General features: G+C 39.7%; 1 protein-coding gene and 2 non-coding genes across 9 annotated transcripts; all 3 read right to left on the bottom strand.

Moving 5' to 3' along the window:
* Nucleotides 1-25,791: 25,791 nt before the first annotated feature.
* LOC110896085 (F-box protein CPR1) lies at nt 25,792-31,306 on the bottom strand. 7 transcript variants are annotated; one of them, XM_022143521.2, is made up of 4 exons: nt 31,216-31,306; nt 30,122-30,222; nt 26,361-29,843; nt 25,792-26,288 (listed from the first exon to the last, which is right to left on the bottom strand). In XM_022143521.2, exons 3-4 carry the CDS (start codon nt 27,680-27,682, stop codon nt 26,225-26,227), a joined length of 1,386 nt encoding a protein of 461 aa, XP_021999213.1. In that variant the 5' UTR covers nt 27,683-29,843; nt 30,122-30,222; nt 31,216-31,306; the 3' UTR covers nt 25,792-26,224. The 7 variants fall into 7 exon arrangements, with proteins under 7 accessions (XP_021999213.1, XP_021999214.1, XP_035839386.1 ...); XM_022143522.2 differs by having other exon boundaries at nt 30,122-30,228; nt 31,216-31,305; XM_035983493.1 differs by having other exon boundaries at nt 26,361-30,222.
* A 17,372-nt stretch (nt 31,307-48,678) lies between these two features.
* LOC118489989 lies at nt 48,679-48,785 on the bottom strand. Its single transcript, XR_004888000.1, has one exon. It is a non-coding gene; the product is annotated as a small nucleolar RNA R71 (small nucleolar RNA).
* Nucleotides 48,786-52,957: 4,172 nt separating this feature from the next.
* Nucleotides 52,958-53,064, bottom strand: LOC118489794. Its single transcript, XR_004887808.1, has one exon. It is a non-coding gene; the product is annotated as a small nucleolar RNA R71 (small nucleolar RNA).
* Nucleotides 53,065-72,089: the final 19,025 nt, after the last annotated feature.

Genomic DNA, 72,089 nt, shown 5'->3' with positions numbered 1-72,089 from the left:
AAGAAATTTCGTCCCAAAATTTAGTACGTACTCACTGAGGAAGCTAGTTAAGTTGCATGGTTTTCCTGGGGTGTCACATCCTTCCCCCGTTGGTTTGGAATTTCGTCCCGAAATTCCGCAGTAGCTTCAGCCTCAGTAGTGGTTGTACTGTTTGCGAACAATTGGGGATACTTTTGTTTCATTTGGTCTTCACGTTCCCAGGTGAACTCTGGTCCACGACGGGAGTTCCAACGAACTCGAACAAGAGGTATTCTGGTGTGCTTGAGGACCTTAACATCCCGGTCCATGATTTCGACTGGTTCCTCGAAGAATCGCAACTGTTCGTCGATAGTGAGCTCCTTCAAAGGAACTATAAGGGTCTCATCTGACAGACACTTCTTCAGATTCGACACGTGGAAAATGTTGTGAACTCCCTCGAGTTCTGCTGGTAGGTTCAGTCTGTAGGCCACTTCGCCTATTTTCTCGGTGATTTCGAATGGTCCGACATACCGCGGATTGAGCTTGCCTCGCTTACCAAAGCGAACCACACCCTTCTAGGGTGAGACTTTAAGTAAAACCCGGTCCCCGGCCTGAAATTCCAAAGGTTTCCTACGCTTATCAGCGTAGCTTTTCTGACGGTCATGAGTCGCCGCCATGCATTGCCGTATTTGTGCAATCCTTTCCGTTGCGTCTACCACCAGTTCTGGACCAGTAATCTGACTATCACCCACCTCTGCCCAACAAAGAGGTGATCGGCATTTACGCCCGTACAATGCCTCAAATGGAGCGGCTTGGATGCTGGTGTGGTAACTGTTATTGTACGAAAACTCCACTAAAGGGAGGTCTTTTTCCCAGCTATTGCCGAAGTCGATAACACATGCCCGAAGCATGTCTTCGAGAGTCTGGATAGTGCGCCCAGACTGCCCATCTGTCTGAGGGTGATAAGCTGTGCTCATGTCTAATCGTGAGCCAAAAGATTTGTGCATTGCTTGCCACAGTTCTGAAGTGAATCGTGCATCACGATCCGAAGTAATAGAGGTTGGGCACCCCGTGCCTCGAAACCACTTCTTTCAAGTAGATTTCTGCTAAGGTAGAGAACTTGTCTGTTTCTTTGATAGCCAAGAAGTGTGCAGACTTAGTGAGTCGATCCACGATCACCCAAATAGTATCGTTCCCACGCTGGGATCTAGGTAGGCCAGTAACAAAATCCATGGAAATTTCCTCCCATTCCCATTGTGGTATCTTTGGTTGCTGAAGTAGGCCCGATGGTTTCTGATATTCAACTTTGACTCTCGCACAAGTCAAACATTTGCCGACGTAAGTTGCGATGAGGGCTTTCATGCTAGGCCACCAATACGTAGTTCTGATGTCGTGGTACATTTTATCCTAACCTGGATGTACCGAGTAGCGAGACTTGTGTGCTTCATCCATCACAAGTTCTCGTAATCCGCCATATAGTGGGACCCAAATACGCCCCGTTACATAGTAGGCACCGTCTTCCTTTTGTTCTAATCGCTACCTTGAACCGCGTAAGGCTTCAGCCTTGACGTTTTCTGGTTTCAATGCTTCTACCTGAGCATCTCGTATCTTTGCAGGAAGACTAGATTGGATAGCGAGTTGCAATGCGCGTACACGCCTAGGTGTAGTGTCTTTCCGACTGAGGGCGTCAGCCACAACATTGGCTTTGCGTGGATGGTACTTGATGGCGCATTCGTAATCGTTCAGTAGTTCAACCCATCGAAGTTGACGCATGTTCAATTCCTTCTGCTTGAAGATATGCTCGAGACTCCTGTGATCGGTGTAGATGGTGCACTTGGTACCGTACAGGTAATGTCGCCATATCTTAAGCGCGAAAACGACAGCTCCCAGCTCTAAATCGTGCGTCGTGTAGTTCCGTTCATGAACTTTAAGTTGGCGCGATGCGTAAGCAATGACTTTATCCCGTTGCATCAATACACAACCAAGACCCTGTATTGATGCGTCACAGTAGACCACAAAATCGTCCGTGCCCTCTGGCAATGAAAGTATAGGTGCACTGCAGAGCCTATCCTTTAAGTGCTGAAAAGCGGTTTCTTGAGTACTACCCCAACGGTAGGTGACACCCTTCTGTGTCAGTAGTGTAAGCGGCTGTGCAATCTTTGAGAAGTCTTTGATGAACCATCTGTAATAACCCGCCAAACCCAAGAATTGGCGTATTTCCGTTGGTGTACGCGGTGCAGGCCAGTTCCTGATCGCATCTACCTTGGATGGATCAACATGGATCCCATCCTTGTTTACCACATGGCCTAGAAAGTGGACTTCATGAAGCCAGAAGTCGCATTTTGAAAACTTGGCATATAGCTGTTCTGTTCGAAGGAGTTCCAAGATTAGTCGTAGATGTTGCTTGTGTTCCTCCTGACTCTTAGAATAGACCAGGAGGTCGTCGATGAAGACTATGACAAACTTGTCTAGGTACGGCTTGCACACCCTGTTCATAAGATCCATGAAGACTGCAGGCGCATTCGTTAGTCCGAATGGCATGACTAGGAACTCGTAGTGGCCGTAGCGAGTTCTGAATGCGGTTTTGGAGACGTCCTCATCCCGGACTCTCAGTTGATGGTAACCTGACCTCAGATCAATCTTTGAGTAGTAGCTCGACCCTTGCAACTGGTCGAATAAGTCATCAATACGTGGAAGAGGATAGCGGTTCTTCATGGTCACCTTGTTCAGTTCGCGGTAATCTATGCACATGCGGAAGGTACCATCCTTCTTTTTCACAAATAATACTGGAGCTCCCCACGACGAAGAGCTAGGACGAATAAAACCCTTATCCAAGAGTTCTTGCAGTTGTGTAGATAGCTCTTCCAGCTCTGATGGAGGTAAGCGATACGGTGCTCGAGCTATGGGTGCTGCTCCTGGAGCTAGCTCGATTTGAAATTCGACCTGGCGATGAGGCGGTAGCCCAGGTAAATCTTCAGGAAACACTTGAGGATAATCGCATACAACTGGGATATCCTCTAATCTCTTTTCCTTTGCTGATGCATCAGTAACAAGTGCCAAAATGGCAGTGTGGCCCTTACGCAAACATTTTTGAGCCTTCAGAAAGGAGATGATGCCTACCACGGCACCACTCTTGTCGCCTTGAACTTCGAGAGGTTCTTTACCAGAACGGGGAATACAAACAATCTTCTCCTTGCATAAGATCTCTGCTTGATGTTGGGATAACTAATCCATCCCAATGACGATATCGAAGCTACCCAAAACTATAGGAATGAGATCGATGGGGAAAGTCTGACCAGCTAAGACAATGTTACAACCCTTGACTACGTGTGTGGCCTCTAAACTTTTACCATTGGCTAACTCTACGACATGTTTGGTGTTTAAGGGAGTTGGTGCACGTTTTAACATTTGACTAACTTTCAAAGATATATAACTTGTATCCGCACCCGAATCAAACAAAACAGTAACATAAAAGTCGTCGAGAAGAAACTTACCCATTACCACGTTAGGATCATTCCTTGCTTCACCCTGCCCCAGCACGAACACACGACCCCTAGCATCGTTGCCATTATTGTTTCCCCCGTTGGTGTTTCCATTGCCCTGGTTATTGTTGTTGTTGTTCTGGTTCTAGTTTAACTGGGCGCAGTCTCGCTTGAAATGGCCTTCAGCACCACACTGAAAGCATCCCCTGTTGCCTCGCTGATGCTGCTGTTGTTGGTTTTGTGGAGCAGGTGGTTGTTGTTGCTGATTCTGATTTGCTGGTCGTGAGCTCCTACAATCTTTAGCCTCATGACCCATCTTGAGACATCTTTGACAGCGGCCCTTGCGGCACTAACCACTGTGGTGTCTGTTGCACCTGTTACACATTGGGTGATTTCCCCAATATCCACCCTGCCCCTGGCTACTAGAAGATTGCTGACCCGGACTCTGGTAGTCATTAGTCTTGCGCTGCTGTGCTTGAGACTGAACTGAAACTGAACCCTTGCTGGAATCCCCATCCCATTTCCGCTTGTTGTCACAAGGAGTAGCTGGAGTAGTAGTAGCGGTAGCAGTAGCGCTGATACGTTTAGGCAGCCTGTTCTGTTCCACTGCCTGATCTGTGAGGCGATGTGCGAGCCGAGTAATATCCTGGATGTTATTGAGGTTGGCCGATGTCACATGACTCTGAATTTCTGGAGCTAGCCCTTTGAGATACAACTCAATTCGCTTGACAGGAGGGTCCACCATAGTTGGACACAAGATGGCCAGCTCGTTTGACCTTTTCGTATAAGCCTCAATTTCTGACCCCATCATTTTCAGATTAAAGAACTCCACCTCCAACTTGTGGATGTCATCTCGTGTGCAGTATTCTCGCTTGATCAGTTCCTTGAAATCGTTCCAAGGGGTGGCGTTAGCAGCTGCCAACCCTAACATCTGAACTTGTGCATTCCACCAAGTCAGCGCAATTCCTTCTAGGGTACCAGTGGCGTACTTCACCCTGCGAGCCTCAGGGCATTCACACATCTCAAATACGGACTCGAGCTTTTCAAACCAACGGAGGAGTCTAACTGCTCCTTCAATGCCACTGAATGTGCTTGGACGACAGTACATGAAATTCTTGAAAGTGCAAACAGGTTGCTGAGCGTGTTGACCTGCTTGTGCAACTGCAAGTGCCGCAACAACTTGTTCGTTAATGAGAGCCGTCAACTGGGCTTGTGTCATGTTAATGCGTCCAGCTATGATCTTCATATCAAGGGCAACATAAGTGAGAGAGGTTCGCGAAAGTGCGATGACAGAAGAGAGTAAGCACACAAGTGTTCTCATGCAATAGTGTTACGTTAATCTAAGCATACCAGGAGCAAAGTTCTATGTAACTAGCAAGTAGGCAATAAAACATAAACCATATTACCTAGGATGTTGAGTCTTGCATGTGGAGCGAAGCGTCGCTGTGGATCGTTGAGCACTGTTCTGGTTATAGTCTGGTTTTAATAAAAACGTTTTCCCCTTATTAAAACCAAGTTCTCTATAACCAATGGCTCTGATACCAATCTGTCACACCCCCAAAATCCACACGCGGAGTACCACCGCTTGGAGGCGTGACATGACCAGGATCAAGCAACCAATCATATTGAACATAGCATATAATTAAAAGTAGTTATGAAATCCAACACAATACAATTGATGTTCAACAAAACATAATTTAAGTAGCGGAAGCATAATATGAAAACCCAATGTGAGTAACAAGTTCAAGTGTTATAAAGTTTAACATGGCATCCACGATCCATGTCCCACAACGACTGCTCCTCCTTGTGCAAGCTCCATGAGTACCTAACGTCCTGCAAGGCATGTAACAGAGAGTCAACAACAAAGTTGAGCGAGTTCACAGTTGGTTGTTCAATTATAGTAATCGTATTGTAAACCATATGTTCGTTTAGTAAACCATGTATTGTATGTATTTTGTATCGCGGCCCTCTAGGCATGTTTGCGAAGATTAGTGGGGGTTTCCCATGTTTTCTAGACTAGGTATAGTTGTATCGCGGCCCTCTAGGCATGTTTGCGAAGTTTAGTATTTGTATCGCAGCCATTCCAGGCATGTGTGCGAAGATTAGTATTCGTGTTAGTATCGCGGCCATTCCAAGCGTGTGTGCGAAGAGTAGTAATCGTATCTCTAGTCTAGCAGTATCTACAAGTGCCCTTTGTAACACCTCGAATTTTTGTGTCCAATAAATGTGTTAACACGTGTCATTTGATTACACGTGGCATTGATATTAAATAAAGGACTAATATTGACAAACCTTGAAAGTATATAAATTCGAGGGTTATAAATGTCAATCAAGGGTAAATATACTGTATAGTAACCCTAAATAATGCTTGTACCTTCAAACGAATAAATCATAGATCGTACGGAAGTGAAACGCGGAAGAAAGTGAGAGATTACAAACCACAGGGGTTAACTGTGTCAACATGTTTAAATATACCTCTGAGTGACCCTTTAACGTTCCCAAGGCTTTGTAACAGTATTATACGCTCACTAGAATATACTGTATAAATTCCGCGAAGTTCCATTTTAAAACGAGAAAGTTATGATCAGATTCGTACGAGAAGGGTTAAAAGCGTCAATAATAAAATTTAAGGCTTTCTGGTTAATAAATAAATTTAACCGAGGGCTTAACAATGCGGGTAAATAACGCGAGGTCCTTAACTGTAATTAATCAAGGGCCATATCGCAAAGTTACCCCTTCAAACCCGAAAGGTCAGGTAATTAATTACCAAGATTTTATAATCATTACAAAAAGATTTAAAGAAGATTTATTTTTAACCCCTTACGGACCGTAAAGGGTATGCCTTACGGACCGTAAGGAGGGGGAATGATTGCTGATGATCCGCCTATGGCTTACGGACCGCAAGGCCGAAGCCATACGGTCCGTAAGCGATGCCCAGCGACAGAAAGTTGGCTGTTGGCTGATTTAAACGGCAAAACAATCAAGGATGGGTTTCTCAGGGTCATGGGCGCCCCCTACTCGACCCATAACCCTCTAGGACACATGCCATTCATCCATGATCAGTTGTAGAGTGATGTGTGATGATCTTGGACCTTGTCTTTGACTATAAATAGACCCATTATGTTCATAACTTCGTCACAACTCAAACACACTCATCTGGTCATTCCAAAGGCTCTCAAGCATCCTTCTTTGTTCTCTAAGCAAGCCTAAGCTTCTGTAAGTCGTTACATCTTTTGTAGTTTGATTTATACTTAGTAAATAGCTAAAAACCAAACCGTCGTAAATATGGTTTGACTTCAAAATAAATCCGTAATGGCTCAGGCTTATGACGGATCAAAAGTAATTATGAGTTGGTATTTACGTGGGTAATAAACCTCTAAAAGGGTTCCCTCTGATCACCACTCTAACTATGTCAAATGTCGAGTCAAACGTGCACTTAAAAAGTCAACAGAAAGCTATTTTGCCATTTTGTACATAATCTGTAATGTATATGCTATGAAACCTGTTTTGGCACTCATAAAACATGATATTAAGTATATAAACTTGTTTACGCTCGTTTGAATCGACCATTTGCTATATTAACCCGGTTCGGAGCCGAATGTCGCAAAAGTTTGACTTTTGCTTTGACTTCAGTTCTGACCCGTTTTAGTAAGGTATAGATATGCCTTAGGACTTTCTTAGGACCAGGTTACATGATGGTATAACCCTCTGTGACCGGTTCATGATTTGTTCGAGTCTTTTACGCATTTCCGTTAATCGCCTAAAAGTTGACCGTAACGGCCTTTTAAAAATAAAACGAGTATTTCGGACACGTGAATGGACCATAACCTTGCTTACTAAATTATAAGCATGTCCTTAAATTTTCACGTCAATCCGAGGTCTATAATGAGAGTTATGCTAAATAGCGCAATTAAAGTAAACTTTTGTAATAAACAGCGCAATTAGCATAACGCATATCTAAACCAAGATTTCATCACCAAAACTTTTACCCACTGTTGTAAATTAATATTTCTGGAATTTTAAAGATTTTTAATAATTTTTACCTTGCTCATAACCTGCGGTTATGGCTACGGTTCGGTAAATACCGAATATGCCCTTTTCGGCCAAAACTTGAGTTCTATAAGGTCTTTTGACCCGATTCCAGTTGCTACTGATTTTAAATAATAAATAAAGTATTTTAGACTTTATAAACTGTTCAGGAAACTCAGATTTCCTGTAGAACTCGAAAAGCTCTTTAAAAGTCTTTAAAATGACCGAAAAACCCCTACGGGGCGTAATATTAACTTAAACTCGTTACGGGCATCACGGAAGGTATCCTACTGATACCACAACCTCTTTAAGGCATATTGACTTAGGAAATAAGCGTAAGACTCTCATGGTTAACCGTTTCGCCTATTGCGCGCACGGTTCGGCTTATGAAACTAGTTTTCGTAAATTAGCCGATACGGGTCAAACTATATTATTTTGACCCCAAAATACAGAGTGTGAACATTGAACCCATATAAGACAAGTCTCTAAACTTGTTTGGGGCAGAATCACATTCCATTCTCGGTTTTCGCCTTTCACGCGATTAAACCATATCTATATATCGGAACCAACCGGTCTAGGCTACGGCTAATATAAAGACCCGTTAGGATTCTAAGAGGTTAATTAAAACCTTCGTTCCAGAATAGGAGCCCCAGTAAAAGCTATCGGTGATTTAATCAAATTAAGGAATATACTTGCAAAGGTAAATACTTTTAACTTATTTCCCCTATACGGGCTTGGGATACGGTATAATATTTACCGCTTGATTGAGCATCATATCTTCCATCGCTTAGGTGGTTAATTGAATAATATGATCGGCTCATTTAAACAGTTTTGTTTCTTAAAAGCCTTTGGGGGGTTAATGACCGTTGTCCCAGATATCCTTGGCATCATTTTACGAAATGGCCACGACCTCGACATCCCGGTGTAGGCGTACACCCGGTATATTATGTCGACATTATTATTTAAAAGACGTAGCCGGTGGTTTTATACTACGGTTTTACGCAATGTGGTGTGTCTATTAATCTTTAACCCGGACAGGAGCCGGGCTACTGAACGCATAAAAGGACATGTAATACGTTCACAAGATTTTAATAATTTTCCCAAGTTATAAAAGAATTTGTGCCTTGTGCATTCAAATCAATTTTTAATAAACATTTTCAAATGTGTCAGTTGAATGTATTTACCAGTGTAAACTGACGTATTTTCCCCAAAAAGATTAAGTGCAGGTACTATACGAAATTGGCTGGTATTAGCTTCCTAAGCATCACGAATAGTCTCGCAAACTCGATGCCGTATCTGAATGAACAATATTTTATTATTTTGATCCGCTGTGGATACATTCGACTTCTGTAATACATTTGATATTACAACCAGAGGTTGAAGTATATATTTATCTTTAAGCTTCCGCTGTGCATTTATATAATTGTGTGGTTTGACTATGTTGTTGCCAACTACGTCACGGTAATCCCCCACCGGGCCCACCGGTGATACGCGTGGAAATCGGGGTGTGACACCCTTCCTCTCCCGAGGCCAGTGGTACGTAATTCCAGTAACAATGTAAGTACAAATAATCATTCAAACCCATTCCCGACCCTGGGAATCCCATGCCTTGGTAAGAGTGTGAACTCACCTTGGTTTGCTCGGCAGATAAACAAAAGGTCACTTGAGCTGTATGTGGTCAACCACGTCCTAACATGGTTACCATACAAGTCAGGTCTATGGTTTAAGTAGTGCACGCATATGTTCTACACGTATTCTAACAAGTTGTGTACAAATATTGATCATGGCATACACACGTAATTATGGCAGTTAATAGCACTTATATTGTGTTCAACAGTAACGTATAAAGTCCAAGTATGCGGCCCAACTACTTGGGCCCGTAACATTATGCAAGTCCAAAACAGTATGCACGTGTATATGGTCTCAGGTCGAGACTAGAGATCCCTAGTCGAGACTGTGCGGTCTCGAGTTGTAGCCTACGAGTTCTCGAGTCGCGACTGAGGAGGTCTCGGATCATACGTTCATCACTCGAGACTAGGCAGTCTCGAGTCGCAACAAGGCTCACAACCTTGATCTCGAGTCTTGCTGCTTGTGCTGGTGCTGAGTGATCTCGAGTCGAGACTATGGGTTCTCGATTCACAACCCGTGTCGAGACCGGAAGATGTAACAAACTTCCATATTTGCAGTCCATAATTTCCGCAACATCAGTAACAACTTTGGCAGTTTCACAAATCAGATCAAATCACAATTATTCAACAATCATGCACCCTAAATATTTCTATAGGTTTGATCAACAATTTCACATTCAAACAGATCATCAGATTAGCAAATTCAAGGACTAGCATGTAACCCTACATCATGGCCAATCAATTAATAATGAAATCATTGAACTAGATCAAACAATCATCAGTTGGTCACAAAACCAATCATCACGCAACATACAATCATCGATTATGGCATCAAACCTAGTCACACGAACATCATGCAATACCCGAACCAAAGTTGCTTGTATATCATCTATTCATCTAAACACATGTCCCGATTTCACAATATAATCTCATTACTAAACATCACTAGCATAAAACCCTAGTTGTCATATAATAATCGAGATCATGTCAACTAACAAAGATGTAACACTAACCGAATCGTGTGATGTGACAAGCTTGATCGAGAGGGAGGGCTTCGGGTGAAAGGTGATGCCGTCGAACAAAGAGAGAAAGAGAGAAAGCTTAGGGTTTGGTGTTTTCTTAAGTTGGAATATGAGAATAATACACAACCCTTTGTGTATTATGCGTATGACAGGAGTGGGCGGGCCGAACCCATCTTGGGTTGCATCTTTGGTCTCGAGTCAAGCATAGTGGAGTTGGGCCGAGAGGTGTATGGTGCGGTTATGATTAGAGTGTGTGGTCCAAACCTTTTGTGCGACCAATTTTTACTATACATAATACAATTATATAACACATAACCATATAAGCTCATTCCATAGAAATCATATACACCAACTAGTCACATAATGTTCAAACAAGTTACATTAACACAAAGAAAGGTTCTGGAATACGGGTTGTCACATGTTCTGAATTGTTTGTCGTTATATCGAGGTATTTTGACAACGAGTTGAACCACAGAACCCTCGTTCTTACTTGTTTCCCCTTCTTGGGCAGGGATCACCCAAATCCGGCCGGTGAACGGTTCGGAACGGAGTTTAACGTTTAACCCGAAATTGGTGAACCTCGTGGATAGAACCCGAATCTTGAACCGTACAACTACTAGAATGATCAGTGAGTCGGTACAAGCTTCGTTTCTATCGGTTTGAAGGCATTGAGTGTCAAAGAGCTGCAAGAAAGTTGGAAGATCCATCTTTCGCTGGTTTTCAAATTCAGGAGTTGAGCCAACAGATTTTCAAGCATAGGGGACACCTGGGATGATCAGGGAACATTTGTACACTTGTGTGTGATGATCTTTTGCATTTAAATCACTATATATAGAACTTAAGTTGCAACCATTTTGCTTGCTCATTTCATTTCACTTCAAATCATTCTCTGGAGCTTCCTGGTCTTCAAGCAAGTTTCCTTAGGTTCCAAAATCGTGCTTAGGACCATTGTAAGTGTCCTTAACCTCCTAAATTCAGTTTTAATGACCAAAAGTCAAACTTATCGTAATTAAGGTTTGACTTAGTGATTAATCACTAATGGTCCAGTCATTATTTAAATTAAAAGTAGCTATAAGTTGGTAATTATGTAGGTAATAAACCCCTAAGAGGGCACCTACTGATTATCACCCTAACTTGGTTAAATGTCGGGTCAAACCTAATCATAAAAAGTCAACAAAAAGCTAATTTTCAAATAAACACATAATTAACAATGTAGAAGCCATGAAACCTGTTTTATCACTTGTATAACTTGGTAATTAATGTAAGAACATGTCTAAGCATGTTCAGCCTAGGCTAATGAACGTATAATAAACATATAACTCTTTAACAAGTTTATATATAAATAATTATCCCAAGTTATAAAAGATATTTTGGGCCTTGTGCATTCAAATCAATTTTCTTAAACATTTTCAAAATGAGTTGGTTAATTGTATTTACCAACGAAAACTGACGTATTTTCTCAAAAAGGTTAAGTGCAGGTACTAATCGAAATAGGCTGGTTTCTCCTAGCATCAATAAAGAGTCTTGCAAGCTTAGATGTTAAGAATCTGCTGAACAATGTTTCATTTTATCTTTGATCCGCCTGTGGATCCCTTTTACAACCGTTGTAATAATTGATATTACTTTTCATTCGGTTTGTAATGTTATTATCTTTTGCTTCCGCTGTGCATTAAATTGTGATGTTTGACTATGACGATATCAACTACGTCACGATACTCCCCACCGGGCCCACCGGTAATACGTGGAAATATCGGGGTGTGACAGGTTGATACTAGAGCCAACATTGAGTAAATTAAACACTAGCCTTTTGTGCTTAATCTCAATGACATAGTTTGCACATTTCTCGACTTCCGAGTCTAGACAAAGAACTTAGGACTAATCCTAATTCATTTTATTTTGCTCTTCATTGTTTTCCTTGTTGTCTCTTTTGTATGCTTGACAGGTCAACAAAATGCCACCAAGGTTCAGAAGAGGACGAGGCAAGGCGCCAATTACTGGCCACGATCATGAAGCTGGACCTTCTCACCAGCGAACTCCGTCGGTGACAATGAGCATGAGTCCCCAATAAGATTCGAGGACATATTTAGAGCCTGCGAGGCGTTCAGTCTCGCTAATCTCCTTGCCATCATACCATGACTCATTCGGACTCCATCAAGGTAACGAGTCCGATTATTCTCGCCGTTCCTACCTTCCACTGCAACGGTCGGGGTCGCACCGCGCCTTTGAAGACCCGACCCCGTTCTTCCAGAGCCGGTTCAACCCGGCCAACCAGATGCAAGAACCAATGGGTTTTAACCCATTGGGACCAGAAGATCACTTCTCCGGAGACCATGCTATGGACATGGATGAAGACACGGATCCCACCGAACCACCATCTGGGACTCCCACTCACCCCATCGAGATTTCTGATGGGTTATCTTTTCATGGATCACCTTATCGTGGTCCAGATAGCTACGAGGCAAGATTCGCCCAATATGACTGGGTGTTTACTCCCTCCTACCACTCAACACCTCAGCAGCAGGAGCAGGATCCCTCTGAGGATGCGCATTTTGTAGCGGTCACTCCACCGCCACCACCGCCGCCAGTGCAGCAACCGCCTCCGGAGCCACCGAGGCGCAGGAGATCAGGAGCAGGATGTCTGTGCGATGAGGGGATTTCCATTTCAGCACCCCTCAGCATTCAAGTGGCAGTCATTACCCGCCACTATATGAAGACCCACAGATAGGAGCGCCTTCAAACCCCATTTCCGAGGTGAACTCAGCGCCAGTCGCACCGCCACCAGTGGATTATGATAACCCGATTCCTGCATACGCCGGTTCAGCGGTGTACAACCCTTTTGAGCAGCCGGCCCATACTAACTACAACTACGCCGAAGCTGACCCATACCTTGTAGCGGCAAACTACAATGCTCTCCATCCTGAAGGACCTTATGGGGCTCCCTGGGGAGTTGGATACCCAGCCTATGGGTACCAAAACCCGCCACCTCCTCAACCTCTGTAGCCGCAGTCACCGCAGATCCAGCCGCCACAACAGCAGGAGATTCTTCAAAGGTTGAGCCAGGTGGAGCGAGAGGTTCGTGAGGAGCGTAGAAGCCACCGGGGATTTTTGAAGGGTTTAGCAAGTTTAATCAAGGGGAAGAGCAAGAGGGATTTTTGAAGATTCCTTATTTATTTTATTTGTATTGTAATTTCCTTGTTTCAATCAAGTCCCTGCGTGGACATGTACTTCTGTATTCAGTCCCTGCGAGGACTTGTATTTCCAGTTTAGCCCCTGCGTGGCAAGTCGTTTCTGTTAAAGTCCCGTTTAGGGCATTTATGTACTCTTTTTATTTAAATTATGGAATGTGTTAAATTTAAAATTTCAATTTTCATAATATGAATGAAAATAATATATGAAATAAAATAAAGTATCATTCCTTTTAAGATAAATCTTCCATTATGTCACGGCCCTCGGCCCCGGTTTGACCCGGTTCAGGAGCCGCGAGGCAGGAATCCCATGGTATTTATTTTAGGTGACAGCGGAAGTCTTTTAATACAGGATCTTTTAATACAAAAAACGCCCGTTTAATATATTACATAACATTTTAGGGATAGAATCCCCTAATTTACAATAAGATGATTTCACAGGGAAATCTTTATTTTTCAAAACATGTTTCTTTATTTATTCACATTGAGCCACTTCTCTAAGCTTGTAGTGCTTCACGACACTTTTCTTGGATCACAACAGATCACCTGAAACGTGTTTGAAAAATGTTTTGTCAGCGGGGAAATACTGAGTGAATCATTCTTTTTATGTAAAATCGTGTTTAGTTATAATTTACAGTATTAAGAGCGATTACAATGTTTCTGATATCAAACCAACTACCCATGGTACTTGTCACTCGACCACCTATTGGCTATCCCGTTGTCCAATAGGGTCTGTGACTATGGTCATATCACCCCTTGGCTATCTCGTTGTCCAATGGTGATGGATTAACAAGTAATGTATACAAAACCCCACATACCAGCTGTAATTTGGTGATTACAAAGACTTAATCCCTGTAATTATAACTTTGAAAATAGTTTGGAGTTTTGTAAAACATATTTGATTAAAAGAGAATGACTCACATTGCAGATTTAACGAGCAGAGTATAAGCCTACTGATTAGCCTTGATTAACCTAATTTAACAACAATGCACACACAAACGGGTTAGTAACTAATACAGCAGTTACGACAATTCACGAGATTAAACCCTCACAATGATCAACAAAGTGCAATACTTAATAATTCAACGGATTCACAACGAATAACAGAGCATAGTCCGAATTCGAACAGCACTCAAATATTCAAGTCGAAATCACGATGAGTAACAAAGTATAAGCTCAATTTGAGCAGCACTCAAGCAATCGTTGGATAGTTATAATCGATCGGACGTTGAATCGTAATAGCGATCGCGTTATTACCCTGATTGCGGCACCGATTTGTGATCCGTGTGTGTTTTGATAATATACAGAGTATAACTCAGTACGTATAACGAATTCTTTCGTCATTTAAATGCCAAATTTCGATTGCCAATGTCTGCTATTTATACACCAAATTTGACATGCTTACGGACCGTAAGCCATATCCCTTACGGTCCGTAAGGGAAGCAGTCTATTTATAGGCTAGCTGGGTTCGGGACTAGCCTTGCTGACTCAACTGTTTTGCAAAATTCAAATTGGACAACGAATTTATTTAGATAATCGTCACTAGGGTTTATCCCCCCTGAGTTTTAGGGGCCATGATCCTGATTCCGATTGTTCTGGAAATCTTAGGGTTTATGCAGAATTACTTGGGTGTCCTAATTAGGGTTTCCTTAATAGACAATTACCATCCTAATTATTGATTTTAGTGAGAGTTGTTACACATTATTTACGAAATAAATCTTAAAGGCAAAGCCTAGTCCATATGTCATATTAAGACAAGGGCCATGATGGTAGTTCCTTATTAAGATTCAAATTCTTGTTAACATCTGAAAACATGTTAACACTCCTGGCAAAATGTGATTCGATAAAATCACATAAGTCATCCTTACATTGGAACCTTCCAATTCCTTATTATTTAAAACATCCAGTAGTGATGTAATGCCTACGGGCCATATTCATTGTCATATAAGACAAAAGACAATTGTGGTCTATGACTCCCTGTCAAGAAAGGTGATGAACTGCGCTCAAACCTTAATGCTTTGATTCTATAAAATCATAGCTTGAAATTTAAATTTGTCCTTGTGACCTGGCCTTTTGTGCCATTATAAAATATTAATAAATTATGACTAAGGATAATTATAATGAAAATCCTGAATGAAAATATTTATCAAATTAACCAATATGGTTTATTAATGCCATGGTTAATAAATTATCAAGATGACAATTCTATTTTAAATCCTCTAAATAAACCATTGTCATCATTTAATGTAGCAATCAGGCTACTTGGCAGAATCTGAAGAAATCAACAGTCATCCAAGAGAGAATCATGATACCACCAGAATCAACATAGCTGGTGCAGAACTGCAGGCATTAATAGATAATGCCGTTACTCGAGCTCTGGACAGACGAGATAATGAATCGAATGGTACTCGAAGCAAGACCCTATCGGTACCTCATTCTAAATCACAACCTAAGACTCATTCTGAGGCTCATAGCAAGCCACCATCTAAGACTCATGTGTCAAAGAAGGATGATGACCGACACTCCTCAAATCAACACAACGTTCCATCTAAGAAGATTGTATTTGATCAAGAGCCACGTGCAAAGACCTGCTCCTATAAGTATTTTGTTTCCTGCAAACCCAGGGATTTCAGTGGGGAAAAAGGAGCTATTGACTGCATGACGTGGCTAGACGAGATGGATACCATGGTTGATATCAGTGGTTGCGCTGATAGGGATGTTGTGAAGTTTGTATCTCGGTCATTTAAAGGACAGGCACTAGCTTGGTGGAGGTCTCTAATCCAAGCTACTGGAAAGATTCCGTTGTACAATCTGTCTTGGGATCAATTTTTGACTTTGATCAAGGAGAATTTCTGTCCTCAACACGAGGTTGAGAAGATCGAGACTGACTTCCTGACGTTAGTTATGAAGAATTTGGACTGTCAGGCATACCTTACAAGTTTTAATACAATGTCTCGATTGGTTCCATACTTAGTGACACCGGAACTGAAGCGAATAGCCCGTTTCATTGGGGGTTTAGTCCCGGAGATCAAAGCCAGTGTGAAGGCATCCCGACCTACCACCTTTAGGTCTGTAGCTGATCTGTCACTATCTCTTACCCTTGATGTGGTCAGGCAGAGATCGCTTAGAAACTCTGACGCTGGGAAGAGGAAGCGTGAGGATGATAACTCACACCATTCTGATAAGAAACACAAAGGGAACTCTGACCACAAGAAGAGTTCCGGGTTTAGAAAGGATGATCAACAGTCGGGCGAGAAGCCCAAATGAAGCGCCATTTGGGAGGTGCAGATACGAATCGAAATCCCAATCGCAGCCCAAGGCTTGTGGGATTTGTAAGTCAAGTGAGCACAAGACGTTAGACTACAAGAAGATAAAGGACGCGACGTGCTACAACTGTAACGAGAAGGGGCACATCAAGTCCAACTGCCCAAAGTATGCCAAGAAACCCGAAGAAGGCAAGAAGACCAATGCTAGGGTCTTTCAGATGAATGCACAGGAAGCGATCCAGAATGACAATGTGATAACACGTACCTTTCATATTAATGATATTTATGCAAGGGTATTATTTGATTCGGGTTCAGATAAGTCATTTGTGGATAATAAGTTTTGTAAGTTGTTAAATCTGCCTGTAAAAAGCCTAAGCATAAAGTATGAAGTAGAATTGGCCGATGGTACCATAGAAACTGCCTCAACCGTGTTAGATGGATGTTTCATATCCATTAGGAACCAATCTTTTCCATTGTCCTTGCTTCCTTTAAAGCTAGCTGGTTTCGACATAGTAATAGGCATGGATTGGTTATCTCATAACCAAGCCCAAATTGTTTGTGACAAGAAACAAGTGGTGATCAAGACTCCGTATGGTGAGCCACTTACGAGTTCTTAGGGATGTCTTCATTGATGACACTCTTATTTAATCAAAGAATCAAACTAATCATGAGAAGCACCTTCGTTGTACCCTTAAACTACTTCAGTAAGAAAAGCTCTACGCCAAATTTTCAAAGTGTGAGTTTTGGCTTTGAGAAGTCCAATTTCTTTGACATGTAGTTAGTAAGCATGGTATCCAGGTGGATTCCGCTAAGATTGAAGCTATCATGAATTGGCAAGAGCCGAAGATGCCCACAGAGATTCGTAGCTTCTTGGGTTTGGCAGGATACTATAGGCGTTTTATTGAAAACTTCTCAAGGATTGCAACGCCCCTAACTTCATTAACCCGAAAGAATATCAAGTTTGACTGGGGTCCTAAGCAGCAAGAATCCTTTGACATTCTCAAGCAGAAGTTGAGCAATGCACCTGTGTTGACATTGCCTGATGGAATAGAGGAATTTGTAGTATACTGCGACGCATCACACACTGGTATGGGGTGTGTGCTCATGCAGAAAGGCAAGGTCATTGCCTATGCTTCCCGACAATTAAAAGTGCATGAGAGGAATTACACCACCCTCGATTTGGAGTTGGGTGCCGTTGTGTTTGCACTCAAACTTTGGAGGCATTATTTGTATGGTACCAAGTGTGTGATCTATTCTGATCACAAGAGCCTTCAACATCTGTTTAATCGGAAGGACTTAAACATGAGACAATGTCGATGGATGGAGACTTTAAATGACTATGATTGTGAAATCCGATAGCATCCAGGCAAGGCGAATGTAGTCGCCGATGCCTTAAGTAGGAAGGAAAGGGTTAAGCCCATAAGGATCAATGCCAAGAGCATTGAATTAAAGAACAGTTTGAATGAAAGACTGCTAGTCGCGCAGAAGGAAGCTGTATTAGAAGCTAACCATCCAAATGAAAAACTAGGAGTCACTTCAGAACAGTTATCATATGGCAAGGATGGAATCCTAAGATTGAATGGACGGATATGGGTTCCAATCTAAGGAGGACTTAGGGAAGTGAACCTTCAGGAAGCCCATAGTTCCAAGTATTCTGTTCATCCTGGCTGTGACAAAATGTACCAGGATTTGAAGGCGAATTATTGGTGGATAGGCTTGAAGAAGTCTATAGCCACTTATGTGGCCAAATGTCTGACATATGCTCAAGTTAAGGCAGAACATCAAAAGCCGTCAAGATTGCCACAACAGCCTGAACTTCCCACCCGGAAATGGGAAATGGTGACTATGGATTTTATCACCAAGTTACCAAAGCAAAGCGAGGAAATGAACTATTTGGGTCATAGTTGACAGGTTGACTAAGTCAGCCCACTTCCTACCTATTAAGGAAACACACAGCTCAGATAAGCTAGCTCAGCTATACGTGGATGAGATTGTATCTCTCCACGGAGTGCCGGTGTTTATTATCTCGGATAGGGATACGAGATACACATCTCAATTTTGGAAGAGTTTTCAGCAATCGTTGGGTACTCGATTGAACTTCAGCACTGCATATCATCCTCAGACGGATGGTCAAAGTGATCGTACAATTCAGACACTAGAGGATATGTTAAGAGCTTGTGTCATTGATCTAGGTGGGAGTTGGGATAATCATCTTCCATTAATTGAATTTTCATATAATAATAACTATCATTCAAGCATCCAAGTTGCACCTTTTGAAGCTTTGCACAGAAGAAAGTGTTGGACGCCAGTTTGTTGGGCAGAAGTTGGAGATGTCCAACTAACAGGACCTGATATAGTCCTAGAGACGACAGATAAGATCGTACAGATAAGAGATCGTCTCAAAGCTGCCAGAGATAGGCAGAAAAGCTACGCAGACAAAAGGTGTAAACCTCTAAAGTTCGAGGTAGGTGACAAGGTGTTACTAAACGTATCACCCTGGAAGGGAGTGATGCGATTTGGTAAGAAAGGCAAGTTAAGCCCAAGATACATAAGACCATTCGAGATCATCGAATGCATCGGAACAGTGGCTTATAAGTTAAACCTGCCTGAAGAGCTCAGTGGAATTCATAATGTGTTCCACATCTGCAATCTGAAGAAATGTGTAGCTGATGAATCACTAGTCATACCCCATACGGATGTGCATATAGATGAGAGCCTGAAATTTGTTAAAAAACCTTTGTCGAGCGAGGATCGACAGGTTAAGAAACTTTGAAAAAGCATGTACCAATTGTAAAGGTTAAATGGGATGCCCGTAGAGGTCCCGAGTATACGTGGGAGGTAGAGTCCACAATGAAAGAGAAGTACCCTCAATTGTTCCAGTAAATCTCGAGGTCGAGATTTCTTTTAAGGGGGTGAGGATGTAACACCTTGGAAAAACCCGTCCAATATAATAAAGACACGTGTCATAGACCTTAAACATGTAATAAACCCGGATTAAATTGAAAGGATGTATGGTAGGATTGAAAGTGTCAACATGTTAATTAATACCTCTGAGTGACCTTTCTATTAATTCCAAACCTTGGTAAACATTAAAAATGTTTCATATATATCTAATAAGAAATACACAAGTATCTGGATAAATTTATGTGATGATAAATTCCACATTCAAAGAAATGGAATCCTAGGTGCAAACACGACTAATCTTCACACTTTGGCTTTTTCAAAGATCTCAAGTCAATGCCATTGCATGGCCACACTCCCAAGGTGTCTCAGGTCTGAAAATATGGTCCTTGTCTACCATTAATAACTAAAGATTCGAAATATGAAAGATTGCATGGTCAAAACTTAAAAATTTTCAAGTTTTTGTCTTCTGGTCATCGGATGTGGACCGCATGGCCCAAGGCTTGCTATCCGCAAGGCTGTAACTAGGCATTTCAAATCAGAGTCGGATGCAGACCGTATCAGAGTGGGCTTACGGTCTGCAGGTGGTGGATGGGGATCGCATGCATTTTTGCTTACGGTCCGCAAGACTGTCGCTGGGCAGAAACATGGGCAGCTGCCTGTTCAGCCAGTTCCACCGCCTTAAAAGGCTGGTTTTCGAATTCAGGAGTTGAGCCAACAAATTTTCATGCATAGGGGACACCTGGGATGATCAGGGAACATTTGTAGACTTGTGTGTGATGATCTTGTTGCATTTAAATCATTATATATAGAACTTAAGTTGCAACCATTTTGCTTACTCATTTCATTTCACTTCAAATCATTCTCTGGAGCTTCCTGGTCTTCAAGCAAGTTTCCTTAGGTTCCAAAATCGTGCTTAGGACCATTGTAAGTGTCTTTAACCTCCTAAATTCAGTTTTAATTAGTTTAATGACCAAAAGTCAAACTTATCGTAATTAAGGTTTGACTTAGTGATTAATCACTAATGGTCCAGTCATTAGTTAAATTTAAAGTAGCTATAAGTTGGTAATTATGTAGTTAATAAACCCCTAAGAAGGCACCTACTGATTATCACCCTAACTTGGTCAAATGTCAGGTCAAACCTAATACTAAAAGGTCAACAAAAAGCTAATTTTCAAATAAACACATAATTAACAATGTAGAAGCCATGAAACCTGTTTTATCACTTGTATAACTTGGTAATTAATGTAAGAACATGTCTAAGCATGTTCAACCCGACAATTTTAAGTTTAGGGTTGGTTCGGAACCAAAAGTCGCAAAAGTAGACTTTTGCTTTGACTTTCAGTTCTGACCCGATTTAGCTTAGTTTAGACATGCCTTAGAGTTCCATTAGGACCAGGTTATAAGTTAGTATAACCCTCTGAGATTATACAACTTGGTTCCTAATTTTTCTGATTCATTTGCATGTTTCCGTTATATGCTTAAATGTTGACCATTATGCCCATTCGACCTTAAAACAAGATTTTTGAAAATGTAAGAGGACAATAACCTTGGTTACTGATTTATAAACTTGCCTTAAAAATTTGACATCAGTTTGAGGTCAAGATTAGGAGTTATGCTCAATAGCGTAAATTGAAAAGTTTTTATTAATTAAACGGCATTATTAGCATATAGCCTATCTAAACCCAAATTTTTACACCAAACCTTTTACCCACTGATGTAATATAATATTTTGGGATTTTTAAATATTTTTAATTATTTTTAAGCTAAGCATAACATAGGGTTCATGCTTTAAATCGGTAATTGTCGGTTATACCCTTTTTGCCAATAAAATGAGTTTTACATAACATTTTGATACCAAACTTTTTGCTACTGATTTTATATGATAAATAAAATATTTTGAACTTTATAAACTGATCAAAAACTCAGATTTCCTATTATAACCCGAAAATCGCTTAAAACCGACTTTTACGCGTTTTAAACGCATAGTATGGATTAAAACTATTTTTATCATATAAAACTTAATACCTACTGATGTTTTTAGTAAATTTTAATAATTTAATAGTAAGCAAAATTTTTAAACTCAGATTTCCAGATTTGACCTTTAAAGCTTATGTGAAATTACCAAAATGCCCCTTCGGGGCATAGTTTGGTTATAAATAATAAATTTCACATATATGCAATACCCTAGTGATATAACTTATTAAATTGAGTACTTTTACTGATTATATCAGACCTGAACCTCAGATTAATATATAGACTCTTTTATAACCTTTAAAATGACCAAAATACCCCTACGGGGCTTAATTTGAGTTTAGATTCGCTTTGGGCATAATGGAAGGTATCTTGCTGATATCACAACATATTTAAGGCATATTAACTTAGGAAACCTGTATATGACTCATATGGTTACTCGTTTTGCATTTTCACGTTCCGTACGGCTTAGGTAACTAGTTTGCATAAATTGACTGAAACGGGTCAAACCTTATCATTTTTATCTCAAAATCCAGAATGTGTTTAGTTTACCCATATTATACAAGTCTTTAAACTTGTCGGGTCTAAACCACATTCTAATCCGGTCTTCGCTTAATCTTGCGTTTTGAATCGTATATCTTCCTTTAAAACTAACCGGTCTAAGTTTAGGCTTAATTAAGACCCGTTAGGAATCTCATTGGTTATTAAAACCTTCGTTCCAGATTTAGGAGCCTAGTAAAAGATATCTGCATTTGCCAATTTGTATACGGCTGGGATAAATTGAATAATTTGCTCAGGTAAATACTTTTAACTTATTTTCCCTTATACGGGCTTGGGGTACGGTATATAAAATACCGCTTGGTCGGGCATTGAATTTTTAATCATATGAAGGTTAATTTATTGAAATGACCGTTTAATCTATTTTGTTTATTTTAAGCCTTTGGGGGGTTAATGACCATGTCCTGGATATCCTCGGCTCATTCATTGAAATGGCCACGAATTAAGCACAGGGTGTAGACATACACCTGCCAGTGTGTATGTAAAAATAATATAACCGCCTGTTCGAGAATAACTCGCCGCGGGATATATTATGTGGTGTGTCTATTAATCTTTAACCCGGTTTTCAGCCCCGGCTACTGAACGTATAATAAACATATAATTCTTTAACAAGTTTATATATAAATAATTATCCCAAGTTATAAAAGATATTTTGTGCCTTGTGCATTCAAATCAATTTTCTTAAACATCTTCAAAATGAGTCGGTTAATTGTATTTACCAGTGAAAACTGATGTATTTCCTCAAAAAGGTTAAGTGCATGTACTAATCGAAATAGGCTGGTTTCTCCTAGCATCAATAAAGAGTCTTGCAAGCTTCGATGTTAAGAATCTGCTGAACAATGTTTCATTTTATCTTTGATCCGCCTATGGATACCTTTTACAACCGTTGTAATAATTGATATTACTTTTCATTCGGTTTGTAATGTTATTATCTTTTGCTTCCGCTATGCATTAAATTGTGATGTTTGACTATGACGATATTAACTACGTCACAATACTCCCCACCGGGCTCACCGGTAATACGTGGAAATATCAGGGTGTGACAATGAAAAACGTTGAAGCCCGCACGCACGTTGCGGCGTGTTAGCTCAGAAAATTTAGAACGAAACGTTAAACGGAAAACTTGCGAAAGATGAAAAGTATAAGGGAACAAAGTTGAAAGTTAAAAAAAAAAGTAAAAAAAAAATCAAAGGGGTTAAATTGCAAATGATGAAAAGCTTTTGGTTAAAAGTAAAAAAAATCAAAGGGGTTAAATTGCAAAAGATTGAAACTTTTAAATTATAAGTGAAAAAACAAACTAATCAAAGGGTTTAAATTACCAAAGACTAAAACTTTAGATTTAAATTGCCAAATATTGGAACTTTAGGGTTAGAAAAGAAAAATCCATTTTTTTTGAAAAACTCCAAATACCAATGGTACAACGACCATAGGCACATACATGTTATTTATTTATAGATTATAATTAACTAGCAAAAAAAAACAGAAAGTGTGATAATAAATCAATTACTAAGACACTAGCAAAAAAAAACAAATTAGGTTTGTGGACGTCGCGCGTTGCGGTGAAACGAAACAAATGACAATGTAAAATAAACGTTATTTGAAATTGAAGCATTTGTTTAGAAAGGCAACCCGTCAGAATCGGTTTAGTTTATCATCATACCATTTTACGACACCAAATAAATACTCTATTTTGAATACAATTTCATTTTAACAAAGCTTCTACCGGAATGTAGAGAGAAATAATTAAACACAACTCGTACCTAAGTTTTTAGATAAAATTAACAAATGTAAATTATTAGAGAAATTTATATAATATTAATTTAAAACAATGTTATGCATCATTGTTTGTACTTTGTGCTTATAGGGTGTTTTTTGCAATGGTTGGTTGCACCTATTGTTTTAGGGTTGCATATATGTATTGTACCTTATGATTTATGAGTTTTTCAAAAATGTTTGGTTGTAGGTCCATAGGACATTATACTTTATTATTATCTTTATTTTTATTTTTATTTATTTTATGATTTCTTTGTTTTAGTATTCTTACTTATTTAAATCATGTATTTATTTTGTAATACACATTAGTGATTTCTTTGTTTTAGTATTTTTACTTATTTAAATCATGTATTTATTTTTGTAATACACATTAATTTATATTTTTGTAATACACATTAGTGATTTCTTTGTTTGAGTATTCTTACTTATTTAAATCATGTATTTATTTTTGTAATACACATTAATTTTTTTTATTTAAATTTTATTTGTGTCCATACACGATGTAAGGTGCGTATGTGGTTCAATGTTTTTACGTCTATCGTTCTCATATGATAGGTTCGTTGCAACTCGCAAGTCCTATATCGACTTAATTATTCTTTTCGATGTTTTATGTTTCGGTCTAATTTTTTCGTATTAACACGTCGCAATCGATGTGTGTGGTTCAATGATTTTACATCTATGTTTCGCCCAGTGTTACTTTTTTCATTTTTATTTATTTTCTTTTGCAACTTTTTTCTGCGTTGATGGTCGTTGGCGGTAGTATAACAATGGAGCAACTTGTCACGGTTTTATGTTCCCCACTGCAACGTGGGGGCTTAGTATATCATCATATATGTAGTAACAAAATGCACTACAAAATGTTTCTTACTTTTTTCAAAATGGTTGTAACTTCTCTTATACTTAAGGTACGTGCATGATTATGGTGTAACAACTTTTATTAATGCGTCATTTTCTACACGTTATTACGAACGTGTGTGGTCTAACGATTTTACGTCTTCTTTTTCAGTGTTGCTTGGCATTGGCGATGGTGTGTTATTAATGTTGTTGGTATGGTTGTACCCCGCCGCAACGCGGGGTTGCTTCCGTCTAGTTTGAAATTAAATGATAAGGAAAATATGATTAAAAAAGAAAATAAATTACAAAAAATAAATGAAAAAAGAAATATAGTTTTAAAAATGTAAAATAAAACAAAAGGTATGTTAAAACTTAAAAGTAAATATAATAATAAACTAATGTAATATTAAATTATAAAATATTAAAAAATATATATTTATTATAAAAATGAAATCATTATTTATGGTCTTAGAAAAATTAACGAACATTAGTTATAAAAGATATATCAAACTAATCAAAAACGGAAATATGATTTAAGGAAAAAAATAAAAAAATAAATGAAAAATGAAAAAGAAAATATGGTTTTATAAAAGTAAAATAACAATAATATAAAAATATGTTAAACTTAAAAGTGATACTATTATAGTATTAAAAAAACTATATATTATTATAAAAATAAAGCTACTATTTATGAAAAAATAAATTAAAAAATAAATAATAAATGAAAAATGAAAAAGAAAATATGATTTTGTAAAAGTAAAATAATAATATAAAAATATGTTAAATTAAAAGTGAATATACTATTATAATATATAATAATAGAATAATAAAAAGCTATATATTATTATAAAAATAAAATTACTATTCATGAGCCTTCGTCAACAATATATAATATAATATAATATAATATAATATAATATAATATAATATAATATAATGCACTTTTTTCTGTTTTTAAAACTACAACAACCAGGTTTATAATAGCAGCTTGTAATATAACAATTTTTCCTTTTTTGAAGTTTTATTAAAGGTAGAATAATGTTTTATTCAGTTTTTTAAATCCATTTCGATATATATTTTATTTAATGCTGAGTTTGTATCTAATATATAAATTAATTTTTTGGTTTGTGTGGATGAATTACTTGATTCTCAACTATCAACTCAACAAGAAGCCAAAATCATATAAAAAAAGAACATGCAATTATTGATTAATGAAGAACTAGTATCAAAACAAATGTCAATTTTGGTTTCAACTTGAACCACAATTGGCATCGGATCGACAAACCGATCTATCTCATACAATGACTGAACCCATCAAGGTCTTGACCGAGCCGATATCCAACTAGTCAGATCTGATGTAAACAGCCAAGCCCGGACCATCCTGCGGTTCAGCTTCAACCTGGACCATATCATAAAAACCAAAACCAACTCCAGAAAAATAAAAATAAAAACATCACATGGCATAACCATGACAACATGCATGAACTACAAAATTCCAAAAAAAAACCAAAATGACATCACACCAAAAGTTCTTGAACAAAAAAAGTACGACTCGAAAGAACAAAATTGCTATATCGCGATTCGCGATAACCAGTCTCGATGATCAGCAGTCTCCTACTTAGAGAAAGTTGTTGATAACTGCAGGTAGTTACGCTCGTTCAACTCTGGCTTAGCAAACCTGCGTTAAAAGTAATATTTTAAAAACAATATCTAGATTTTTTTTATTTTCTGAAAAAGAATATGCTCATACCTTCCTGGTAACACATTTTGTAGCACCATGTTGGTACCTCGGGTAACGTCACTCAACGGCATTAAGCTAGGAGTATGGGCCACTGCTATATACGGGTCCTCGAGTGATGAGTGAAATAAGATTCTACCCCTCGTCTTCAACAAGTCATGGAATACTATATAACCGCTTTTAGATACCATCACTACCTCCCCGTTGTTTCGGCAAATCACAGGCGTAAAAGCATGTTGAATGCCGTATATACCCCACACAGTGGTGTCAATCACGAACGCTCTACTCCACGACTCTTTCACACCATATTCATTCATTTTCCAAACATCGAACGCTGTCGTGTTTGTGTAGTTGTCGAATATCGAAAGACATCCATAGAGTAAAACCATGGTCATGTGGTCGGGTTTGTTTGCATGGTCCTTGGTCATGCCGGGCGGCCCGGGAATCTCCCCGAATTGACCCGTTTCGAAATTGAACGAAACAATGACATTGTGCACACTCTCGTCAGAACAAAGCCAGTGAGTAGCGTTGTTTAAGTAACACGGAGAGTGTATAGCCTGGGGAGAGAACGGTACGCCGTCAACGCGTTCCCACGCATCAGAACCGCTTAAAAGAAACTCCCCCACTCTGTCACTTTCAGAATAATTCGAATCCGAATCCGAACCGAAATCAAGATCGGAATCAGAATCAGAAACAGAAACAGAATCATAAATGTCGTCTGGGAAGGGATTCATTTCGATACCCGGGTCATGATTCGAATCATCCGAATTCACGTCAGATTCAGAACCAGATTCAGATTCAGAGTCAGGTTCTGGACTTAAACGAAATATGCGGTGAAAAGTACGGAAAATCTTGAACTGATTTGTCACTGGACTGTAAAAAAACGCACACGTAGCGTGTCTAGAAAGACCCGGAGAATCGGGAAGCCATATATATTCACCGGTAACCGGATTGCATACCATACACCGGTGAACATCCTGGTCAATGTTACTATTCTCCAAAAGTACTAGTCCGTTGGACGAATGCGTAACGTCAAACCCGAATAACGGGAGCCTAAAATTCGGTTTGATTTCAACCCGTTCAGCAACGGATAAACGGGTATCAGCATCCAAGTGAATCAAGTGAACATCCGAACGAATCGGAGAACAAATCATCAACTGGGATTCCGATTTTTCAAAGCACATTCGTGCGAAATCTCGATCGTTTTTTATTAAATTCAACTGCGGGTTGGAAATACGGAAGACAGAAAAGAGAGATCGCAATGGCAGCCTCAAGAGAACGTCTTCCAGATTGTGCGTTGGAAGCTCAACGAGGGATCGGTTATCGGCTGCCATTGTCTGTGGTGATGCGGCGGCAAGTTACTGCGAATTTAGGGTTGTGTATGTAAGCCAAACCGCAAATCCACCACTTGATGATATCTTTAGGCGATTCATGTAGGTCATATATAGACAGAAGAGTGATATCTAATGGCATTAATGCGAGTTTGACTCGACCATAAAAAGGAAAAATAACTATTATGTGTTTGTCGTAAATACTTGCTGCAACAAAGGAAATATATTTGCTGTCACCTCATTTCTTGGCATGTGATAGATGCTAGAATGATATCCAAAGTATACGTATTTCAAGAGTAAATAATTTTTAATTGCTTCAGTTCCAAAACCTTGATCCGTTTAACTTTTAAGAGTCGGATCGTTAAAGATTATTATCATGTGTTTAACAAGTTAAACTACAAAGGTGGTGGTAAAAGGGTTATAAAGGGCATATGCATATAGTTTGATATAATACTTAAATACCTTTTGGAGTAAGATAATTACAATTTAGTGTAAGAAAAAGTGCAGGCCTGAGGCAAAGAAGCTTAATAACAAAAAAGATAAAAAAAAATAAAAAAATAATATGCATAGAAATTAATACTATTCCCCAAATATAATAGAAAAACTAATATAATTAGCAATTACGATCATCCAAATAATATCAACTTTAATCATCGAAAAAATATTAATTAAAATCATTGAAATATTAATTAGTAATTAAAAGCATCCAACATTCCAACTAATATCGATAACTATAAAAATCAAATACAACGACATGTATAGTGCATTAAATTCTACCCAAATAAACGATAAAAAATCTACAAAAAAAACAACAAAAGAAGAAAAAAAGTCCGAACAAGAGGAGGAAAAAAAGCCCCGAAAAATAAAACCAATGCTCAAGACAAAATATAATAAAAAGGGCCAAAAATGACTTTAATAGGAAACTTAAGAGAAGAAAGAGAAGCAAGGTCGTGTGTGCTAAAAGGAAGAAACAAGAGTCGTTAGCAAAAAAGAAAGAAGAGAAAAGAAGCAAAAATTGAACTTCGACTATCACGTGATCGCCTCACATTCACTTAAGAAGAGTGAAGACATCGACTTACGCGTGTTCGAGACGCCTAGGCCTCCCCTGAGCGCTCATGGCTCATCTTTGAGTATAGTCACCACATAGATTGCATCAACACCAAATTCACAAAGAAGATATGTCGACAAGAGCTTTGTATTCAGAGTCAGTAGTGGAACAAGAACTTGTGTGTTCTTTGCGGGCAACCCATGATACAGGGTTGGAAGTCAACTAGATAGCAAATCCCCGTTAGACCGACAAACATCTAGACAGTCGCCTATAAGCATCTAAGAAGGTGTGTAGGGAAGATTTAGAGCTTTGTGAACCACTTTGCTGGTGAAGAGCATAATCCAAATGCTTGTCTAATGAGGAGACCATAGTCACCACAACTATAAAGATAACGTAGAATATACTTAACTGCGGACCAATGGTTATTTTGTCGAGGCATACATAAACGGACACACTTTGTTAACCGCAAATGTGTGCATCCGATTTTCAACTTCAAAATCATAAAGTCAAATTATCTTGCTAAATGAATTAGAAAATAGAAACATCTAGGGTTTAAACACTCCTAATATCCAATCGTAAGGACAAACAATCTAATATAACTATAAAATCGAAACATAAAGTTGGAAAACATAAGCATTTGTAATGGACTTAAGCTTTCGAAAAAACCTTGTACTTGTCATAGTTAGAGCAAAAACATTCCCAAGTTTCAAGGTTCTTATGAATGTAAAGTCAAGTATAATGCACAAATCGTTTTCACTCATTGCATATTAGTATTATAGCTTTAAGATTGAACGCATTTATCATTTTCGTAACAACCCATCCCACATGGATAATTAGTGACAGTGAGTTTAAGTATGGGAGTAGATAACCGTTTTTATCCCACATGGATTTAATACAAGAAGTTTAAACAATATTATCTCCAAGATCTTATGAAGATATATTTGTTATATAAGAATTTAGCATTATTATCTAAGACGTTAATACTATTAGTATACAACAAAATATATGTTGTCATTATTTCCCTCCGAAATTAATAAAGCCAAACCAAGTCTTCAAGGTTTGATGTCGAAAAACTGCTCAATAAACAACCCAAAAAGAAACTAGAGCAAGACCTAACTGAAAATGAATATAATTACTAATAATTTATTAAAGGCGTTTGACATCTAAATTAAGCAGTTGCATTTCTTGTAAAAACTAGAGCTGACTGTATAAATGGTGTTTATACCATCACACGTGAACACAGAAGGGGATTAACATAGTAGGATATTAGGTGTTCGCTAGAGTACTAAGACTGATTAAAAAATAGAAACATATGTTATAAAAATCCATATTCAAACTAAAGATATATTAGGTGTTAGTTGGAAGAAAGTATATACAGAGTGAGAGAGACGTACATTTATACAGTAGGGGTGTGTAAGGTTTTGAGATACGCCATTTATCTGCTCCGAATTTGAGTCATGCTCCTTCCGTATGAGGAGAAGGATGACACAAGGACCTGCAACTTCAAGAAAATATTGCTAGCATAATAAAAGCTTCAAGACAAGTGCTCTCATAGAGTAATTTAGGTGCAGTTTGTTTTTTAAGAGGTAAAATGTCTACAGTCTGCCGACCACATCTGTAGAAGAAGAAGTGGACCAAATCTCTGCAGTCTACAAGAAGAAGGCTGTTTGTTTTTTAACGTATGTAGACTTCTAAAATAAACTGGTAGTAGTGTACAGACGGTGGTGGTGGTGGTGGGTGGTGGTGTTTAACCCTCTGACCTTTAGAAGATCTTAAAAATGGTTGGGCCAAGTCTGCACCAAGAAGAGTTCACGCAGACGTTTTTTAATGATACGTCTTCGGAAAAAAAAAATCTGCAGATGGCAATGTCTGCGTGTGGTCTACGCGGCGCAGACAAAAGAGCATGTGCATATATTTTTTAGAAAAACAAACACCATCTAAGTGTTTATTTCGCTCTTTTGACTCGTAATCAGTGTTGCAAATGTAGGCGTAGGCAAATGTATACGTATGTGTGTGTGCGCCTAACGATTTTTACAACAGTTTTCATAATACACTAGCATTAATAATGTATACATTCTTCTACATGATCCATAGATTATGAAATCTTTCGATCCCAATACCATAAAACTCCTAATTTTATACTAAAAATCTCTTCTTTCTTTGTTGCAAAATATTGTGTACAGTTTCTTTCTTTCTTTCTAAGCTTACAGAAATACTTGTAAGTTTCATCTTCCTTGTGCTATTATATGTATATATTCTCCATTCATAGGGTGGGTATGTATGTATATTATAACAACAATATAGACTGTAATTATCAAAGAAATAGAATCAATAACACGCTGTCTGTCATCATTTCAAGTTTTAGGGTTTCCGTGTGGAAGTGCATACTGCAAAATTTAATATCGAAATTAAGAATTTTCACTTCAAATGTTGAGTGTATAAGCAGATCCAAATGCAGATGAGTTTGTGAGTGAGAGAACAAACATACCTGAGAAACACAAGGGCCACCCTGTGCACCGCCATCATCTCACCCAAGTGATGTGTTTGAAGAAGCGAGGGTGATGAGTTTTTTTTTTTTTTAATTTAATTGTTAAGTTAACTACTAAAATTAATATAGCTTACATTATTATTTTACATTAAAAAACTAAAAAAAAAAAAAAAACTTAACTTAAAAAAATACAAAATTGCCTAAATTAAATAACTAGTAACTCCATTTTTTGGTGATCTTTTCTTTCATTTTTTTTTTTGCAAAATGGGGCGGTCTTCTTCCGGATATGCGTTGATGTACGTTGTCATTATCTTCCATTCCTCTATTTGTGTCGCTTCTTGTTTCAACCTAAGCCGTTCACTGACTTCATTTTTCTTCACTCTTACCTTTTCGGCTTCACCCTCGACGAATGCTTTGAATTGGGCCATTAAATCTTCCATTTTCGAGTTGCTCTTTGATGCGGCGTGTGTTTTTGGAGTCGCCTCCCTTTTGGCTTTGCCCCTCCCTATGGGACGTTGAACCTCTGGAATTTTATTTATATCATCGTCAAATCCGGCTCGTCGTTGATATTTACTTGACAATGGCCATTCGAGCCTCCTATGTTGTAATTTCCAGACTTCGAAGTTTTAGACCGTTTAGCAGTTGCAACCTCGTTTGGAACCGGCGCCCACTTGCTAGATTTCCTCAAAAAAATCTCACGCCCGAACGTGTGGGAAAGGATTCCTATACCGATCTTCGTTTTTACGCATTTGTCATCGTTGTTCCACCCACTTGGACGATGTATATATAAATTGTTATAAACCCAAAAAGTTTTGGATCGTAGTATTCATCTTCCGAAACTTGGAAGAGATAGAATCGATCTCTCGATACGGACCTTGCTCCATAATCGAATGGAATTTTGCAACTACTTCCTTCCAAAAACTTTTTCCGGTTTGGTTGTTACGTACATTTTATAAATGTAATAAATATTAGTAACGAGAATATATAGATACGGGATCAGGAGAAAATGGTGAAAAGTGTGAAAACGGTGAGAACGGATCCTGGCCGGCCACGTGGTACAGCGCGCTAAATGATGTGCAGGGGTACGATTGTCATTGTCCACGTCCCGCTAAATAATGGTGTTATAATTCCGTTCCAAGCAAAATTTCAATAGAAATGGCGTTTTGATCGTTATGCTAGTTTTCGATGGCGTTTTTTTAAAAAAGTATTTTTTTCGAAAGGCGTTATGTTTCAATGGCGTTATATCGATATCCAACAGATATGACATTTTTGTTCTTTTTTACTTGTTTTAATGGAGTTTTTTTTAACCCTTTTCTTTTTAAATGTTGTTTATGTTTCAATAGTTACTATTTGCTAATTATTCAAATCATGGCGTTTTCATTAACATGTTTATTTATTATTTATGTTGGTGCATATGTCTGTCGACTTCATCTTGTATCGAGTCTTGTAACTAGATAGGATAAACCAGAGCTTAGCAGTCAAGAAAATAGGGTTTTAGAGTAAACAGTCCAGTTCACACGAACTGGCAGAGCCAGTTCGTACGAAGTGACCACTTCGCACGAAGTGGGTTTGCTGGTTCGTGAGGACTGGATCTCCTATAAATAGCTTAGTTGTGATTTCATTTGTAACAATTCTGATTCCGGAGCTGAGGTGCTGCCGAAGTGTCGAGTGATCTGTAATAGCTTTCATATCAATATAAACGACAGTTAAAGTGATTCTAAGTGTTAAACAAGTTGCAATGAAGTCCGAATCATTGAATTCTACCTTTAATTTGGATTAGAACTCTTCTGATCGACTCATTAGATCGATTCAACGATCCTACAAGTGGTATCAGAGCTCAGGAGGAGGTGTTCTTACCATTTCAGCTTGTTTTCACCAAAAATTCTGACTTTTACTCATTCTTTTACACTTTTTCATCAAATTAATTAAGATTTCACGGTTAAAATGGTCTGATTTTCACATATAACACGTATGATATTGTTTTAATCAATCCTTGAACGAATCAGAACCTAATTCAACCTAAAAATTGATAAAATCATGAATTTTTGGTCCAAAATCGCGTAAAAAACCCCCAGTTCGTGTGAGTTTTAGTCAGGTCGCTTGAAAGTAACCCCAGTTAGCTTGAAGGTTCATCAGTTCGCACGATTTGGACCTTCAGTTCGTATGAAATGGTTCCAGTTCGCGTGGTTTGACTTCAGGTCGCACGAAAACTCTCAGTTCGCACGACTTGACTTCCAGTTCGCACGTAGTGACCTTCAGTTCACAAGTGGTCCAATTCGCACGGATTGAAAAGGTTCAGTTCGCACGGATTTAAGAGGTTTAGTTCGCACGGATTTAAGAGGTTCAGTTCGCACGGAGTGTGACACCCCAGGAAAACCAGTAAACGATACAACTTACCTAGCTTCCTCAGTAACCGCATGCTAAATTTCGGGACGAAATTTCTTTCAAGTTGGGGATAATGTGACAACTCGAGTTTCCGAGATTCCACTTTCGCATTTATTGCACGTTCACTGTTTGTTTAGTTGTTTACTTGCACAATTGGTTTGCTTTATAACCGTATATGTTTTGGATTCGATAAAGTGTATTGTAATTGTGCATGGTTATGTGTTACTTGTGAAAGATTTGACAAATACTTGAATGTGGTGATGAAACTGTAATAGATAATACTTAAGGGTGCTTAGTGCTAATAGTGAAACTTTAATCATTCTTAACCCTAATCTCCTTCACTAATCACCACACAATCATCAGACGTACCTAAGATTTTCTCTACAATCCTCTCTACAATCATCATCTTCACCATTGGCACAAGCTCTTCATCACTCTTGATTTCCTCTTCTTGTCTAGAATCAACCCAAGGTAATTGTTTAATGATTGTTGTTGTTAATCGTTGATTGATTGATTCATGCTAAAACCCTAGTTCTTCATATGATGGTTCTGTGTTGATTGAATTCTGATTATTGTGAAATGATTTGATTAGTGTGTAATCATTACCTAATGTTAAGATACAAGATATGTTAGAATTACTGTTGATGATAAATTTGATTACTGCACTGTGAATACATGAATTAGGGTTATCTGATCGTGAAATAAAAAACGTAACTGTTACAATGAAAGTTGAATGCTCGCATGATTTGATTGTTGTTTGTCCGAACTTTTATATGGCTTGCATATGGTCCGATCTTGTTGCTTGAATATAGTCCGAACTTTGATCATGTAACATGTAGCTCCGAGTTTTAATCCATGAAATCTTGTCTGACTTTTTGTGATGTAACTTTGTCCGAATTTTATTAATAAAGCAAGGAATCCGACTTTTTGAAAGACTTAAAGGAGTCCGACTTTTAATAAGATAGAGGGTCCGAACTTTTGTATGGTGTAACAAGGTCCGAATTCTTTTATACATCACAAGGAGTCCGAGTTCTTTTAGGGGTTGGTGATGTCCGACCTTTTGACAAGGAGAGAGAGAGCCTTGTCCGACTTTTGTGAAGGGGAAGCCCCCTTGGTCCGACTTTTTGCCAAGGTAGTGTGTGTCCGAGTTTTACATAAGGCAAGGGGGGTCCGAGTTTTAAATGGGGGATTGATGTCCGAGTTTTGTTGTGGGATGCCCCTTGTCCGATTTACTTTGAGGTGCCTTGTCCGAATATGTAACTTGGTGATTTTCCGACTTTTGTTTATGATGCATGATTGTCCGATTTTGATATACAAAGAATGTAGTCCGAATGTGTGAAGATGATACTAATCCGACTTTTACATGCTCAACATGATACCTTGTCTGAGTTTCATGAATAATCTGTTGTCTGAGTTTTGATGGAATGTTTTACGGTCTTGTATGAAGAACAACATGCTACTGTATGCTGCTGTATATGACTTGTATATGATTGAATGATACCGTAAGTTATTGGATGAACGCGAGATAACTGTTATGTGTTACTTGACGATGATTACTTAAACACACCTCGTGATATATATTGCATGCGAATCAATGTGATGCTGAACTGACTGTGTGTCAATGCATTACCTTAGGCCTTGATTGATTGATTGATTGTTTACGAGCACATAACTTAGCATACCGAGCAAACCAAGGTGAGTTCACACAACCAAGGCATGGGATTCCCGGGTTGGGAATTGGGTTGGAAGATTTGAATTGGATAATTACTCGTACTTATGCTATTGCTAGACTATATACCATCGTCCTCAGGTTAGTCAGGACACTTACGTAAAACCTACGTAAACTAGTATCTACCACTGTCTCCTGGGTCGGGAGGACACTTACGTAAAACCTACGTAAACTCATACCTACTATTGTCTTCTGGGTCGGAAGGACACTTACGTAAAACCTACGTAAACCCCACGCGTACCACTGTCCTCGGGGAAGGGCACTCACGTAAAACCTACGTGACCTTGTACGTATTCCTGTTCTCGGGTTTAGAAGAACACTCATGGTTGCAAATAGTCTAGTAAGGATAAACATGGGGAGCCCCCATTAGTGATAACTGTAACCACGGGAAGCCCCCACTAGTAGTACATACATACATGCGAAGCCCCCATTAATGAACATACGAATTACCATTACGTACTTACTTTCTGTGAACTCGCTCAACTAGTTGTTGACTCTCTGCTACATGCCTTGCAGGACCTTAGGTACATATGGAGCTTGCACAGCGAGGAGCAGGTCGTTGTGGAGCATGGATCGTGGATGCCATGTTAAACTTTATAACACTTGAACTTATTACATACATTGGGTTTTCATATTATGCTTCCGCTACTTAAACTACGTTTGGTTTGAACATCAATTGTATTGAGTTGGATCTTTATGAACTACTTTAATTATTATATGCTATGTTCAATATGATTGGTGGCTTGATCCTGGTCAGTCACGCTCCCAAGCGGTGATACTCCGCAGGTGGATTTTGGGGGTGTGACAGATTGGTATGAGAGCCATTGGTTATAGAGAACTTGGTTTTAATATGGGGAAAACGTTTTTATTAAAACCAAACTATAACCAGAACAGTGCTCTCAACGATCCACAACGACGCTTCGCTCCACGTGCAAGACTCAACATCCTAGGTAATAAGGTTTATGTTTATTACCTGTTTGCTAGAACCACATAGAACTTTGCTCGTAGTATGCTTAGATTACATTGCTTACTATTCGTTATTACTTGAGAATACCTATGTGCTTACACTCTTTTGTCATCGCACTACTCGCGAACCATTCTCACTTATTCTACTTTTACTATGAAGATCATGTCTGGACGTGTGAACATGACTCAAGCCCAGTTGACGGCTCTTATCAATGAACAAGTAGTTGCGGCACTTGCAGCTGCACAAGCAGGTCAACACGCCCCACAACCTGTCTGCACATTCAAGAACTTCATGGACTGTCGTCCAAGCACATTCAGTGGCACGGAAGGAGCAGTGGGACTACTCCATTGGTTTGAGAAGCTCGAGTCAGTATTCGAGATGTGTGAATGCCCTGAGGCTCGCAGGGTCAAGTACGCCACTGGTACTTTGGAAGGAATCGCGCTAACCTGGTGGAATGCGCAAGTTCAGATTCTAGGGCTGGCAGCTGCTAACGCCACCCCTTGGAACGATTTCAAGGAATTGATAAAAAGGGAATACTGCACACGCGATGACATCCACAAGCTGGCAGTAGAGCTTTATCATTTGAAAATAACAGGGTCGGAAATCGAAGTTTACACGAAACGGTCAAACGAACTGGCCATCTTGTGTCCAACCATGGTGGACCCTCCAATCAAGCGCATTGAGTTGTACCTCAAGGGTCTAGCCTCAGAGATTCAGAGCCATGTGACATCGGCTAACCTCGACAACATCCAAGACATCCAGCGTCTTGCTCATCGCCTCACGGATCAGGCGGTGGAACAAAACAAGTTGCCCAAACGCATCAGTGCTACCACTCCAGCTGCTACTCCTACTACCCCCAGTGACAACAAAAGAAAGTGGGAGGGGGATTCTAGCAAAGGTTCAGCAACAGTTCAGTCTCAGGCTCAGCAGCAGAAGACTGACCACTACCAGAGTCCTAGTCAGCAATCTTCTGGTGGTCATAGGCAGAAAAGGTATCAAGGATTTCACCCCAAGTGTCACAACTGTAACAGGCATCACAGTGGCTAGTGCAACAAGGGTCGTTGTCAGAGGTGCCTCAAGATGGGTCACGAGGCCAAAGACTGTAGGAGTCCACGGCCTGCGAATCAGAACCAGCAACTGCAATTACCAGCTCCACAAAACCCGCAGCAGCAGCAACAACGGGGCAACAGGGGATGTTTTCAGTGTGGGGCTGAAGGTCATTTCAAGCGTGATTGCCCCCAGTTAAACCAGAACCAGAATCGCAAGAACAACAACAACCAAGGCAATGGTAACAACAATGGTGGGAACAATAACGGCAATGAAGCTAGGGGTCATGCTTTTGTGCTGGGTCGAGGTGACGCAAGGAACGATCCTAACGTAGTCATGGGTAAGTTTCTTCTCGACGACTTTTACGTTACTGTATTGTTCGATTCGGGTGCGGATACTAGTTATGTGTCTTTAAAAGTTAGTCAAGTGTTAAAACGTGCACCCACACCCCTAAACACCAAACATGTCGTAGAGTTAGCAAATGGTAAAAGTGTAGAAGCCGCACGTGTAGTCAAGGGTTGTAACATTGTCTTAGCTGGTCAGACCTTCTCGATCGATCTCATACCCATAGTTTTGGGTAGTTTCGACATCGTCATTGGTATGGATTGGTTATCCCAACATCACGTAGAGATCTTATGCAAGGAAAAGATAGTTCGCATTCCTCGTTCTGGCAAGGAACCTCTCGAAGTTCAAGGCGAGAAGAGTGGTGCTGTGGTTGGCATCATCTCCTTCTTGAAGGCTCAGAAATGGTTACGAAAGGGGCACACCGCCATTTTGGCGCTTGTCACTGATGCATCAGCAAAAGAAAAGAAGTTGGAGGATATTCCAGTTGTACGTGACTTTCCTCAGGTGTTTCCTGAAGAATTACCTGGACTACCGCCTCATCGCCAGGTCGAATTTCAAATCGAGCTCGCTCCGGGAGCAGCACCCATAGCTCGAGCGCCGTATCGCTTAGCTCCAACTGAACTGGAAGAACTGTCTAAGCAGCTATAAAAGCTCTTGGAAAAGGGCTTTATTCATCCAAGCTCTTCGCCTTGGGGAGCTCCAGTGTTATTCGTGAAAAAGAAGGACGGTACCTTCAGGATGTGCATAGACTACCGGGAACTCAACAAGGTGACGGTGAAGAACCGTTATCCTCTTCCGCGTACAGACGACTTATTCGACCAATTGCAAGGGTCGAGTTACTACTCCAAGATAGACTTGAGGTCAGGGTATCATCAGCTGAGAGTCCGGGATGAGGACGTCTCCAAAACCGCATTCAGAACTCGCTACGGTCACTACGAGTTTCTTGTCATGCCATTTGGGTTAACGAACGCGCCTGCCGTATTTATGGATCTAATGAACAGGGTATGCAAGCCCTACTTAGACAAGTTCGTGATTGTTTTCATCGACGATATTCTGATCTACTCCAAGAGTCAGGAGGAACACGAGCAGCACCTACGGCTTATCTTGGAACTCCTTCGAAAGGAACAACTGTATGCCAAGTTTTCAAAATGCGACTTCTGGCTTCGTGAAGTCCACTTCCTAGGCCATGTGGTGAACAAGGATGGGATTCATGTCGATCCATCCAAGATAGATTCGATCAGGAACTGGCCTGCACCGCGTACACCAACGGAAATACGCCAATTCTTGGGTTTGGCGGGTTACTACAGATGATTCATCAAAGACTTCTCCAAGATCGCACAGCTGCTTACACTACTGACACAGAAGGGTGTCACCTACCGTTGGGGAGGTCCCCAGGAAACCGCTTTCAAGTACCTAAAGGATAGGCTTTGCAGCGCACCCATTCTCTCATTGCCAGAGGGCACAGATGATTTTGTGGTCTATTGTGACGCATCGATACAGGGGCTTGGTTGTGTATTGATGCAACGGGATAAAGTTATTGCCTACGCTTCTCGTCAACTCAAGGTTCATGAACGGAACTACACGACGCACGATTTAGAGCTGGGAGCTGTTGTTTTCGCGCTTAAGATAAGGCGGCACTACCTGTACGGTACCAAGTGCACTATTTACACCGATCACAGGAGTCTCGAGCATATCCTTAAGCAAAAGGATTTGAACATGCGTCAACGAAGATGGGTCGAACTTTTGAATGATTATGAATGCGCCATCAAGTACCATCCAGGCAAAGCCAATGTTGTGGCTGACGCCCTCAGTCGGAAAGACACTACACCTAAGCGCGTACGAGCATTGCAGCTCACCATTCAGTCTAGTCTTCCAGCACAGATACGAGATGCTCAGGTAGAAGCATTAAGACCAGAAAACGTCAGGGCTGGAGCCTTACGTGGCTCAAGGCAGCGGTTGGAACAGAAGGAAGACGGCGCTTACTATGTAACGGGGCGTATTTGGGTTCCACTTTATGGAAACTTACGCGAGCTGGTAATGGATGAAGCTCACAAGTCTCGCTACTCGGTACATCCCGGGTCGGATAAAATGTACCACGACACCAGCAGGCTTACTTCAGCAACCAAAGATACCACAGTGGAAATGGGAGGAAATTTCCATGGATTTTGTTACAAGCCTGCCTAGATCCCGGCGTGGGAACGATACTATTTGGGTGATCGTGGACCGACTCACCAAGTCTGCTCATTTCTTGGCTATCAAGGAAACTGATAAGTTCTCCACACTAGCAGACATATACTTGAAGGAAGTAGTCTCAAGGCACGGGGTGCCCACCTCTATCATTTCGGATCGCGATGCACGATTCACATCAGAACTATGGCAAGAAATGCACAAGGCTTTTGGCTCTCGGTTAGATATGAGCACGGCTTATCACCCTCAGACGGATGGGCAGTCTGAGCGCACGATTCAAACCTTAGAAGACATGCTTCGGGCATGTGTCATTGATTTCGGCAACAGCTGGGAAAAGCATCTCCCTTTGGTGGAGTTCTCATACAATAACAGTTATCACACCAGTATACAAGCCGCTCCATTCGAGGCATTGTACGGGTGTAAATGCCGGTCACCCCTCTGTTGGGCAGAGGTGGGGGATAGTCAGATCACGGGTCCAGAACTTATAGTGGACACCACGGAAAAGATTGCACAAATACGACAACGCATGGCGGCAGCTCGCGACCGTCAGAAAAGCTACGCGGATAAGCGTAGGAAGCCATTGGAATTTCAGGTCGGGGACCGGGTTTTACTCAAAGTCTCACCCTGGAAGGGTGTGGTTCGCTTTGGCAAGCGAGGTAAACTCAATCCGCGGTATGTCGGACCGTTCGAAATCGCAGAAAGAATAGGCACAGTGGCCTACAGACTGAACTTACCAGCTGAACTCGGTGCAGTTCACAATGTTTTTCACGTGTCGAATCTGAAGAAGTGCCTGTCAGATGAGACCCTCATAATTCCTTTGAAGGAACTCACTATCGACGAGCGGTTGCAGTTCGTCGAGGAACCTGTTGAAATCACGGACCAGGATGTTAAGGTCCTCAAGAACACGAGAATCCCTTTTGTTCGAGTTCGTTGGAACTCCCGTCGCGGCCCAGAGTTCACCTGGGAGCATGAAGATCAAATGAAACTCAAGTATCCCCAGTTATTCGAAACCAATGCAACCACTACTGAGGCTGAAGCTACTACTGCAGAATTTCAGGACGAAATTCCAAATCAACGGGGGGATGATGTGACACCCCAGGAAAACCAGTAAACGATACAACTTACCTAGCTTCCTCAGTAACCGCATGCTAAATTTCGGGACGAAATTTCTTTCAAGTTGGGGATAATGTGACAACTCGAGTTTCCGAGATTCCACTTTCGCATTTATTGCACGTTCACTGTTTGTTTAGTTGTTTACTTGCACAATTGGTTTGCTTTGTAACTGTATATGTTTTGGATTCGATAAAGTGTATTGTAATTGTGCATGGTTATGTGTTACTTGTGAAAGATTTGACAAATACTTGAATGTGGTGATGAAACTGTAATAGATAATACTTAAGGGTGCTTAGTGCTAATAGTGAAACTTTAATCATTCTTAACCCTAATCTCCTTCACTAATCACCACACAATCATCAGACGTACCTAAGATTTTCGCTACAATCCTCTCTACAATCATCATCTTCACCATTGGCACAAGCTCTTCATCACTCTTGATTTCCTCTTCTTGTCTAGAATCAACCCAAGGTAATTGTTTAATGATTGTTGTTGTTAATCGTTGATTGATTGATTCATGCTAAAACCCTAGTTCTTCATATGATGGTTCTGTGTTGATTGAATTCTGATTATTGTGAAATGATTTGATTAGCGTGTAATCATTGCCTAATGTTAAGATACAAGATATGTTAGAATTACTGTTGATGATAAATTTGATTACTGCACTGTGAATACATGAATTAGGGTTATCTGATCGTGAAATCAAAAACGTAACTGTTACAATGAAAGTTGAATGCTCGCATGATTTGATTGTTGTTTGTCCGAACTTTTATATGGCTTGCATATGGTCCGATCTTGTTGCTTGAATATAGTCCGAACTTTGATCATGTAACATGTAGCTCCGAGTTTTAGTCCATGAAATCTTGTCTGACTTTTTGTGATGTAACTTTGTCCGAATTTTATTAATAAAGCAAGGAATCCGACTTTTTGAAAGACTTAAAGGAGTCCGACTTTTAATAAGATAGAGGGTCCAAACTTTTGTATGGTGTAACAAGGTCCGAATTCTTTTATACATCACAAGGAGTCCGAGTTCTTTTAGGGGTTGGTGATGTCCGACCTTTTGACAAGGAGAGAGAGAGCCTTGTCCGACTTTTGTGAAGGGGAAGCCCCCTTGGTCCGACTTTTTGCCAAGGTAGTGTGTATCCGAGTTTTACATAAGGCAAGGGGGGTCCGAGTTTTAAATGGGGGATTGATGTCCGAGTTTTGTTGTGGGATACCCCTTGTCCGATTTACTTTGAGGTGCCTTGTCCGAATATGTAACTTGGTGATGTTCCGACTTTTGTTTATGATGCATGATTGTCCGATTTTTGATATACAAAGAATGTAGTCCGAATGTGTGAAGATGATACTAATCCGACTTTTACATGCTCAACATGATACCTTGTCTGAGTTTCATGAATAATCTGTTGTCTGAGTTTTGATGGAATGTTTTACGGTCTTGTATGAAGAACAACATGCTACTGTATGCTGCTGTACATGACTTGTATATGATTGAATGATACCGTAAGTTATTGGATGAACGCGAGATAACTGTTATGTGTTACTTGACGATGATTGCTTAAACACACCTCGTGATATATATTGCATGCGAATCAATGCGATGCTGAACTGACTGTGTGTCAATGCATTACCTTAGGCCTTGATTGATTGATTGATTGTTTACGAGCACATAACTTAGCATACCGAGCAAACCAAGGTGAGTTCACACAGCCAAGGCATGGGATTCCCGGGTTGGGAATTGGGTTGGAAGATTTGAATTGGATAATTACTCGTACTTACGCTATTGCTAGACTATATACCATCGTCCTCAGGTTAGTCAGGACACTTACGTAAAACCTACGTAAACTAGTATCTACCACTGTCTCCCGGGTCGGGAGGACACTTACGTAAAACCTACGTAAACTCATACCTACTACTGTATTCCAGGTCGGAAGGACACTTACGTAAAACCTACGTAAACCCCACGCGTACCACTGTCCTCGGGGAAGGGCACTCACGTAAAACCTACGTGACCTTGTACGTATTCCTGTTCTCGGGTTTAGAAGAACACTCATGGTTGCAAATAGTCTAGTAAGGATAAACATGGGAAGCCCCCATTAGTGATAACTGTAACCACGGGAAGCCCCCACTAGTAGTACATACATACATGGGAATCCCCCATTAATGAACATACGAATTACCATTACGTACTTACTTTCTGTGAACTCGCTCAACTAGTTGTTGACTCTCTGCTGCATGCCTTGCAGGACCTTAGGTACATATGGAGCTTGCACAGGGAGGAGCAGGTCGTTGTGGAGCATGGATCGTGGATGCCATGTTAAACTTTATAACACTTGAACTTATTACATACATTGGGTTTTCATATTATGCTTTCGCTACTTAAACTACGTTTGGTTTGAACATCAATTGTATTGAGTTGGATCTTTATGAACTACTTTAATTATTATATGCTATGTTCAATATGATTGGTGGCTTGATCCTGGTCAGTCACGCTCCCAAGCGGTGATACTCCGCAGGTGGATTTCGGGGGTGTGACACGGAGTGTTGATCCAGTTTGCACTGATTGAACTCAGGTTGTTTGAAGACCTAGTTTGCACGAATTGATCTCCAATTTGTTTGAGTTAAGTCACACGAAGTGACTAGTCCGTTTGGAAGTGAACCAGGTCGTACGAAGTGGGTTATAAGTCTCCAGGTCGTGTAAAAAATCATCAGTTCGTTTAAACTCAGTTTGTTTGAAACTTCAGTTCGCTTGAACATTGTGCTATTGTGAACCTTCTACACCGAAACATGGAAAACGAGTTTTACAACGCCTTTGCTACTGCCCCAGCTGCTCCAGTTACCGTTGCTGAGAATGTTGGTATCGAAAATGAAACGAGAACTTTTCAAAAGCCTCCAAAGCTTATGTACATTGAGGATTTTAAAGGATGGCAAGATCTTTGATGCATGGGTTTCGATATAGAAAGAATACGTTAGACCGAAAGATGATCTTGAAAATGAAAAACCATTAAGTGAATTTACACCGAATGAAAAATTAAGATACACCAGTGAAAAGATGATGATTAGCCTTCTCCAACAAGCAGTAAAAGAAGATATTTTCGTTTTGCTTCAACATGAGGGAACATCTAGATCAATTTGGTTAGTGTTGATTAAAAAGTTTAGGGGAAGTGCTGATATGATAAAAAATAAACGTGCATTACTAAAAAAATCTTTTGATATGTTTACAGCTTTTGAAGGTGAGACAACTAGGAAGATTATTGAGAGATATTGTCATCTTGTCCAGGAAATGAAAAGATTGGACATCAAGAAAGAAGATGATGAATGGGTTGATAAGTTAGCCGATACGTTACCACAGAATCAATGGGGAACATATCTGTTGATTTTAAAACATAACCGACAATCTGAAGATATGAATTTGTGTAAGTTCATTCAGAAGCTTGAAGAACATGAATTGGATGTTCAGAAAACTGCTATCATGAAGAATCCGGGAGCTCAACAAGATGTTAGTCTATATTATAGAGGAAGCAAAGTTGAGACTACTCCGAGTCCGAAGATTCAGACTGCTTTCAGCGCTGATGGTACTTCCGGAACAAATATTAGCACTACAACTCAGAGTGGTGGATATTCTTCGTCTTATTCAAGTTTTGACCCAAATTTCTCAACACCAAGTCCTCAACAACAGAGTTCAACAAATTTGCAATGCAATGTGACATTAAACATTCAAAATGGTAGAATTTTTTCTCCAGAAACTGCAAAGCAACACATGGCATCTCTTGTTACTGTATTAGAGTCGTATGAAAGTTTGGTTGCTGGGCGAATTGGCTATCTGATGCTCACTAAAGAGGATTATGATCAGATTGATTCTGAGGAACTTGAGTTGATGGACAACAAGTGGTGTTTAGCTAGTGTTTTGAGAAGAGCAGAAAAATTCAAACAAATCACTGGAAGAGATGATCTTCGTGATGCTGCTACATCTCAGCTAGGTTTTGACAAATCAAAGGTTACTTGTTTTCGTTGCTGAGAAAAAGGGCATTTTAAACGAGAGTGTACAAATAGAGAAGCAACCGGAAGACAAGATCCGTTTGGAAACAACGATTATCATCGAAAAGCAATTTATCATCAGGTTGCTCAACAACCATATCAACAACAATCTTCAAGCTCAAATACTATTAAAATTGAAGATGGAAAGAAGAGAGCTTGTTATGGTCTGATAGACCAAGAAGATGAAAGAAGTCCAAAAGGTGGACTGATATACCAAGATGATGAAAGGCTTCCAGAAGGTTTCAGTTGGGATAAGTATGATCCTAACAGAACTTGGGAAAAACAGCATTTGTTGCTCGAATCCTTGAAGACTCAATCTCAGGAGAAGAATCAGTCAAATCTAAGAATCGTCCTAGAAGACAACCGATCTTTAAGTCTTCAGGAAGTGATGAAGATACTGATGATGAGGAAGAGTATATTAATACAGCTAGAAAAAAATTGGATTCTTATAGTTTTAATTTGTTTTTTGCAGATAAAATCGAGATGTTGAAAGAGAAAAGGGCTGCTAGACTGAAGAGAGAATTGGAAGCAAGAAGGATTGTTGAAGAGGAAATTGAAGCAAGAAGGATTGCTGAAGAAAAGGCAAAAGCTGAAGAAGAACCGACACAGAAGGTCGAGATTGAAGAAAATGAAGTGAAAATAGAATTTGATAAAGAACCAGTTGTGTTTGAGAAGGTGGTGGAGAAAATTATTGAGAAAATTGTCGAAGTTGAAAAAATTGTTGAGGTAGAAAAGATTGTAGAGGTTGAAAAACCTTGTGCAAAGTGTTTAGTACCTTGCAAAGGTTGTGCTGAGAAAGACATGAAGTTGGCTGAATTGGAGAAACTCAAAGAAAACTTACTGCACAATGTGAGGAGTATAAAAGAGTCATATGATCTCCTAAGCAGCAAAGTGAACATTTACAAAGGAGCTTGTGATGAAGATATTCAAATGAAAGATCTTCTAAAAGCAACAGTTCTTCAAAAGCAAAGAGCAATCAACGGATATATTGAGATGTGATGTGCACAAAATGCAACATATAAATTACATCAATTGTGGCATAAAACTAACCTTTTTTAGTACTAATGTTGGAAAAAGTGTGTTTTTGTCTTCCTTTTGTATTTTCAGGATTAAATGAGCTTAAATGAACAAAAGAAGCAAAAAGGCAGCTAAATCTAAAAGAAATACAAGAAAAGGAACAAATGTGGCATTCCCGACCTCCCGACAGCATCTTCCCAAGCAAAACAAGAGAACAGAAGGCTGAACACGCCCCGTGCTCAGTGAGCACGGGGGCGTGCCCAAGTGTCAGCAGAAAAGACAAAGCTGTAGAAGCTTCTATCACCCACCACGGGGGCGTGCCCACTGGACACGGGGCCGTGGTCAACTCTAAGATTCGCAGAATCTGAGGAAATCTTGATAGTATAGATACGCTTCTGCACACGGGGTCGTGCCCAGCGGACACGGGGGCGTGGTCAACTAATGCAGACAAACTGCAATTAATGAAGAAAGAGAAGGAGGATGGACACGGGGCCGTGCCCAGCGGACATGGGGCCGTGCCCGAGCTACTGTTCAGGCTATAAATAGGGGTGCTTGGCTCATTTGCAAACCATCCCTTGGCACACCACCTCTCTCACACTTCACCCACCACCCACCACCATCACAACACCATCATCCATTGTCCATCATAGAGTGTGTGAGTCGTCTTGGGATCCAAGATTGATCGTAAGAGTTCTTGACAATCAAAGGCCATGTTTGCCTAAGTCTCTTACATCACTTGGTGAAGACAAGTGTTTAGTGTAATACTTTTTATTTTTAATCTTTTCGCACTTTTTATTTGGTTATGTATTAATGACTTTAATAACTAGTTTCTTATGTTGAAGGTGATTCTTCCTTATCGTTTGTCCGTGGTGTCTTGGCATTATTTTACTGTCTTTATAAAATAAAAGATTTTCAACATTCATATCTCCACGGTCTTTATGGAGATATGTTGGCTACCTGGTCCGGGGTCAAGGGAACGGTTTGGTAAGAGTCTTGCCATTGTTCAGTGTATAGATCCTGCAAAGGACCTGGGTCAAATTTAGTAGGACCTCCTTCAATACCCACCAGTATTGGATGGTAGGGGTCCAAACTCTTTGATCCCCTCATAAGTAAACTACTATTAAAACTTTAACCCGACTACTTAGGACTGTATCCCTGCTGACTCAGACTACTTAGCCGAGGGTAACGTCACCTTCAAAAGAGAGGCCTACCACATTATGCATTAATAACTTAATTAATTATCGTTCAATAATCCGACCCTTTAGGATTGTATCATTGCTGACTCAAACTACTGGGTTGAGGGTAACGTCACCTTCAAAAGAGGGGCCTACTACAATAACTAAGATAATCTCTTAAAAAGTGCAAAAGTGCGGAAATGATCAAAGGTTACACTACACACGAGTCGGATCCAAGTGATTCATCTTGTCTGTCTGTTTTTACTTTTATTTTTATTTTCAGCATTTTAGTTAGTTTTATTTTTCTAGTTTTAAAACCTTTTTTCTAACTTTTTGATTTGATTAGACGTTGAGGATAAACCGGTACTAAAAGCTCTTGTGTCCTTGGACGACCTCGGTATCTTACCAACACTATACTACGCTCACGATGGGTGCACTTGCCCACATGTGTGTTTAGTGTTAGTAAATATCGTGTTTTATAAATTTAAAACTTGGCTAAAAAAGTGTAAAAGGGCTTAAAATATACACCTAAAATATAACACACTTCACGCACATCAAGTTTTTGGCACCGTTGTCGGGGACACAAGGATTTTAAGAAAGTTAGGAATCGACGGCCTAATCATTTTTCCTAAATTTTTCTATTTTTTTAGGATTTTTCTTAATTTTTCAGTTTCTGCAGAGCTCAGCACGGGCCGTGCCAGGTCGGACACGGGCCGTGCCCAGAATTATCACTGGCAGTTTTTATTTTCCGAGTTACAGAGAGCTGAGCACGGGGCCATGTCGGTGCAACACGGGGCCGTGTCCAACTCCCCAGTAACAGGGATCCGGAAAACAATCACTATATCTTCGACCACGGGTCGTGTTCATCTGAACACGGGGCCGTGGTGAACCTTCTGACCAACGTTTTTTTCTGTTTTTATTGCAGGACTTGGAACCCAGGTGCCACATCTGAACTTTCTACGTAGTGTATGAGCTCCAGTTCCAGTAGAGACATAAAAGAACCTCTAGAAGAACCCGAACGCTTTCTCAGAAAAAGACTTAAAGCTAAAAACCAAGAGAAAGTTTCGGGGGACCCACTTCCAATGGCGGACCAACGTACCCTCATGGATTACCTACAACCCACCGTAGGTAATCTCGGCGCCGCTATCAATGCACCGAATGTCGAAGCCAACAACTTCAAACTTCGGCCACATTTGATACAAATGCTTCAAAACTCCGCAACCTTCCATGGGCTTGCGGACGAGGATCCTCATCTACATATTACTAACTTCTTAGAAATATGTGATACCTTTCGGATCAATGGAGCATCAAACGACGCCGTCCGCCTCCGCATGTTTCCATTTTCACTAAAAGACCGAGCTAAGGATTGGCTCAACGCCCTCCCAGTTGGCTCGGTAAACACCTGGGATGAACTAGCCCAAAAGTTTCTATATAAGTATTTCCCTCCTGCTAAAACGGCGAAATTAATGACTGAAATTAATACATATTCACAAGAGGATGGGGAATCCTTATATGAAACTTGGGAAAGGTTCAAGGAGCTACTACGAAAGTGTGCTCATCACGGTCTTGCGGTATGGCAACAAGTATCCACTTTCTACAATGAGTTGTTGCCACACACAAGACAAACACTTGACTCTAGCTCCGGGGGACTTTTAGGTAACCGTCGCCCACATGAAATATACAATCAAATTGAGGAAATTGCTCAAACCAATTTTCAGTGGCACACTCCCCGAGGCAATAAATCTATTTCCCCGGGCGCCCATAAGGTTGATGAAAACACTTCTTTACAAGCCCAAATCGAGGCCCTTTCTTCAAAAATCAAAAAGTTAGAAATGACAAAAACGGTCTCGGTTATGGCTTGTGAAGGGTGTGGTGGGCCGCATGAAAATTGGAGTTGTATGAAAGAAGTAGATGATCAAACGGAGTCGGTAAACTACATTGACAGAGTATGTTCTGAGATTCCACGATTTGTCCCATGTAGTGCCATACATGGTCACACCGGAGTTCAAACGTATCGAGCGCTTTATCTGGGGATTGGCACCTCAGATCATGAGTATGGTTACTACTTCCAAGCCCGCAACCATCACAGAAGCCATTGATCTTAGTGTGGCACTTACCGAGGAAGCCATTCGGTTGAACAACTTTTCAGTTACTGAGCAGAAGAAGAAAGAGACTCATGTGGAGTCGTCTGGTGAAAATAAAAGGAAATTTTCAAACTTCAAGCAAGGTACAAGCAATGTGAAAAAGAAGGGTGAATCGAGCACACCGGCAAGAGCTGCAACCAGTGTTGAGAATAAAGGAAAGGGTTATATGGGTACTCTGCCCAAGTGTGACACGTGCCAGCGCCATCATTCTGGTCCGTGCCGATTAAGGAAGTGTGAATCATGTGGGAAGAATGGCCACACGAAGGATACGTGTTAGGTCGGAACTGGTGCTGGGCGTGGTGGTAATCGAGGTCATGGGAATGGTAATGGAAACCGCCAGCAAGGAGGAAACAGCGGAAATGGAAACCGTAGAAACGTTGCGAATCAAGCTGGGAATGGAAATCGCAACCAAAATAACACTCAAGCTGGAAACGGAGGTGGTAATGGTCGAGGACCGGGCTGCTTTAATTGTGGAGAGGTTGGGCACTTCAAAAGGGAATGCCCAAAGCTGAACCAAGCCCGTGGAAGAGTGTTTAACATTGGAGCAAGGGAAGCGCGCCAGGATCCCAATGTTGTCACTGGTACGTTCCCTATAAATCAATGCTTTGCATCTGTTCTGTTTGATGCTGGTGCCGACTATAGCTTTATATCATTAGAATTTAAGAGTATGCTTGGGTTAACCGCTAGTAAGTTAGACGTTCCGTACTCAATTGAACTGGCTAATGGGAAGCTAGTTGAAGCGAATGAAGTCGTCCGAGGATGTGTAATTGAGCTGGGAGAACGCGAGTTCACTTTGGATCTACTACCAGTCGAGTTGGGAAGCTTCGACATGGTAGTAGGGATGGATTGGTTGTCAAGCAACAAAGCCAAGATTGTGTGTCATGAGAAGACCATTCGCATCCCAATAGAAGATGGAGAGACGATCGTGGTTCACGGAGAGAAGCGTGATACTCCACTAAGAATCATTAGCTGCCTGAAAGCTAGGAAGTGTTTGCAGAAGGGATGTGTTGCCTTCTCAGCACACATCGTGGATAAAGAAGTTGTTGAGCCGAGGATTGAAGACATCTCAGTGGTAAAAGAATATCCTGAAGTCTTTCCAGAAGACTTGCCAGGATTACCGCCGCAGAGACAAGTCGAGTTCCACATTGACTTAGTTCCAGGCGCCGCGCCTGTGGCTAAGGCACCCTACCGACTTGCGCCTTCGGAGATGCAGGAGTTATCGACGCAACTTCAAGAGTTGTTAGACAAGGGATTCATCAGACCAAGCTTCTCGCCTTGGGGAGCTCCAGTTTTGTTTGTTAAGAAGAAGGATGGTAGTTTTCGTATGTGTATCAACTACAAAGAACTGAACAAGTTGACAATCAAGAATATATATCCTCTGCCGCGAATTGATGACCTGTTCGATCAGCTTCAAGGTTCAAGTTTCTACTCAAAGATCGATTTGCGATCAGGTTATCATCAACTGAGAATTCAAGAGGAAAGTATTCCCAAGACTGCTTTTAGAACTCGATATGGACATTACGAGTTCCTGGTGATGCCGTTTGGGTTGACAAACGCGCCAGCTGTTTTCATGGATTTGATGAACATAGTTTGTAAGCCGTACCTCGACAAGTTCGTGATTGTGTTCATCGATGATATTTTGATCTACTCGAAGACGAAGGATGAGCACGAACAACATTTAAGAGCTAATTTGGAGCTACTTAAAAAGGAAGAGTTGTATGCCAAGTTCTCGAAGTGCGAGTTCTGGTTACGTGAAGTCCAATTTCTTGGACATGTGGTTAATGGAGATGGAATCCACATGGATCCAACAAAGATCGAAGCGATAAAGAATTGGGAAACTCCAAAGACGCCAACCGAGATTCGACAGTTCTTAGGTTTGGCTGGTTACTATCGAAGGTTCATTGAGGATTTCTCAAAGATCGCTCAACCTTTGACATCCCTTACCCAGAAAGACAAGAAGTTTGATTGGGGAATCATACAAGAAGAAGCGTTTCAGTTGTTGAAGGACAAGCTTTGTAATGCACCGATCTTATCGCTACCAGAAGGAACGGATGATTTTGTGGTATATTGTGATGCCTCGCGTCAAGGTTTGGGTTGCGTGTTGATGCAACGACAGAAAGTTATAGCATACGCGTCACGCCAGTTGAAGGTTCATGAGAAGAATTATACCACGCACGACTTGGAATTAGGCGCAGTGGTATTTGCGTTGAAGATTTGGCGGCATTATTTGTATGGTACGCGATGTACAATCTTCACTGATCATAAGAGTCTGCAACACATTTTCGACCAAAAGGAACTCAACATGAGACAAAGACGCTGGGTAGAACTGTTGAATGACTACGATTGTGAGATCAAGTATCATCCAGGGAAGGCAAATGTGGTCGCCGATGCCCTAAGTCGGAAGGAAAGGATCAAGCCCATAAGGGTTAGGGCTCTAGAGATGATTGTCCAGACAGATCTCTCACTGCGCATTCGTGCCGCGCAGAAAGAAGCTCTTAAAGAAAGGAACATTGAGGACGAATATCTCCGTGGGATGGAGAAGCAGTTGGTACCAAACGAGGAAGGAACTTTATGTTTCATGAAACGGATTTGGGTTCCTCTGTTTGGAGGTTTGAGAAAGGTCATTTTCGATGAAGCTCACAAGTCACGGTACTCAATTCATCCAGGAGCGGATAAGATGTACCAAGATCTTAAGGATTTCTACTGGTGGCCTAGGATGAAAGGCGATGTTGCCATATATGTTAGCAAGTGTTTAATGTGCGCCAAGGTAAAAGCCGAATACCAGAAGCCTTCAGGTCTACTGCAGCAACCTGAAATACCCAAATGGACATGGGAACAGATTTCAATGGATTTCATAACGAAGTTACCAAGAACGCCCAAAGGTCACGATACAGAGAGCTGAGCACGGGGCTGTGTCGGTGCAACACATGGCCATGTCCAACTCCCTAGTAACAGGGATCCGGAAAACAATCACTGTATCTCCGACCACGGGCCATGTTCATCTGAACACGGGGCCGTGGTGAACCTTCTGACCAACGTTTTTTTCTGTTTTTATTGCAGGACTTGGAACCCAGGCGCCACATCTGAACTTTCTACGTAGTGTATGAGCTCCAGTTCCAGTAGAGACATAAAAGAACCTCTAGAAGAACCCGAACGCTTTCTCCGAAAAAGACTTAAAGCTAAAAACCAAGAGAAAGTTTCGGGGGACCCACTTCCAATGGCGGACCAACGTACCCTCATGGATTACCTACGACCCACCGTAGGTAATCTTGGCGTCGCTATCAATGCACCGAATGTCGAAGCTAACAACTTCGAACTTCGGCCACATTTGATACAAATGCTTCAAAACTCTGCAACCTTCCATGGGCTTGCAGACGAGGATCCTCATCTACATATTACTAACTTCTTAGAAATATGTGATACCTTTCGGATCAATGGAGCATCAAACGACGCCGTCCGCCTCCGCATGTTTCCATTTTCACTAAAAGACCGAGCTAAGGCTTGGCTCAATGCCCTCCCAGTTGGCTTGGTAAACACCTGGGATGAACTAGCCCAAAAGTTTCTATATAAGTATTTCCCTCCTGCTAAAAAGGCTAAATTAATGACTGAAATTAATACATATTCACAAGAGGATGGGGAATCCTTATATGAAACTTGGGAAAGGTTCAAGGAGCTACTACGAAAGTGTCCTCATCATGGTCTTGCGGTATGGCAACAAGTATCCACTTTCTACAATGGGTTGTTGCCACACACAAGACAAACACTTGACTCTAGCTCCGGGGGACTTTTAGGTAACCGTCGCCCACATGAAATATACAATCAAATTGAGGAAATTGCTCAAACCAATTTTCAGTGGCACACTCCCCGAGGCAATAAATCTATTGCCCCGGGCGCCCATAAGGTTGATGAAAGCACTTCGTTACAAGCCCAAATCGAGGCCCTTTCTTCAAAAATCAAAAAGTTAGAAATGACAAAAACGGTCTCGGTTATGGCTTGTGAAGGGTGTGGTGGGCCGCATGAAAATTGGAGTTGTATGAAAGAAGTAGATGATCAAACCAAGTCGGTAAACTACATTGACAATAGACCTAGGCCGTCGGGTCCTCCAACGGGTACCTACAACCAAGGATGGTGTAACCACCCTAACCTTGGTTGGAGAGAACCTGGCAATAGTAGTAACCAACAAAATCTAAACCAACGAACAAACTTTCAACAACTAAGAAACGAGTCACAAAATTTCTCTTAACAACAAGGTGGAAGAGAAAGGTGTGACAACCCTCACAAGTCCAGGTATCCGTACGAATTAATTAATATTTAATTAGTGCTTAATTACTTGCTTGATTTCAATTATGATTAAACTACTTTCTGTTATCTGATACATACATACTCATGCATCACATTTTATACTGTCACTCCATTTATTATACACAAACAATAGTGACAAACTTGATGCACAAAGGACAGTTAGCACAGTGAGTGGATAACCCAGTAAACATGCTGACGATGCCAGCACTAAACAGACATTGTTTTTGGAGGCTAATGTGAGCCAGGAATAGAATACTACACTAGTAGGAAGTGTAGGGAGGTGAGGACCATAAAACTGTGTCACTGGGTGATAGTTATAGTGACCGGAAGTGTCTAAAACATACTTAAAGTGCAGAATTCTGCACTAAATACCAAAATTCAGCATTTAACAATGCTAGTAAAGTGCAAAAACTTGGCAAAATAGTCCTAGACACTTTCCAAAGTGTTGGGAATTTAATGTGTGAGTAAAAACAATATAAAAGACACTTTAAAGCTTTATTTAGCACTTTAACGGATCAACATCCAACCGAACAACCGGACTTTACCCGGAACATAAAAATATTGCCAAACACATTGTTTTTACTTATCTGAGCTAGTTAGGGTCCCCGAACACCTTAACACACTTTATATTATATAACACACTAATACACTAACTAAACACATTAGATCCTAACTAAATGGTAACTAGTTCCATTACAACCCAACCCCCTACCCCCCCTAATGACGGTCACCACAAGGGTGACCCACCCTTGCTTGCTTTTGATTATTATATTTGTTATTGTTGGATATTTAGAGACATATTATATGATGGATTAAGAATGGACATGGATTCTATATAAACACCTTGGATAACCATTTCATTTCATAAAACACACATCAACACAAGGCTCTCTCTTCCTCTCCTTCCCCACCTACGGCCGCCACTACCCTCCACCATATCACCACCATCAAGCTCTTGTTCAAGCCATCTACATACATACAAAGGTGCAAGGAGACCTACAACTAAGCTTGGTGCACTCGGAAGTTCAAGGACCACTCTAGTTTTCTTTTATCCACCACTTTTACGCCTTGTTTCTCTCTAGCCTTGTGCTAGTAGTAAGTGCTTAAAAACTTCAACTTGTTCTTGTTTTTAGTGGTTAATATATGATTGAATGGAGAAATGTTAAGAAACACTAAGGAACATAAACTAATCTTAAAACATAAAGGGATAAAGATAGGATAAAGAGAAGATATATGGTTAAATCATGTTGATCTTGTGTTGTTATGATTATTGGATGATGTTTGTTAGTAGAAGTAAGATGGATCATCATCTAGACTTGCTAGATCATGTTTAAGAACATGAACTAGTAAGATGTAAATGTTAGAGATATGAAGGATGATGAAACCATCCACCCATGAACTTGAAACTTGAATAAATATAATTTTTCTTGAAAAATAAGGTTATAAACTTGTAGATCTAAAGATCTATAAGTGGTTTTTCGAAAGAACCAAGTGAAAGATACTAGTCTTGTTAAAACCCGGGTCTTGTATGAACTAAATACATTTTTAGTAAGTAAACAAGTGTATAAACACTTGTGTAACAAGAAAATTTTACAAAGAAATGTTTTTGGAAATCATGACTAGAAGTTATGAAAGTGCATATTCTTTAAAAATAAAGTTTTCAGGAAACTAATCGTATTTTTTAAAGATAACAAGACCTACTAAGCATGTTAGTAACTTACTACATATTTTTACAAACTTTCAAGTTCATGAGTTTATGATTTAGGCTTATTTTTGTCAAGATTAGTGATTAAAAATTGTATATTGCTGATTGTTAAATTGTTTGATTGATTTTACAAAAGAAAATGATATGCTAAAAGCATGGACACCTCCATTTACAGAGGAAACTCTAGCGAAATTTTTCTAGAATTACGACACTTAGAAATATTTTTCTAACAAATGTTTACAAATATATTTTTAACAATATTTTTCTAAATAAACTTCGCCACGATTTTTATTACAAAAATACCAAGTATTGGAGGTTGATTTTCGTAAATAAAATTTGAAATATATATATTTAGATATATTATTTTTAGGGTAAAAATAATATAACTTGAAAATATCATAAAATTACGACTCCAAACTAATACCAACGCTCTCACAAAATAATTATTTAAGTTACACAAGTATTGTTATTACAACGCGAACTTTAAAACGTAACTTACGTAATATTTCTAAAATATACTCTTATATGTATATTTTTGGTAGAATATTATTTGGAAAAACTTATGAAATAAAATATAATACTTTTGGGAAAAATATATATATTTTGGAAATTAAAACATTTTAGACAAAGTGATTAAAATATATTTTTCAAGTGAGACTTAAAAATATATTTTCGGAATTATAAGTATACATGTATTACTACCCCCATCCTTGGGAAGGAAATATACTTATAAAATAAATAAGAAGTGTGAATACGAAATAGTTGCCTTACTATTTTTCCAAAAACGTTAAACCTTAAGCCAAGGCACGGCCCATCCGTCTAATAGGCATTAGTACGTGTAGGTCGTCACGCAGCAGATTGAGTTGGAGTTTGGCGTTTCTGGATACGCACTTCAGTGAGTTCATGTCCCCCTTTTCTCTTTACTGTTTTCGGTTTTATACTTCGGGGGTGAAATACATGCGAAAAATATTACAAACATTTATTTACATGGTATGGTTAGCGTAGGGAGGGTTTATACTACTAGATCATGTGAGGGGTGGGCACAACACTTGAGGCCATTAATCCTTGTTGTTAGGACCGAGGGACACAAGAGTGATAGATCTATTTGGGTGTAGCGAGCCCACACCCGTGAGGCCGGGGCGGCCCATAGAGGTGACTGTGTCTTCCAGCCGAAGCCCGGTAACAAATTTGCTAGGTTTGAGTTTCCCTGCACTTTCTCACACATACCAGTGGCTTTGCAACCCATTGGTGATCTCTTTTTCCTTATTGCTACATACCAGGGACTTTTAGACAAACTTTAAAGGTTTATACTTACTCACTTTTACATGAACTCGCTCAACTTTTGTTGATTTTTCAAATTACATGTATTTCAGGAAACTAGTGGATCTGGCATGGTATGCATTCACGTCAAGCTGCGTAGGAATAATGATGTCATCCGAGTTTAGGAAGTGTGACCTTTGCCTGGACGGGTCACAAGTCTTAAACTGTGTTTTTATTTCATGTCTTTCGTTATGTCGTTGAACATGTTTTCATTATGTTATGGTTGTATTTGGTTTGTTGTGTCGACTTTTTAAAACAATGTTGTCGTGTTTACTTTAAAACTTGATGAATGGATGTACATCATGTGTTTTATTTTCATATAGCATGGTTATAATAATTGCTATGGTATTAAGAAGTCACACCAAATAAACCAACGCTTCCGCAAAAGCCAGGGTGTGACAAAAGGCTTGAAGATACTGTATCTCGCCTCATCTCCGACACCGAAAAGAAAAACTCGGATCGATTTCAACAATTGGAATCGAATTTTAGAAATCAACAAGCTAGTATATAAAATATTGAAAAACAATTAAATCAAATAGCTCAAAATTTCTCCGAGAGACCACCAGGCGCGTTACCAAGTAATACCGAAACCAACCCAAAGGCACAAGTACATCTCATAGCATTAAGAAACCGTACTGTGGGTTCCGAAGAGGCTCCACCACCACTAACTGAAAGAAGCCAATCCACGGCCCCACCCACGCCGCAGCAAGAAAAGGCTTCTCCACCAATTCAAGAGCCTACTAAAACTCCTCCGGTCCCATACCCCGGTCGGTTAATTCGTCAAAAGACCAATGAGCAATTCGCAAAATTTGAAAATCTACTAAAACAGTTGCATGTTAATATTCCATTTATCGAAGTCCTAACTCAAATGCCTAAATATTCAAAATTCATGAGGGACTTCCTTACTCATAAAAGGAAAATTGAATCATTGCAATTAGTTAACTTAGGCGAAGAATGCTCCGCCTTACTACTCAACAAACTCCCGCAAAAGAAGATTGATCCTGGAAGCTTCACGATTCCTTGCTCAATTGGGGAATCCCCCATTCGTAATGCACTAGCCGATCTTGGGGCTAGTATCAACCTCATGCCCGCATCAATGTTCAAACGACTCGGCCTAGGAAAAACGAGCCCTACAAAGATGAGCATACAACTTGCCGGCAGATCCGTCAAATATCCACAAGGTGTCACTGAAAATCTATTGGTCAAATTGGACAATTTCGTCTTCCCGGCCGACTTTGTCATACTAGATATGGAAGAAGACGCCGAAGTCCCTCTCATACTAGGGAGGCCATTTCTAGCCACAGCTCAAGCAGTGGTAGACATGAATTACGGGACACTTACATTGAAGTTTGGGGCCGAGGAAGTGAAGTTTGGGGTTGGAAAAAGAGTAGAAGACGACGACCCGGTCAATTACATGAAGGTCATTGACTCGAGTTTGGATGACGCTCTCCGACGGTGTAACATGGGATGCAAAACATCCCACTCGGGTAACATATGACCAGGCTTGGGGTCTAGCCAAGGACCCTTATAAATGTGGCGCACCACGGAGGCATTCCATGGAACTATCCTTAGTTTAGCTTAGATTAATTTTTATGTTTTTTAGTTTAGTTTTAATTTTCAGGAATAAAACACACTCGGGATGGTGATGGATAACAAGGGAAACTTGAACCAGCACCCCATGCACAAAAACAGAGCCATCCGACAATTTTTTCTTCATTACAGCAAGTTCGGCACGGGCCGTGTCCGCCCAACACGGCCCCGTGCTGCACAGTCTGCAGAAAATGCCCATTTCAGGTAACTGGACACGGGGCGTGCTCACTGAACACGCCCCCATGTCCAGGCTTCTGTTTCTCTTTAAAAACTTTTGTTACTGGCGATCTGAACACGGGGCCGTGCCCGGTCACCACAGGGCCGTGTCCAGACGCCCAGTAACATAAAATTTTGTTTTTTTACACCTTTTTACACATTCAATCAACCTAAAAATTATTTTTGGGACACATTGAGGACAATGTGTAATTTAAGTGTGGGGGGGGGATGCTAAAACCTTGAATCTTGCAAGTCCTAATTAACAAGCCTTACACAAAACTCTATTGGAACCGCTAATCACCCCAAATTTTTTCAAAAATTTTCATTTTTTCTTACTTGTCTAGGTTTAATTTGGTAATTTCAAATTCTAAAAGGTTATATTTTTACAAGTTTACAATCGATAGCGTCGTGATAAAAAGAACCAACATAAGAAAATTATGAAACGACATAACAAGTTTAGTTAAAATTTGATTATATATACTTGATCACATAAAAACCCATTCCCACAAAAAGTGAGTTTTGAGCCTTTATCGAGCACACAAATACATATCTTTAAGCTAAATGCTCATTTTTCGTTTCTTGTGTGAATAGCCGCTTGGTTCTTACAACTCTAGAACTTGCCACGACAATACATTCCCGGTCCTTACCAACTTAAACCCAAGTAAGTAAATGATGGAGGCATTAGGACTAACCCTTTTTATTTCTACACCATTATTTTTTCTTTTGTTTACCACCTACCCAAAATTCCCCAAGTTTGTCGCAACCCCCGATCCCTATTTCCCGGGAACGGGCGGCCGCGAGCCAGTTTCGGTGGTATCGTGTTATTATCCAATTTGGCAGCGGAAATTTTCATCATGATCGTAGTTAGGAAATATTTTATCAGAGTAAACCACCACATTTTATAATATTAAACACATGGGTAAAACCCAAGTTTTCAGTATACACACTTTTATAGGAATAAATCCTATTTTATTTAACAAAACATCTATTTTATTCTTAGGTAACTTTATTGCCACTTTTCCAAGCCTTCAGTGCTGTCCAGCTGGCTCCTATTTGGCTTTCACATTTTGTTACCTGAAACGCATTTTAAAAACATTTTGTCAGTGGGAAATACTGGTGAGTGAATCCCAGTTTAATCAAGTTTAAGTAAAACCATTTTCACAGTGTACAGTGTTGAGGGCGATCTCGCAATTACATTTGTTTCCAAGTTATACCAATTATCACCCGTTGGTACTGTTAGACCTGACTTGTGGAAATTGTTGGTGCAGTTGTCTGTCGACTACATCTTCGTTCGAGTCTTAGAGTTTTAGAATAGGAATGATCGTAAATGATTGTAAATATGAGATAGTGAAATTGTATAGTTGTATAATGATTGGATCGCTCTTAGGAACATGGGCCGCTTGAACGGACATGTTGGTCCGCTCGAGTTACAAAGGTCTGAACCGCTCGAAAGGTTAGTTGCTGGACCGCTCGAGTTGCATGTTAGTTGGACCGCTTATGTGTCAACTACATGGACCGCTTATTGGGCCTGTCCAATAAGCGGTCCCAGCTGTCTATAAATACCTATGAGCGATCTGACTTGAGTAGTAGTAACGTTTTGGTGAAATCGTGCCGAAGTTCTGCCGGTGCGAGATTCAAGTTGTAACCAGCGTCAAATCAATACAACAAGTAGTTAAAGTGATCTGCGTGCTATTTCTACCTTAGTTTCTTGTTATTCCGCACCTGAAACCAAGGAGAAAGCCTCTGAACGACTCGTTTGGGTCAGAATACGATCCTACAAGTGGTATCAGAGCTCAGGAGGAGGTTCTCTGCAGAAATTAGCCGGATTTCGTCACTTTTTCTTACTTCTACACCTTCTTTTTCTGATTCGAGAAGATTTCACGGTCGGAATTTGCTCAATTTTTCACAGATTGTGCGAAATAGTATCGAGATAAACCCTAGAAAGTTTCAGATCTAAATTCAAAGTTTTAGTGGATCAAAATTGGAATTGAAGTTGAATCACTCGTTCGAACAAGCTCTTGGACCGCTTATCCGGACGAATCAGGAACCGCTCATTCGGTCGGATCGACCTTGAATCGCTTATCCGGACATTGTGAATCGCTCATCCAGACGAGTGTGGACCGCTCATCCGGACGGATAGTAAATCGCTTATTCGAACATAGTTTGGAACCGCTTATCCGGTCGGTTAGAACCGCTCATACGGACGAATTGTTCCTGGATCGCTTATTAGAACTGATTTGGATCGCTTATTGGATCATTTCTGGATCGCTTTTTCAGACAATTTCTGGACCGTTTATTTGTCATCCAGTTTGTGTATCTGGACCGCTTATTTGGATCAACTGCTGTTTGATTCGCTTTTCTATCACATTTAGATCGCGTATTCGTTAACAAACACGTGTCGTTCTGTTTTACGAAATATGGCAATGATGTTTGATGAACAGGAGAATTATTATTTCGAAAGATTTAATAACTGGAATAACGGATTTCTAGATGAGGGGTATAGAAAAGTGAGCAAAGATGGTTGGGCAAAAAGGTTCAAATATTTCGTGTGTCTGAAAGACGAAATGTTGGATGATCTTAAAGACCGATATGATGTTTTACTGAATTATCTGAAAGATCATGAGATATATCCGTCAACTGCTGAGAAATTGGAGAAATTTGCAGATGCATTACCAATTGAATGGAGTGAATGTTTGAAAAATTTAAGAGAGGACTCAAATTTTTCAAAACTACCTCTAAATCAATTCATCAGCAAACTTAAAGCTCATGAACTTGAAGTCAGTAAGAAAAAGAAAGAGATGATTAAGGTTTTGGAGTATAACATGCTAGATTTGGATACAGATGTGATTGAGGAAATGTACAAAAGAGTTGCTAAATGTGTCAGAGCAAAAAACGTGCTAAAATACGATTTCAAACGAGGTTGTTATATTGATAATGTTGGTAATCCTCTTGATTTCGTTAAACTCTTTTGTGCAGGTAAATTTATGGAAAATGGAGAAAAAGCTCCAAAAGCTGAAGAATAGGTGAAGAATGAAACAATGTGCTCAACATGCGATAACTTTAAGACTGATAATGACAAACTCGTGAGAGACATAGAAAGTTTGGCATCTGAAGTCAAAAAGTTGAAAGACGAGAAGCACGTTGCTGAAAAACAGATTCTTTCTTTGGAAAAAGATTGTGAGAAGTTGAAAGCAGAAAATGACAAACTGTTGATTGATTTTAACAGTTTGACTTTGAAATATCAAGAATTTGAGGGGCAAGTGAAAATTCTTGAAGATGGGAAAAATGTGTTTAGTAAAAACAACATTGAAAAACAAAAGATGATAAATTCCCATCTTCAGAAGATTGTCGAACTTGAAAAAGAAGGTGAAAGCGCTCAAAAGAGAATCAAAGAGTTAGTGAAAGAGCTTGAAAGCAAAAAGAAATCGTCAGAAGATGAGGATTTCTGGATAAAGCTTGAAAACAAGAATCTAAAAGCCAATGAATCAAAATTTCAGGAACAGATCAAAATTTTGATAAATGAAAAGTCTGTTCTTGAAAGTTTGAAGGTTGAGAATGACAATTCCATCAAGTCTCTTCTTGAGAGAATATCTCAGCTTGAGGAAGAAGCTAAGAATTCCAGGACCAAGATAGATAAACTTGAGAAGAAATTGATCAGTTTTGCGACTAAATCTGACAAGTTGAATATTCCTTGTCCAAAACCGATCAATTCAGTTCCGATGAGTGAAAAGGCTACAAACGTTGACAAAGTCAAAGTCAAAGATTGTGATGATAAAACTGATGAGGAAAATGAGAAATTTTATTCAGCAGATGAGTCTGTGACAGAGTCCGATGATGAAAATGTTAAGAAAGAAAAACAAAAATTGTTTTTAAAGTTGAAAGAAAAATTTCAGAAAACTGTTTTGCAATCAACTGAGAAAGGTGAATGCTCTAAGCAAAAACCTGTGAAGAAGATTGTAAAACAGAATCAAAACTTTAAAAATGAAAGAAAAAACTCATCAGTACGATCATCCAATCAAAAGAAAAAATTAAAAAAAATTGAAAATGAAAATTCAAAATTTGTTGTGTGCAGGACGAACCACAGTGCAAAAGCGTCAAAACCAGCACATTTGAGGAAGGAATATCACCAAGCCAGACAATGCTATGATCTGAGCATTTGGTGTGAAAAAGGTGGTAACTGGTATGATAACAGGGTGTGCTACAGCTGCGGATATCAGGGGCATATTGCTGTTAACTGCCAATACTGGAGTTATGAGACCAGGAGGTGCTATAATTGCAATATCAAAGGTCACATTGCCAGAGATTGCCCAAAGAGATCGCATGATAGATTGAGGGCTAATTCTCAGAAAATGGCAAAGAAGAAACCAGTCGTTGTCAAGCCCAGAAAATTGAAAGCTTCGGGTCAAAATGTCAAAGAACAGAAGGTCAAAGAATCTAAAGTTCAAGAAACAAAAGTGAAGCTGTCTCAAGGGCAGAAAGACCGACTGAGAAAGAAGAGGAAGAAAGCCAGAGAATATCTGGAAAAGATTTTGTCCTCGGGTTCACCCGACAGATCGAAGAAGAGTTCTGATGAATCAACTTCCTCGGCTGCAAAGTCAAGCAAGATGAATTCATCAGATACAAATCTGGGGACAAAAGAGGAGAAGAAAAAGAAGAAAGTGAAGTTTTCACTTCCTGGCGATGAATTTGTTTCTTCGAAAACAAAGGAGCCACATGTCGGTGATGAATCTGACTCATTAAAGTCAGACAAGCCACATTCAGGCAATGATTCTGGTATGGTAAAACCAGAAGAGCCATGTGTTGAGGTAAAGGTCGAGAATTCTAGTTTAACACTGGATGAGAAAAATTTTCCACCATTGTTGAATAAGAATTCAAAATCACCCAAGGCTGGTCAGGCTTGGGTGAAACTTTTCAAATAGAAAAACCTGACTTGCCGGAGCTCCCAGGTTTGTAAGCGTGGAGCATGAATCGGCATCTTTTTAAATCTGTGTTTGAAGATTTTGCAGGAATTGCCGGAGATCCCAAGATGGTATCGTGGATCATGAATCGGCATCTTTCTTGAATTTTATTCGGTAACGTCAATCATGCAAACGGTAAAGAGGTTTGGTTATGTTTGTGAATGTTTTACAAGTGGTACAGAGGATTTTGGATTGCATATGGTAAATCAAGGACATTAACTTGTACTTGGATTTTCCTACTTTTGTGTAGAAAACAAGATGATGAAGTAACCCCGTACCTAAACTGTTTGGTAAACAAACTAAGTTTTCCGGAAAAACCATTTTGATTAAAACAACCTTAAGTGTTTTGAAATCACAATGGGAAAATAGTTTGTTGTGAGGGGGAGTTCTGATTGTTTATGCCAGGTGGATAGAGAATTGAAGTGATTCTCATCAGGTTGTCAAGTTTGTACAGTTTGTTTCAAATTTTCCCAGAAAATCAAAATTGAAACATATTTTGATTTTAGGGGGAGAAAAATTTTTTAAAAAATTAGAAAATTTGAAAATGTCAAAAACAATAAAAATTTAAAAATGAGTTTTGTTGTGAAAAAGAGGAAATGATTGTAAATCAGTGGACTATCACAGCACGCTAAAGAAATGTAATGCCAAATGTGATAAACGGTCTCACTAAAGATGTGACGATAGGCTCAGCTAGACTAGTAGATTTGCGATAACGATACAAACTTAAATGTAAAAGCCTAGTTCTAGTGGGAAACATGGTTGAAAGCATAGTACTTAGTTTTGTCCTTCTTGACTGTGTGCCTACTCGGTAATCGCTGAATGCCAAAAAGCATAAAACTGGTTGAGTTTGTGAACTTTCACAACTTTGCTGAAAAGTCGCTGTGATTGTGCATTTCTTTTTGCAAAGATTTAAACTTGTTTGATTTTTTTTATTTTGTTTAAGCATCGGACATCCTCTGCGTATACGTGAGTATCGACCTGGATGTTGTTGCCTAAACGTTCTGCTTTATTTTCTTTGGTGTTTCGTTTAAGCTTTGGACCTCCTCTGCGTATACGGAAGTATCGACCTGGTGGTTAAAGCCTAAACAACTTCAACTTGTTTTATTTTCTTATTTTGTTTAAACATTGGACTTTCTCTGCGTATACGGAAGTATCGACCTGATTGTTATTGTTTAAACATTCTGCTTTGTTTTCGCACATATCACAGTTGATGAAAGTTTAAAGGCATTACTTGAGTTAGTGTATTGCATGATGAGGGGATATGCTGAGATCGTGGGGTCCATAAGAACTTAGTGCATAATTAATATACCTTAAACGTATCGGTAAGCATTTCGAAAGTTGTTAGATTGAGCTTAAGTGGACAACAATATCGTCAATCAACGTGAATCGTTTAGAACTTAAAACGATTAGAAGCTTAACGGTGCTTGTGTTATGTCTCAAAAACTGATATGATCCTCTTGCACAAACTCACAAAAATATGTTTGTTTTGCATTTAAATTTCTGTTTTTGCATTTATGTTTCATATTTTCAAAAATCCAAAAAGATTTTCGACAACTGATGGTGAAGAGCTGATTTTCAAAAATCTCAAAGGCTAAACTTGATGAACAGACAGGTTGGTTAAATCGTTTGAAATGTTTAAAATGATTCATTAGGTTGAATCAGTAATTGAAATGTTTCAAATTTGTGATCAGTGTTTAAATTGAAAAAATTCTCAAATGATTTGTTGATTCATTAAGTTGAATCACAACTTTATTTGTTTGTGATAGAGTGTTTGAGATGATGCAGATGATGAGCTGAACAGAGAGAAGCCAGGAGATAATTTCGATGGTGGTAACAAAATCCCAGACGTCTATCCTAGCAGAGTGATAGGGGGAGTCTGATGAAGGTTATAGCCAAAGAAAGTTAGATCCAGGCAGAATTCTTGAAGAAGACCGAACTATATCCGAGAATTTCTTGTTGAAGACTCCCACTGAAGATTCCGTCAACATTCAAGGGGGAGTCTGTTGGTGCAGTTGTCTGTCGACTACATCTTCGTTCGAGTCTTAGAGTTTTAGAATAGGAATGATCGTAAATGATTGTAAATATGAGATAGTGAAATTGTATAGTTGTATAATGATTGGATCGCTCTTAGGAACATGGGCCGCTTGAACGGACATGTTGGTCCGCTCGAGTGACAAAGGTCTGAACCGCTCGAAAGGTTAGTTGCTGGACCGCTCGAGTTGCATGTTAGTTGGACCGCTTATGTGTCAACTACATGGACCGCTTATTGGGCCTGTCCAATAAGCGGTCCCAGCTGTCTATAAATACCTATGAGCGATCTGACTTGAGTAGTAGTAACGTTTTGGTGAAATCGTGCCGAAGTTCTGCCGGTGCGAGATTCAAGTTGTAACCAGCGTCAAATCAATACAACAAGTAGTTAAAGTGATCTGCGTGCTATTTCTACCTTAGTTTCTTGTTATTCCGCACCTGAAACCAAGGAGAAAGCCTCTGAACGACTCGTTTGGGTCAGAATACGATCCTACAGAAATGTTACTCCTTGACCAGGTGGTAACAAATTTTGTATACAAAACCCCAACATACCCACGATAATTGTATTCTTACAAATACTCAATAACTGTTATTCGCATGGAAAGGTATTTAAAGTTTTGTAAAAAACAATTAACAAAAGGTTTACAAAAAGTGGATCAACTCACATTGCTGTTTTAGGGTTTTCAGTAAGGATGTCCTGGGAATAATCTATAAATTACACAAATGCACGTGTGTTAGTATAATAACCCATTTTAACATTAGTAATACTCTCCCCGAGACGGCATTCCAACGACTACGTCGGGCAGAACCACGACAGCCGTTACGGAACCCTAGATCAATCGGGCAGAGTATCTAATACGTCTCCAGGGGTTATAATACTTACATCGTAGCAGAACCTCGCTATTTTAGGGGGTATAATACCCGCGTATTATAACTTTCCTACAGAAATTGTGATTCAAGATTGAAATTGTGAGCGAACTGAAATGAAATCCGATGCCATCTATTTATACTTGCTGAATTCGACTTTTAGGCGGCCCGCGTAAGGTAAGGCGAACCCTTACGCGGCCCGCGTCAACACCCGGTCAACATGTAGCTTAGCTGGGTCAGCGTATAGGTCCGCCATGATGTCGACACGTGTCGACTCAGGGTGTCTCCGCGTTTAATGATCTCTAGCGGCCCGCGTAAGATTTAAGGTGAGCTTACGCGGCCCGCCTTAACTTAAAATTTCACCGGACTAAGTTTCAGCCTTGATACTGCCCGCGTAAGGTTGAGGTGGGATCCTACGCGGCCCACCTCAACTTAATATTTCTTGATTTTAATTTATTTTTATTACTATATTGTATTTTGGGGCTCGGTTTTCACATACGGGGTATATTTAAAGACATTTTGGGATATTTTAAATACTTTTAGGGTGTCAGAAAAATAATCGAGGGTGTCGGTTTTCTTGAGGATTGTTACATCCTCCCCACCTTGTTTTAGAGCTCATCCTCGAGATCCACTGGAACAAGTGCGGATATTTATTTTGCATTTCTGATTCAAGCTCCCATGTGTATTCAGGTCCTCTTTTGGAGTCCCACTTCACTTTGACCAGAACTAATCTCTTATGCTTGAGATTCTTAATTTTCCTATCTTCAATCTGTAGAGGCCTTTCTACAAACTTGAGTTGTTTATTTACCTCTATATCCTTAAGAGGTACTACAAGTGATTCATCAGCTAGGCACTTTTTGAGATTAGATACATGAAATACATCATGTATTCCTGCCATTTCCTCTGGCAGTTGTAGCTGATAGGCTACAGGTCCTATTCTTTTAATAATCTCGAAAGGTCCAATATACCTGGGATTTAGCTTTCCTCTTTTGATGAATCTTACCACTCCTTTCCAAGGAGAGACTTTTAACAATACCTTATCACCTACTTGGAATTCTAATGGTTTACGTCTGTTATCCGCCTAGCTCTTCTGTCGATCGCGTGCTGCTTTCAGTCGTTCCTTGACTTGAATGATCTTATCAGTTGTTTCTTGCACTATCTCAGGTCCAGATAGTTGCTTTTCCTCAATTTCTGCCCAACAGACTGGGGTTCTGCACTTTCGTCCATAAAGTGCTTCGAATGGTGCAGCATTGATACTCGTGTGATAACTGTTATTATAAGAAAATTCTATTAAAGGTAAGTGATCGTCCCAATTACCTCCGAAATCAAGCTCTAAGCATGTCTTCGATGGTCTGAATTGTCCTTTCACTTTGCCCGTCCGTTTGAGGATGGTAAGCTGTGCTTAGATTCAACTTGGTTCCCATTGCTTTTTGGAAACTTGTCCAAAAATGAGAGGTAAAACGGCTATCCCTATCAGAAACAATTGATAAAGGTATTCCATGTAATGAAACAATTTCATTTATATACAATTTAGCTAATTGTTCCATACTAAAAGTTTCCTTCATGGGTAGAAAATGAGCTGACTTGGTTAGCCTATCTACAATCACCCAGATTGTATCATTACCTTTCTTTGTTTTGGGTAATTTAGTAACAAAATCCATTGTTATTAATTCCCATTTCCACACTGGCATTTCTAACTGCTGTAACTAACCTGAGGGTTTCTGGTGTTCAGCTTTAACTTGTGAACAAGTTAAACATTTAGAAACATAAGCTGCTATATCCTTTTTCATTCCTATCCACCAGAAATTTTTTCTTAAATCTTGATACATTTTATCGCTTCCTGGATGCATCGTATATTTAGATTTATGGGCTTCTTCTAATATACGGTGGCGTAGGTTTCCTAATTTAGGTATCCACATTCTCTTCTTATGGAATCTCCAAATTCCATCTGTTCCTTGTTCTAATTCCTTAATCATTCCTTTTAATTTTTCAGTATTATCCTTGATTACTGATTTTGTGCTTTTCTAATCTGATCGTTTAAATCTACTTGTAGATTTAATTTAAGAGAACGTACTCTTTTTGGCTTTTCATGATATTTTCGACTTAAAGCATCTGCCACTACATTTGCTTTTCCTTCATGGTACTGGATATTACAATCATAATCACTAAGTAATTCCATCCAACGTCTTTGTCTCATATTCAGCTCTTTTTGCCTGAAAACATATTTAAGCTCTTATGATCTGTAAATATGGTAAACTTACTACCATAAAGATAATGTCTCCAAATCTTAAGGGCAAAAATTATGGCTCCTAATTCCAAATCATGGGTTGAATAATTCTCTTCATGATTCTTAAGTTGTCTAGAGGCGTAAGCTATAACCTTTTGACGTTGCATCAATACACATCCATAACCTATCTTAGAAGCATCACAAAAGACTACAAAGTCTTCAGTTCCTTCTAGTAACGCTAATATAGGTGCATGGGTCAATCTTTGCTTAAGGATTCTAAAGGCTTCTTCTTGTTTTGGTCCCCATTCAAACTTAATGGATTTACAGATTAACTTGGTTAAGGGAATGGCTATTCTAGAAAAATCTCGAATAAATCTTCTATAATAACTGGCCAATCCTAAGAAACTTCTAACCTCGGTTGGTGACTCAGGGGTTTTCCATTTGGTAATTGCCTCGATCTTTGTTGGATCCACATGGATTCCTTCATGGTTAATTAAATGTCCAAGAAATTGTACCTGTTCTAACCAAAACTTGCACTTTGAAAACTTAGCGTAAAGCTTTTCTTTTCTTAACAGACTTAAAAGTAAGTGCAAGTGCTTTGCATGCTCTTCTTTACTCTTAGAGTAAATTAGAATATCATCTATGAAGACAATTATGAATTTATCCAAATATGGCTTACATATTCCGTTCATCATGTCCATAAATGCGGCTGGGGCATTGGTTAAACCAAATGGCATGACAGTAAATTCATAATGACCATACCTTGTTCTAAATGCGGTTTTAGGAATATCCTCTTCCTGTACCTTTAATTGATGATATCCTGATCTTAAATCGATTTTAGAGAAAAATCAAGCTCCTTGAAGTTGATCGAACAGATCATCGATTCTCGGTAATGGATACCGATTCTTAATCGTGACTTTGTTCAATTCACGGTAGTCAATGCACATACGCATTGATCCGTTCTTCTTTTTGACGAACAATATTGGTGCTCCCCATGGTGATGAGCTTGGTTGTATGAATCCTTTCTCCAACAATTCGTCTAATTGTTCCTTTAGTTCTTGCATTTCAGCGAGTGCCAAACGGTAAGGTGCTTTGGCAATCGGTGTTGTCCCTGGTAGCACGTGGATTCTGAATTCAACTTCCCTATCTGGCGGCAATCCTGCCAATTTCTCTGGAAAGACATCTGAAAACTGGGATACTACTGGAATGTCTTTTAATTCTTTTCCTTTAGTGTTAGTGATTATAGAAATCAAATACACTATAGATCCTTTTCTTATATAACTTGCAGTTTTCATCACATAGATGAATTTAGTGGATCTAGATGGCTTATCTCCTTTAATTGTGATCTTTTCACCCCTTGGTGATTTTACTTGAGTTGACTTTTGATCACATAAAATACTGGCTTTATTGGTTATTAATCAATCCATTCCTAATACAACATCAAATCCTGCCAGATTCATTGGATAAAGGTTTGCAATAAACTTTTGATTAAAAATTTCTATTCTTGCTCCCTGCAAGATTTCAGAAATCCTAACGGTTTCTCCATTTGTTGTCTCTACTAGACATTCTTGTGGTAGTTTAGTTAATGATTGATTTAGAAGTTTGCAAAACGAAGTATTAATAAAACTTTGGTTTGCACCAGAGTCAAATAATAATTTAGCAAAAATATCATTAACTAAAAACGTACCAGCTATGACGTCCGGAATCATCCTGGCTTCATCTGCAGTTAGAACGAATGCTCTAGCATTTTTAGGATTCTTGTTGTTTGCAGCTGGAGCCAATTTCGGAGAGTTTGGCTTGATGTGACCTTTTTCTCCACAGTTGAAGCATAATCCATTACTGGTTTTCCTCCTGCAATCTACTTCCTTGTGTCCTGGTGCCTTGCAATAATTGCAGTGAGTAGAGCATTTTCCAGAATGCTTCTTCTTGCAGATCTTGTAGTATGGTGCAGAGGTAGAACCTACATTCCTACGGTTGGAATTCCCAGAACGGAATTCTTGAGTAAGCCTTTGGGTTAGGTTTCTCCTCTGGTCTTCTTCTCTACTACGCACCAGTTCATCAGTCAGGGTATTGGCTAGTTCTACAGCTTCTTCTATGGTTTGGGGTCTAGCTGCCTTGACTACATGTCTAATTTCTCCAATTAATCCCCAGATATACCGGGAGATTAATACCGGTTCAGGTGATGCAAGGGTTGGCACTATCCTAGCATATTCAAAGAATGTAGTAGTATAACCCTTACTATCTACCCCGGTCATTTTAAGATTCAGAAACTTGTTTGCTATCTGTTCCTTTTCATTGGGAGGGCAGAACTTTCTTTCTACCATATTTTTAAACTCCTTCCATTCCATGCTATAAACTCTATCACTTCCTCTTGACTGGAGGATAGTGTTCCACCATTCTAGGGCTGAATTCTTAAACAGATTCGAAGCAAACATTATTTTATCTTCCTCAGCACATTTGCTTATTTTTAGAACAGCCTCAGTTTTCTCTATCCAGCGTAGTGCTGCAATGGGTCCTTCATTGCCTGAGAATTCTATTGGTTTACAGGACCAGAATTCTTTGTAAGAACAACCATATGGCATGGTTCTTCTTCTTTTGGGAATGGGCACTTGAAGTATGGGTCCATTGTTCACGCTGTTTTCAGGTTCAGTTGGTCGCTTACTGCTATGCTTACTTTTATTATTCGCTTCTTGAACCGTTTGAATAATAAATGGCATTGCATCTATAATTCTTTGTGCCAGTATATGCTGAACGGCACTATTATCCATTTGGTTTCCATTGTTATTGTTCGGATTCTCACTATTCAGATTATCATTATTCGAGTGGTTGTCGTTCTGAATATTATCATTCTGGTTTTCCTGATTCACTTCGTTGTCCATCTGAATTTTAAACATTTACCACATATTAATATCACAAATAATATTTGAATATAGCCAATCACATGACACGCACTTTTGGTCAAAAGCGTCGAGCATTGCCACTTTTACTCTATTCATATATTATGCATCTATTACACACCAGTACTGAAATTAAAATTACAATACCGACTGAAATGTAAACCTACAATACTAGTAATATGCATCCGTAGTTTTTTTTTTCTAACACATACACACATATATTATTATTATATTATATTATATTATTATTACTACCGCTCTCCCACCTGTCGCATTCTCTCACTGCTTTCTAAAATTTCCTCACCGAAAGTCCTAAGTTCTTGTACGTTTTCTGCACTCATTGGGGGTGTAGGTTCTAGGACTGGGTTTGGAATCTGGGGTGCAGGTTCCTTGTATGGAGGTATAGGGGCCTGGTATGGGTAAGGATTTTCTAAGATCTCTCTAATGTATGCATCACTAACGTTATAGGGATCTTGAGGATCTAACCCTGGGTAGGCTCCTAGGTTGGGTATTGGCACATTTTCCTGTATCGGGTAACGTTGCACATAGTCCCTAACATCATCCCACCAGGGGTCATAATCGTTTGGGTCTAGGGGATTAGGTGCAGGTACCCTAGG

The sequence above is a fragment of the Helianthus annuus genome, chromosome 2, assembly GCF_002127325.2.
Source record: "Helianthus annuus cultivar XRQ/B chromosome 2, HanXRQr2.0-SUNRISE, whole genome shotgun sequence".
NCBI classification, from domain to species: domain Eukaryota; kingdom Viridiplantae; phylum Streptophyta; class Magnoliopsida; order Asterales; family Asteraceae; genus Helianthus; species Helianthus annuus.
This window is presented reverse-complemented; position numbering and strand designations above follow the sequence as displayed.

What these genes read in the sequence shown, in the direction of transcription:
- LOC110896085 (XM_035983493.1), bottom strand. Translation starts at nt 27,682, where the DNA reads ATGGCAGCCGATAACCGATCCCTCGTTGAGCTTCCAACGCACAATCTG. An exon ending in CAAAATGTGTTACCAGGAAG is followed by an intron (nt 26,289 to 26,360) that starts GTATGAGCATAT and finishes CTTTTAACGCAG; the next exon opens with GTTTGCTAAGCCAGAGTTGA.